Source organism: Akebia trifoliata, chromosome 11 (assembly GCF_017979445.1).
Source record: "Akebia trifoliata isolate Shusen 1 chromosome 11, ASM1797944v1, whole genome shotgun sequence".
NCBI classification, from domain to species: domain Eukaryota; kingdom Viridiplantae; phylum Streptophyta; class Magnoliopsida; order Ranunculales; family Lardizabalaceae; genus Akebia; species Akebia trifoliata.
The window spans coordinates 24,761,052-24,833,140 of NC_141385.1; the positions used below are offsets into that span (position 1 = coordinate 24,761,052).

At 36.1% G+C, this 72,089-nt stretch overlaps 1 protein-coding gene across 2 annotated transcripts; it reads left to right on the forward strand.

Moving 5' to 3' along the window:
• Positions 1-48,911: 48,911 nt before the first annotated feature.
• Positions 48,912-55,630, forward strand: LOC147391160 (acid beta-fructofuranosidase-like). 2 transcript variants are annotated; one of them, XM_086458148.1, is made up of 7 exons: positions 48,912-49,332; positions 49,480-49,488; positions 52,095-52,951; positions 53,846-54,007; positions 54,103-54,338; positions 54,479-54,566; positions 55,250-55,630. In XM_086458148.1, exons 1-7 carry the CDS (start codon positions 48,936-48,938, stop codon positions 55,451-55,453), a joined length of 1,953 nt encoding a protein of 650 aa, XP_086314274.1. In that variant the 5' UTR covers positions 48,912-48,935; the 3' UTR covers positions 55,454-55,630. The 2 variants fall into 2 exon arrangements, with proteins under 2 accessions (XP_086314274.1, XP_086314275.1); XM_086458149.1 differs by lacking the exon at positions 49,480-49,488.
• Positions 55,631-72,089: the final 16,459 nt, after the last annotated feature.

The window sequence follows — 72,089 nt, forward strand, 5'->3', positions numbered from 1 at the left end:
GGCATCGACACGGAGTCGGCATCAGCACAGAGCTGGCATCGACACGAAGTCGGGAAAACATTTTGAAATCAGAGTCATCTCAGCACGGAGCTGGCATCGACACGGAGTTGGCATCAGCACGGAGCTGGCATCGACATGGAGTCGGGAAAATATTTTGAAAAGAATTACATCAGCACGGAGCTGGCATCAACACGGAGTCGGCATCAACACGGAGTTAGCATCAGCATGGAGCTAGCATTGACACGGGGTCGGGAAAACATTTTGAAAAAGTAATTTCATCAGCACGGAGTTGGGAAAATATTTTGAAAAAGTTATTTCATCAGCACGGAGCTGGCATCGACACGGAGTCGGGAATGCCTTTTGAAAAAGTAATTTCATCAGCACGGAGTTGGAATCGACACGGAGTCGGGAAAACATTTTGAAAAAGTAGTTTTTGAAAGCAGATCTGGGTTGTAAACCCAGTTGAAATGAGTTGGATCTAGGTCGTGGACCCAGTGGGATCGGATCTGGGTCGTGGACCCAGTTGGATTGGATCTGGGTCGTGGGCCCAGTTGAACTGGATTTGGGTCGTGGCCCATTAGAAATGGACCTAGGTCGTGGACCCAGTTGAAAAATGGATCTGGGTCTTAACCCAGTTGGATTGGATTTGGGTCGTGGACCCAGTTGGATTGGATCTGGGTCGTAACCCAGTTGGATTGGATCTGGGTCATAACACAATTTGAAAACGGATCTGGGTCGCAACCCAGTTGAAAATGGATCTGGGTCACAACCTAATTGGATAGATCTGGGTTGTGGACCCAGTTGGAAATGGATCTGGGTCGCAACCTAGTTGGGAATGGATCTGGGTCGTAACCCAGTTGGATTGGATCTGGGTCATTGACCCAATTGAAAATGGATCTGGGTCTCAACTCAGTTGAAAATGGATCTGGGTCGCAACCAAGTTGGATAGATTTGGGTCGTGGACCCGGTTCAAATGGGTACAAGTGGGGGGCCCGGTTCACAAGATTGTTTTGAGTTGGGAAAATTCGCAAATTCTTCCCCCTCCCCCCTTTTTTTATTTTTTTATATTTTTTATTTTTTTGTTCTTTTATTTTTGTGTTTTATTTTTGAAAACATGGACTAGCAAAGATCCATTCTACTTAATTTGTTCAAAACTTGGGATTTTTTTTTTTTTAACGGTCATCAATATTTGATCAATAGTAAGTGAGCCTATTCAAAAATGGACCGTCGAGTTCATTCTGTGGCATCGAGTTCACTCTGGTCCGTGTTAATGGCACGGAAGTAACTTATATTCTGTCATCTGTGTTTTGGGCACGGATGAGACATTTACTGTTTCAACCGTGCTCAAAACACAGACCAGAATGAAATCCAGTTTCTGGATTTTTCACAGAACTACTTCTTTGCCCCTAGTTTCCATGTCTCCCCTGTTTTTCTAGGTCTTTTGCTCACTGTTTTTTTTTTTTTTTGAACATGATGCAACATGAATTCCTCCCCTTTTACCTAAAGGGATACAAAATGAGAGTAAAATAAACCTAGGATCTAATTGCCACTTTTGGGCTTCGAGGCCCGACCACAATAATTGCATACAGCATTGCGTTGGGGGTCGATGTAACCTTAAATTTGTGTCCTAACTCATCTAGTCGGGCACATGTATGAGTTTCATAGGTGGCTTCACGGCTATCCGATCTTCAAACCTCGATGTATATCGAAGTACACACGTCATTGGTTAGTGATCGGGTTTGATGTGTTCATTCCCGACACTTGAAATGATGATCTCAAGCCGTAGAACTACCAAGCATCGGGGCTAAGTATATTGAGGGTGGGGTGGCTTGGAGGTGAAGCTATGCTCGCAAGTGCACGTGTCATTTTTTTTTTCATTATTTTTCATCGACCCCCTTACAAATATGTAACAAAAAGGAACAAGAGTAAATAAATATTACAATTTTGATCAAGCAAACATAAGAAACAAACAAACAATGTTAGTAAATAATAATAAGAAAAAAAAATCTGTTTTTATTCTTTTTTTTTTCAAAACAACTGAGTTGTCAGTTGTCACGAGGGATGAACCATGGTCCCCAGTGGAGTCGCCAGCTGTAGATACGTGGTTTTTGTCATTATGATAGTCACATCTACGATGATTTGGAGTCGCCACTGAAAGCGCCCTCGATCCGCGGGGTGCGCGGATCCGCTTTTGACCCTTGAGGTTTGGGAGTCGCCACCTAGTTGTTAAGGTCTAGGAACCAAACTGACTCTAAAAAAGGCAAACTAATCTACGAAAGAGAAAAAGAGTCCGGGGATCACGTTACGGGGTTGGAAGGTGTTAGGCACCAACCCCGCCCGGCCAAAGCCGATCTCTACTAACTTTCCAAGTAAATCACATTGCTAAAAACCTAGATAGAAATAGAAATAATAAAAAAAAAACTGATACCTTTCCGATAGCAAGGATTTTGCTCCCTCAGATCTGACAAAAAGAACTCCTTGTACTGTACTCCCTTGCTTCGTTCTGTCTCCGGATTTGACTTCGGATCTCCTAGATCAAGGTATCTCCTTGTTTTTGAATCTGAACTCTTCAAGTTTGTTGCGGATTTTGAGGTGTTTTTGGAGGGATTTTAGGTGTTTTCTAGACTAAAATTGAAGGAGGGATGTTAGGTAAGGAGTTGGGGCTCCAAAACTAGGGTTTATGGGGGGCTAGGGCAGCTTCTAGACCTACTTCTCCTAGGGTTTATGATTTGATCCGAAAATAGGGTGTGAGCACCTCTATTTATAGATGTTTTTAGGGGTTGATTTGGATAGAGTTAGTATTTAATTAGAGTTCTTTTAATTAGAATTGTGTTTTAGTTAGACTTATTTTAGGTAGAATTGTGTTTTAATTAGAATTGTTTTAGGTAGAATTGTTTTTAAGTTAGAACTCTATTAGATTGAATTATTATTTAATTAGAACTCTATTATGACTTTTGGTCTTATTTGATTGATTTTTAATGTTTTGACTTTAGTCTTAATTGATTGACTTTTAATATCTTGACTTCAGTCTTGCTTAATTAACTTTAATTTTGACTTTAGTCTCACTTGATTGAATTTAATACCTTGACCTTAGTATTACTTGATTGAATTTTAATTTTTGGAGAACCCCCCTCTAAAATATCTTTAATTCTTTGGACCCCCAAATGGAGGGGTCCTTAAAGAAATATCTCACGAACCCTCAACAATTTTACTTGAAAACCCAATTGATCAATTTCTTCGGTTCAAAATTTTAAATTATTTTCATTAATGTTTCACTTTAATTATTTAATATTTTATTTATTAATTTCGAATTTTTTAATTATAAAAATTGTGAAATTACCGTTTTGCCCCCGGAGAGGACTTTTCACGTTTTAAGTCGGTTTTTAATGTTCTAGGATGTTTTATAATCGATTTTTCGTAAGGAATTCAATGGAAGTATTAGTTTGTGTCATTTATGAAATTTTTTGTGTGAAATGGTCATGAACTTTATGAGGGGCATTTTCGTAATTTTGTCGAATTCTGTTAAAATTAGTGAAATGATTTATTTAGTTCCGATTTGTTATTTTATGTGTTTGAGAGAGTTTTCCTATGCGTAACGTAGGCTCTAGGGTTGTTTTGAAGTTAGGGGTATTTTGGTAATTTGGTCAATTTTCAATTATTTTTATCGTGAAACTTCTTTTTGGTCTACAAGATGATGATTTCTATATTTCTGGGGTCGTATTTTCCTAACGTAACGTGGTTTCTAAGGTTTTGTCAATTCAAGATACCTCATCCAGATTTTTGAAACATATCGGGTAACAAAATAAAGCAATGGAATACACATCCATCATTGGGAATCATTGCAATCGTGTTGACGAGTTGATTAATCAGGCGGATGCAAAAATGGGGTGTCTACAGCTAAATGGGTGTGAATGGTCACCCGGTGCACATTTTTGGCGTTAATGACTCGCAACGGCTAGGGAACTAATCAAATTTTGAGATTTGGGTAAGCAGCTCGATTGGAGAAAAGCGAAGGTGTTAGGCACCCTTTTCTCCCCGTCAAGTGACGGTAATCTCTACGTAACTCGGTCCTTTTGATTTAAATAAATAAAAAGGTGCCACGTGGGTGCATTTGTACCCTAGATGGGATTTGTTTTTGGCTCGATCATAGGATCATCCCATTGATAGAGATGATCCTTGTAAATCTAAGCCTTAAGGCCACTCATTTAAAATAAAAATAAAAGAGAAGAAGGGGATATTTAGAAAAGGGAGAAGGAGAAGGTAGAGAGAGAAGGGGGGGTTGTACTTCAAACCCACCTTGTACTCTTGATCTTATTTTCTTCTTCTTTTTTTTTAACTTCTATGTCTTCTTGGATCCTTAGTGGAATGTGAGAGAGTTATTGTAAGAGTAGGAGAGTAGAAGAGAGATGAGTAGGGATTAGATTTTTTTCTAGTGAGACTTGATAACCACTTTTGGGATGAGAGGGGAGGTATTTATAGATGTTTGGAGGAGGTTTGGGGGTATAATGGGGTGAAGAGTTTAGAGAATAGAGAATGTCATGATTTTTAGAAGATAAGAGTGTGAAATTTGGAGTGCATTTAGGGGTAGTTTTGTAAAGAATGGAAATGGATTGTATTTCAACCCAAATGGTTTGGATCCTATCCAAATCCATTTGGGTAGAGTGTTGGGTGGGATGAGAGGATGATGGGTGATTGATGGGATGAGTGGGGTTGTAAGAGAGTTGTTTAGGGAATGAGTGTTAGGTTGTGAACCAGGGTAAGGTGGAGGGATGGGTAGTATAAGAGATTGGTTGGTTGGTTTTTGGGCGAATAAAGGATGCTGTCATGTGGCAATCATGATCCGCGGGTGAGGGAATGAGATTGGTTGATTGGTTGATGGGGTTGTTTGCTTAGAGAGAAGGGTGTGGGTTAGTTGATTGCCGTCTGGGTTGCGGTGCTTTGTTGGCGTGTTTTGGAAAGTGCTGGGTTGATTTGTAAGGCTCTGGGTGCTGCTGTGAGTGGTTGCTGTTGTTCGAGAATGGTGATGGGTTCGGGTCTGGGTTGAGGTGTGGGTGGTTGATGCTGTTCGCGCCTGGGGATCGGGTCGGTTCGGGTCGGGTCTGGGTTGCGGTGCTTTTGGCGCGAGGTGCTGTGAGTTCGCTGGCGTGTTTCGCCCCTGGTGCGGGGCGTGGGTGCTTCGCTGAGCGCCGTGCCGGGTGGTGCTGACCTGTGTCCTCTTTTGATATTCACGGGGTTGCTTGGTTGCTGTGGGTCCTGGGTTCCGGTTCTGGGTTAGGTCCTGAGTTGGCTCTGGGTAATAGTTCGTGGGTTTTTCGTGTATTGGGTTTTGGGTTGATGCGGGTTATGGGCTCTCTTGGGTTTGGATAACGTTTGTTTGTGAGTTGGATTTTTGATGGTGGGTTCACTTTAGGGTTTGATTTTGGGTTGCGGGTCCGGTTCGAAATTATTTTTAGGCCCGGAGTGAAGGTTTGTGGGCCTCACGGGCTTTGGGTGTTTGTGGATCTCGAGGTGGAGCGTAGATGATGGATGAGGGTAGGCATCCCAAGTCTCACATTTTTATTCTTTTGATTTTTTTGAAATTTTTGAAATCATTGATTTGATTAAAATGCCACGTGTAGGCGAATCGGGCATTTTGGGCCCGTTTGAAGAGTTTCATCGAACGTTTGGTTCCTCTTGGAGATAAAGGAGGTGGTGGGTTTGAACATGTGTAAGATGGGTTGCAACCCTTCTTATAGGTCCCCTAGACCATTGGGAGGTCTTAAGGCCTTGATTTACTCAAAATTGCCATATTTTATCGTTTTGGGCCTAAGAAACCCGTTGGCTTATTTTATTGGGAAACCGATATTTTGAATGGAACGGGGTAGATGGGAGATAGCCGAATCCTTTTGGTGGGCCTACTAACTCATTGAGAGGTGTTAGAGGCTTGGATTTTGGCAAAAATGTCAGATCTTAATGCTTCGGGTCTTCGAGGCCCGTTGGCCAAATTTATCGGGAGAACATTGTTTTTGGGCCCTTTCGAGTGAGGGCCCGTTCAAATTGAGGTGTCTACAAATACATTTTTCATTTTTTATTTTTATTTTTTTGAAAATATGCATGACAAAACAAAAAATCAAAAAAATCGTAAAGAAAAAGAAATACACTTAAGCCTATACAACTTGGCCTCGAAAAAAACTTGAACAAATACATTATTTCAGGGGTCGATACATACTTGAAAACTTGTGTCGTAAATCATCTAATCAGGCACATACATGCAGCTAGTAGGTGGGTTTATGGTTACCCGATCTTCAAACCTCAATGCATACCTAAATACACACGTCGTTGGCTGGTGATCGGAATTGATATTTTCATCCCTGACACTTGAAATTACGATCTCAAGACGCAGAACTACTAGGCATCAGGGCTAAATATATTGAGGGTGCAGTTGCTTGTGCAATGGGCTATATTCGCAAGTGCTTTGTGCATTCTTTTCATTCATTTTTTCATCGATCCCCTTACAAATATGTAATGAAAGCAAGAAAGTAAATAAATATTACAACTTGTCACGTGTATATAAAAGAAAAAAATACAAACAAAGAATCAATGTTAGCAAATAAAAATGAAACCATTTTTTTGTTTTTTTTTCTTTCAAGATGGCCGAGTTGACACGAGGGTAGAACCTTGGTCCCTAGTGGATTCTCCAAGCTGTAGATGTGTGATTCTCAATTACGAGTCCACTTCTACGAAGGTTTGAAGTCCCCACCATTCATACTTGCAAAAGGGTGTGAATGGTCACTCGATGTACATTTTTTAGAAAAAGTGTCATTTTTGATGTTTAGTGACTCTCGTTCGATAAGGTACCAATCTAACCTTGAGTCGAGGTAAGCGGCTCAATTGGAGAAAATGGAAGGTGTTAGGCACCCTTTTCTCCCTTCTAAATGGTGGTAACATCAACTCAACTTTGTCATTTTTTTTAAAGAAAATGCAAAATAAAATAAGTGCCACATGTCGATAATTTATATCCTAAATAGGGATTTATTTTTGGTTTGATTATAGGATCATCCCATTGAAGGGGATGATCCTTATAAATACTTAGCCTTGACAATTATATGTGCTTTTGAAAAGTGTTGGCGATAGTTATGGATCCATTCTCATAAGTTGAGAAGGATCCAAAAACTAGTTGTCTCAAAACGATTTAAAAGGTTCAAAAATTGATTTTTGTTATGAAAAGAGTTACAACCCTTATACTTTCAACCGAACCGAAGTTCGATCTACCAGAGATAGGGGAGGAGGAGCATCACATCCTATGCCTTTCTAAAAAGAGATTAAAGAGATGAAGAGAGAGTAGAAGAGGGATATAGAGAAGGTAAAGAGAAAGAATGGGGGGTGTATCCTTTGACCATACCTTGAAGCTTTAAGATTTTCTTTTCTTTTCTTTTCCTCATCTTTCTTCTTCCTCAAGTCCTTCTTGAGTTCTTAGTAAATTATGAGAACGTAATTTTTTAGAGTATACGAGAGTATGAAAGTAGTAGAAGAAGATAGTTGAGAGAAGATTTTTCTTAATTTTTCATTAGCCTATTGTGAATTGAGAATGAGGGGGGTTTTATAGGATTTGGAGACTATTTTTAGCTGTAAAATATGATGGATTGATGAGAATGAGAAAATGGTTAGAGGTTTGAGAGAGAGGTATATATAAATTGAAAGGGATGGAAGGGCATTTACGGAAGGGGGGTTAAATGGGTTATTTGTAACCCAAATGGGTTGGATCTTTCAACCCATTTGAGTTGAGTGTTAGGTGGAATGAAATTAATGATGTATAGTTGAGAGAATGGGAATGTAAGATGGTGGTTGAGTGTTTGGTGAGTTGAGAGGATGGGATTTTAATTAAAAGAATGAGTTGTGTAAGCGGATAATTAATTAGGGTTTTGGGAAGGTGAGGGAGATGGTGACATTGAAAGCGCCCTCGATTGGTAGGGTGCGCGGATCCACTTTTGACTTTTGAGGTTTGGGAGTCGCCACCTAGTTATTACGGTCTAGGAACCGAACATCGACTCTAAAAAAATAAAATAACTAATCTACCAAAAAAAAAACTAAGCCCGGGGATCAAGTTACGGGGTTGGAAGGTGTTAGGCACCAACCTCGCCCGGCAAACGTCGATCTCTACTATTTTTCAAGAAAACTACATTGCTAAAAAAACCTAAATAAAAAATAAAAATTATTTACCTTCATGATCGCAACAGTGGTTCCCTCAGAACTGGTGGAGAGATACCCTTAATTAATATTCCTTGCTTCGTTCTATCATCGGATTCGCTTCAGATCTCCAAGGCGAAGTACCCCCTTCTTAGATCTGAATCTTTCTGATTTGTTTATGGATTTCTAGGTGTTTTTGAAGGGTTTCTGGATGTTTTTTGAACCAAAGTTGGGATATGGATGTTAGGTAAGGAGTTAGGACTTCAAAATTAGGGTTTGAAGGAGGCTAGGGAAGCTTTTTGATCTACTTTTCTTATGGTTTATTTTGACCTACGAGATTAGGGTGTGGAGACCCCTATTTATAGATTTTTTTAAAAGCTTTTTAGATAGAGTTAGAGTTAGATTATGTTTCTTTTAGATAGTTTTAGAGTTTAATTAGAATTCTATTAGGGTTAGGATTTGACTTTGGTCTTATTAGATTGATTAGGGTTTTGATTTAAGTCTCACTTGATTAACTAGAATTTAGGGTTTTGACTTAAGTCTTACTTGATTGACTTGACTTAAAAAATTTAATTTTAATTAGGATTTTACTTTACATTAATTAATGTTTTAATTATTAATTTCAAAATTTTTAATTATTAAAATTGTAAAATTATCGTTTTACCCTCGGAGAGGACTTTTTACGTTTAAAGTCGTTTTTCAATGTTTCAGGATGTTTTGGAATCATTTTTTCATAAGAAATTCAATGGAAATATTAGTTTGTGTCATTTATGAAATTTTTTGTGCGAAATGGTCGTGAACTTTATGAGGGGCATTTTCGTAATTTTATCAAATTTTGTGAAAATTGTTGAAATGGTTTATTTGATTTCGATTTGTTACTTTATGTGTTTGAATGGATTTTCCTAAGCGTAATGTAAGCTCTAGGGATGTTTTGATGTTAGGGGTATTTTGGTAATTTGGTCATTTTTTTGTAATTTTTATCGTGAAGCTTCTTTTTGTCTTAAAAATGATGATTTCTATATTTTTGGGATACATTTTTCTAGCGTAACATGGTTTCTATAGTTTTGTTTGCTTGAGATATATCATCCGAATTTCTAAAACATATCTGGTAACAAAAAAGCATTGAAATAACCATCCATCATTGGGAACCGTCGCAATCGAGTTGACGAGTTGATTAATCAGGCAAGTATAAAAATAGGGTGTCTATAGATGCCCCTCTTTGGCAGTAGGTTGAAGCAAACTAGATAGTAAATCGATTTTGGTAGATAGTACGATATTTGAATGCCAAAGCTAGTGACAGTTCAATTTGCAGTCTCAATTCGTCGGGACGTTCGGATCCTTGAGGATAAAAGTCTCCCCGAACAAGTTTATCAAGTCCTCGAGTTTTAGAAAATTCTCCCAGCCTAATGCAAAAGTGCACGTATGTGCAATAGTGTGATGCTTACTAAGTAAAAATGTCTTAGGTCCTAGAGATCTTCTCTCACTAACAATAATGATTCAAAATTGAAATGTGCTTATGCAACGAAAACAATCATGGCAAAGTTGAACGATGAGGAAATTGGAGTCATAACATTGTAAAAGCTTCGTTAAATCCTACTTGAAATTCTTTTTTAGAGTTCGAAAAAATTTGAGTCTCGTTTATCGGATTCGAGCTTATTGTAACCATGCTTCTCGGGCTAAGGAACTTAAACAATCTTGTTAATTCATTCTATGATTCAAAAAAATTGGAGTCTCGTTTCTCGGACTCAAACTTATTAGAGTCACGCTTCTCGGACTTACATTTATAGGAACTTAAATAATCCTATTAATTCATTCTATGATTCAAAAAAAGTTGGAGTCTCGTTTCTCGGACTTGAACTTACTAAGCCACGTTTCTCAGACTTAGATTTATAAGAATTTAAACAATCCTATTAATTCATTATATGATTCAAAAAAAAGTTGGAGTCTTGTTTCTCGGACTCGAACTCACTAAACCACGCTTTTCGGGTTCAGATTTATAGAAACTTAAACAATCCTATTAATTCATTCTATGATTCAAAAAAAAAGTTGGAGTGTAGTTTCTCGGACTCGAACTTACTAAACCACGTTTCTCGGACTTAGATTTATAGGAATTTAAACAATCCTATTAATTCATTCTATGATTCAAAAAAAGTTAAGAGTCTCGTTTCTCGGACTCGAACTTACTAAGCCATGTTTCTCGGGCTTAGATTTATAGGAACTTAAACAATCCTATTAATTCATTCTATGATTCAAAAAAAGTTGGAGTCTCGTTTCTCAGACTCGACTTTACTAAGCCACGTTTCTCGGGCTTATATTTATAGGAATTTAAACAATCCCAACAATTCATTCTATGATTTAAAAAAAGTTGGAGTTTCGTTTCTCGTACTCGAACTCACTAAGCCAAGCTTTTCGGGCTCAGATTTATAAGAACTTAAACAATCCTATTAATTCATTCTATGATTCAAAAAAAAAGTTGGAGTGTAGTTTCTCGGACTCGAACTTACTAAGCCACGTTTCTCGGGCTTAGATTTATAGGAATTTAAACAATCCTATTAATTCATTCTATGATTTAAAAAAAATTAGAGTCTCGTTTCTCGGACTCGAACTTACTAAGCCACGTTTCTCGGGCTTAGATTTATAGGAACTTAAACAATCCTATTAATTCATTCTATGATTCAAAAAAAGTTGGAGTGTCGTTTCTCAGACTCGAACTTACTAAGCCATGTTTCTCGGGCTTATATTTATAGGAATTTAAACAATCCTATTAATCCATTCTATGATTCAAAAAAAGTTGGAGTCTCGTTTCTCGGACTTGAACTTACTAAACCACGCTTCTGGGGCTCAGATTTATAGGAATTTAAACAATCCTATTAATTCATTCTATGATTCAAAAAAATGTTGGATAATAGTTTCTCGGACTCGAACTTACTAAGTCGCGTTTCTCAGGTTTAGATTTATAGGAACTTAAACAATCCTATTAATTCATTCTATGATTCAAAATCGAGTTCAAAGTTTGAAAGATCGGTCATTTATTGGCTTATCATGCATCTAGATTCATAATTATCATTGGACTTCATCGAAATTTTAATTAAGATCATGTGATTAAGAACAAAACTTTGGAATTAAATGACTTTAAAAAATGCCCCTAGTTTCAAGGTTGGCTTTAACTGGAATTTGACTACGAGACTGATGGAATGTATTACGCTTGAAAAATATGGACTCTGATATATAACAAATAGAAGAACGGACATTCCCTTAAATTTAAGACTCTTAAGATTATCATATATGCAATAAGGGATTGATCATTGTTTTTCGAATTTCTTTTGAAAAACGCTTGAGCTGGACTTAAAAAATCTTGATAAATATTAGAATAGATGATCTTTCTCTTCTAAGTGGTTGATGATTCTACATCTTCCATTAACGAACACTTGAACAAGTAAACATACTCTTGAAGATCTTACAATGTTCAAGATGACTTCTGATTTTTTCGACTTCAACATTGTCTTCGTCGGATGTGAGCTCTTGACTGAAAAATTAATGTTGTGGCTTGAATGGTCCTGCATTTTCTAGTTTCTGCACAAGCTTCCTTCTAAATTTTTCTTCTTGATGGGACCCTTTCCTCCCATTTGATTATATCCTAATTTTTGCTTAGGTTGCCTTTCTAGGTTTTCAACCTAGTGGATTTTTCTTTTTTTTTTAAAGATGCATTGATTTTTGCCTAGATCGTCTTTTCAGGTTTTCAACCTAGTGGATTTTTCTTTTTTTTTTAAAGATGCATTGATTTTTGCCTAGATCGTCTTTTCAGGTTTTCAACCTAGTGTAGACACCCCATTTTTGCATCCGCCTGATTAATCAACTCGTCAACCCGATCGCAATGATTCCCAATGATGGATGTGTATTCCATTGCTTTATTTTGTTACCAGATGTGTTTCAAAAATCCGGATGAGGTATCTCAAACTGACAAAACCTTAGAAACCACGCTACGCTAGGAAAATACGATCCCAGAAACATAGAAATCATCATCTTACAAACAAAAAGAAGCTTTACGATAAAAATCACTAAAAATTGATCAAATTACCAAAATACCCATCACCTCAAAATAAAACTAGAGCTTACATTACGCTTAGGAAAACCCATTCAAGCACATAAAATAACAAATCGAAACCAAATAAATCATTTCGCCAATTTTAACAGAATTCGACAAAATTACGAAAATACCCCTCATAAAGTCCACGATCATTTCACACAAAAAATTTCATAAATGACACAAATTAATATTTCCATTGAATTCCTTACGAAAAATCGATTCTAAAACATCCTACAACATTAAAAACCGACTTCAAACGTGAAAAGTCCTCTCCGGGGGCAAAACGGTAATTTCATAATTTTTATAATTAAAAAATTCGAAATTAATAAATAAAATATTAAATAATTAAAGTGAAACATTAATGAAATTAATTTAAAATTTTGAATTAAAAAAATCGATCAATCGGGCTTTCAAGTAAAATTGTTGAGGGTTCGTGAGATATTTCTTTAAGGACCCCTCTATTTGGGGGTCCAAAGAATTAAAGATATTTTAGAGGGGGGTTCTCCAAAAATTAAAAGTAAATCAAGCAAGACTGAAGTCAAGGTATTAAAGTCAATCAAGTGAAACTGAAGTAAAAATTAAAGTCAATTAAGCAAGACTGAAGTCAAGATATTAAAAGTCAATCAATTAAGACTAAAGTCAAAACATTAAAAGTCAATCAAATAAGACCAAAAGTCAAAATCATAATAGAATTCTAATTAAATAATAACTCTATCAAATAGAGTTCTAACTAAAAAACAATTCTACCTAAAACAATTCTAATTAAAACACAATTCTACCTTAAATAAGTTTAACTAAAACACAACTATAATTAAAAGAACTCTAATTAAATACTAACTCTATCCAAATCAACCCCTAAAAAAATCTATAAATAGAGGTGCTCACACCCTATTTTCATATCAAATCATAAACCCTAAGAGAAGTAGGTCTAAAAGCCCCCTAGCCTCCCATAAACCCTAGTTTTGGAGTCCCAACTCCTTACCTAACATCCCTCCTTCAATTTTAGCATAAGAAACGCCTAAAAGTCTTCCAAAAACATCTCAAAATCCGTAACAAACTTGAAGAGTTCAGATCCAAAAATAAGGAGATACCTTGCCTCGGAGATCTGAAATCAAATCCAGAGACAGAACGAAGCAAGGGAGTACGGTACAAGGAGCTATTTTTGTCAGATCTGAGGGAATAAAATCCTTGCTATCGGAAAGGTATAAAATTTTTATTTTTATTTTTATCTAGGTTTTTAGCAATGTGATTTATTTGGGAAGTTAGTAGAGACCGGCTTTGGCCAGGCGGGGTTGGTGCCTAACACCTTCCAACCCCGTAATGTGATCCCCGGACTCTTTTTCTCTTTCGTAGATTAGTTTGCCTTTTTTAGAGTCATTTTGGTTCCTAGACCTTAACAACTAGGTGGCGACTCCCAAACCTCAAGGGTTAAAAGCGGATCCGCGTACCCCGCGGATCAAGAGCGCTTTCAGTGGCGACTCCACTGGGGACCATTGAGGATCAAACTTGAAAAACCCCAAGTATGGGAGCATTGTTAAGAGAGACCTAGAATGTTTTTAGTTTGGGTAGTTTTTTTTTTTTTTATTTCGTTCTATTTTTCAATTGTTGAGTATGTATTTGGGCTTTAATATTTTGACATATTATTTGGTATGGTTCGATCAAGCATTATTTATTATTTCTATGTCCAATTGAGGGTCGTATTAGGGTGATCCTAGATAATGCAAAATTCTGAAAAGTTATTAATGAACTAATGGTTATTGGAGCAGAGAGATTGCTGATTTTTTTTTATGGATTAGGCATACTTCGATCTATCCTTGGACGTTTATTTTGAAAGGGAGATACGCTTTTAATTTGTTTTTATTTGTAGGGGTGTGGTTGACCCTTTGGTTGATAATATTTTTATTTTTTTATTTTTTTTATTTTTTTTATTTTTTTTTTTTGATTGGTTTGTTAGTTTGTGTTAATAAGATAATGGTGTTGTCCGTTGGCAGCAATCAGGAAGCAAATAATAAAAAAAAAACAAAAAAAGCAATTTCTAGGTTCTACCAATGGGTGCTGGTGCGCCATAAAAAAAGTACTGTTTTTTCTCGTTTACACCACCAATACATGAGGAGGTGTGTGGTGTGCCGAAAATAAAAACTCATTCTTTAAACTGCGCACATCATCTTCTTCGTTATTTATTTCCATCGATCTCTCAATAGAGACCGATTATATCCCTTGTTCCTCTCGATGCAAAATCAACACAATAGGTGTAGATCCATCAAATTGATTCAGTTTTTTTGAAGAAACAATCGATGTTCTTGCAAGTTTACTCCATCGATTCTGTCTCCATGTCCTCACGGTCCTTAACCAACCCGATTGGCTGAGAGTTCTTGACAGATGCTCCCATCTCTGGGTGTAAAGATCAGAGACCGATAGTTGCCAGTTCCCGTTGAAATCACTTCAATCTGGAATGATGTTCATCGACGTTTCTCTCACCTCTTAAGGAAAGGATTCAAGATTGATATTTCGGTCGATGGTGAAAACTCAAATCGAAAAAAAAAAGGGGGCAAAATCTTAATCGAAGGTAAATTTATTTATTACAAAAAGAAAGTGAATAATTTACGTTTGTGTTTTATGAAAATCCGATTTTGTGATAAAAACTCAATTTTAAATTCATCGTTGTCGAAAGAACCAACTGGTTTGGTGTCCATTTTGGTGATCGGAAGGACCAATGGTAAATCTGTGATGGAGGAACTCAGACAAGAGGTTGTAGAGTTTGACGACTCTATAGAGCAGTATAATAAACTCCCACATGAAACGTTAGTTTTCCTCAAAGCTGCCTATGGACTGTTCGATTTGGAATTCCATGTTAAATAGACGATGACATTCATTTGAGGCCAGATTGCCCTTCATTATTCTTGGCAAAAGAATTATTCATTGATTCGGATTCATAATACAATGGAAGTTTGCTCCAGTTGGGGAGGACGTTATCCGAATGAGATTCGGAATCTGCTGTTGGGATGTTTGGGACCAAAACTATCGAATGAGATAAAACTAAATTAAGGTGATTTATTTGGATTATTTCGTTAGTAAGCAGATTGGGTTACTTTTTTTTTCTCCTCAAATCGCTATGGTCACACCAATTCATATTTGGGACATATCCCCGTTATGATACTGATCGATAATTTCTTTGGTCATGAACGTACAAGCTGATGTGGCGGTGGATTTTTTTCTTCTCTTTTCAAATTGGGCTCTTAAGCATTTTAGTGATAATTAGCAAAGTTTTTTTTTCTTTTTTAGAAAAATTTCTTTGAAAATTTAACTAATTTTTTTTTAGAAATAAAAATAAAAATAAAATGATGATCACAATTTCTCATCCTGATAATATTCATTTCATTCTCAATATCTTTTTGAAATTCCGGTTTGTCTAAGGTCACCCCAAAATAACCCTTGATTGGAATACATAAGTAAATACTGCTTGATTCTAACATTGATATGCTTAATGTGCTTACGTGATTGGAATGATATTGATCTTGATTGAATATTCACATGATTCGAATGATTTTTTTTAATATTCATGAAATCCAATGTGTGATCGGTTTAATTGGACCCATGGGCCCATTTGTTTGGAAAAGGCCCCGGGTACACCCCACCCTATTTTGCACACACCACATGCACGTTTACTGTTTTTTCCACTTACACGTCCCATATAGCCAACGTGGCACTAGTGCGTGGCCCGGTCTCTTCGGAGATGCGACGTCATTCATGAAAACCACAACTCCAGTCACGTACCTTAGGGTATATCAAACTGGGGGCATCAATACCATCTGATCAGGTGATTCTGAGAAGTATATTGATGCACCCAGGCTGGAGCGACCTGAGCCTTTGACCTATTGTAAGCCACACAGTCACATGTCCCAATTGCCAACGTAGTACTAGTACATGGTCGGTCCCCTCGTGGGATGCCAAACCATTTATGAAAGCTACAACGCTTGACTCGTACCCGTAGGTATAAAAGATAATCTAAGTATATCAATTGCACTTCTTGGTCAAAACCGGTGCCTAAGCAAGATCTTGCCCCGCTGTACCCTATTGTACGAGGGGGATAGACTACATCTATTCTAGATGAGAGGTATTTAAGTGGGCCCTTGCTCAGCATTGTGCGCCACCTCTCAACTGGAGATCAAACTGACTGTTTTTGGCTTCAAAGAAGTGAATTGAGGTTTTAGATTATCACCTATACGGTATATCAAACCAAGTCACCACGTATCGAAAGGTATATAGGTGTACTTGGGCAAGGTGGCCAAATAAAAAGGCATTGCACGTAGTAAGCTTAGAGTCTAGAAACCTTCCCAATAGGTCACGACTCAAACTTATCGTGGGTGTTCCCGGGTTGTTTATTGAATGAATGCATGTGATTGATGAATGTATGTGAGTGATGTGAATGATGAGATCAAAGTGTATGATTGTCCTCAAGGATCAAAAAATTTTATTTTTGAAAATTAAAATGGGTGCACCGACCCAATAAAGAATCCATTCTTTTACAATAATGACCCAGTCCATCCCGATCCAACAATCATGATGGACCGGGCCAGTTAAATCAAAATGGAAATCGAATTTTCAAAGAAGAAAAAGAAAATATTTTTCAGAAAAGATTATTTTCCAAAAGAAGTGTTCTTTAGAAGAAACGTTTTTCAGAAAATATTTTCCATAAGAATAAGATTTTCCAAAAGAAAATAAATTGATCTTTTACATGGACCATTGGAAGAGTATTAAAATACCCTTTTGTGTCAAACCAAGATGTTAGCCATCGGCGATAAACCAATCAATCAGTTAGTCAAAACAACCGTCATAGGAATGCACCCTGTAGAGAAGATCAATTTTGGGAGATTCATGTTGAGGAGTGCTCTTTACTTCCATGAGTTTGAGATAGACTGGAACCTCTTACATGCTATGGCTAAGCGATGGAACCCCTATCTTCACATATTCCATATGGGGTATATGCATTTATGCCCTACTCACGAGGATTATTGCGACATCATGAGGATATCCACTTCAGGACCTCTAGTCAGGCCCTCATTGAATACCGGATATTTTGGTGAACTCGCCACAGGACTAAACATTTCCAAAGAAGAAGCTAAGGTCTTAGTCCATGACGGGAGATTAAATTTAGTACCTTTACTGGGCCCGTATCGCTCCCGCAGTCACCCTATCAATGTAAAACCCGAAGCCTGGCGAGCCACTAGAGATTATCGATTATGCCTAGGAATCCTAGCCCAATACATACTAACCTCTAATAGTGATGGCCAAACTATCCCTGTGTCCTTCATAGATATAGCCTCTCAACTCTCAAGGAAAGTCAACCCAGTACCTTTCATCCTAGCCGAAACCTTCTCAGGTTTAGATGCCATAAAAAATGGTGAGCGAGAAAGCTTCAAGGGAAGCCCCTACTTACTCTATATGTGGCTTTGTGACCGTCTCAAAATCGTAGATGTCCCGTCAAACCTCGAATATGGGCCAGAACACTTTTCCAAGAGAAACCTGTTAGTGCATCACAACTCAGTCAAAGCTTGGAGCAAATGGTTAGACTCTCGCCTCGCCTGTCATATCTATTTTAGGTGCCCTTGGTGGATGACTGATCCTCCTGTTCTAGGAACCAAAGGATCCTACTATGTCCGTCTGATTAGTTTAGAAGAAATATCTTTTTACCATCCTAATCTAATCCCAGAACAGTACGATGTACCTACAAAGTTATCCTTACCTCAGCACAAAGCTTTCTTTTCCCCTGAGCCTTTGACTGAAAAGTTAGTACACCTCATTGAGAAAGCTTGGAACAAGCGCACCTTAGGGTATTCAGACGGACCAGCAAAATTCAGAGAGCCAGTTGTTAGAGCCAAGAGGGTCAAGCCTGACAGCAATCCTGATGACCATCAAGACAAAGCCAAGCATCCATGTAAAAATAGTTCAAATCAAATTTGTTGAAAGATGTTTTAATAAGAATATATTGTCAATCATTTTCAATAAAACTATCTTTCATTTTTGAATAAATATCTCATTTTCAAATACTCATTGTGTGAATGGATTAATTAATGGATTGGTGCACGAACCTCAATAAAATGATTCTTAAAAATGTTATCAAGGGGGTAATACTGAAATTGACTAAATCTACCTTTGATGGGGTCATATAGGATTATCATTGCACCCAAACTCAAGCGTCCACCTCCTAGTTGGAGTCGTAAGTCCAGTCGGTTAGAAAGAACCACAGTACCAAGTCAACAAACAGAGATGGCTTCAGAATCTGAGCTCACAGAGATCCGTAAGATCTTGGCAGCCTTTGCCAATGATATCAGCAATATAAAAGGCAAAGTGAAAATGTTAGAACAGACCTCGGAATCAACGGGAATTCCCTTAGATGACCCAAAGGGGAAAAAGGTTGAAGAGAAACGTCCACGTGAAGTCTTCAAACTCGACGGAGACGAAGAGTATGTTGAAAATCCGGCGTTATCTAATAGAATGTCTCAATTGGAGTTAGCGATGAAGAGTATAAAGGGTATTGATGAAATTGCAGCAGGCATTGAAGCTTTGAATCGCATACCTAGAATCCATTTGCCAGAAAAGTTTGTGATGCCTGAAATGGACAAGTTCAGTGGGACAGGGTGTGCGAAAACACATCTTAAGGTGTATGTTACCAACATGCGCACTATAGGGCTCAGCGACGAACAGATGACATTGTTGTTCCAAAGAACTTTATCAGGATCAGCACTACGTTGGTTAATGTCTCAAGATCCAGTTACTGTGGGTACATGGGAAAACATGTCAAAGGCCTTCTAGCATCAGTATAAGTACAGTACCGAGATTGAGACTTCAAGAAGGGATTTGGAAGCAACTAAACAGAAAAATGGGGAGACATTCACTGATTTCATTGGTCGCTGGAGGGCCAAGGCTTCTCAAATGTGGGATAGACCTTCGGAGAAGGAACAAGTAGCAATTATCCTAAAGAACCTCTCTCAAGGATATGCTCAATACCTGGTGGTCCAATACCTCCCTACTTTTGAATCCTTGTTGCAAGCCGAGAGCCAACTTGAGGATGCTTTTGCCTCTGGGATCCTTTCTAACCCCTCAGATAACAAGCCTAAGAAACCATATGTTCCCAAACCCAACATCAACCATACTTACATCGCCAATACCTCAGTTACCCCAGCTCAACCCCCAGCCCGGACTAATAATCAGGTTCACCCAAGTCAACCTCGGATTCCGCGTCAATTCACCAATCTAGGGATGAGTCTCACTGTAACGCTTCACAAATTGATGAAAAAAGGGCTTCTTACCCCTATCCAACCCCGACCTTTACCTAATCCCTTGCCAGCTGGACACAAGGCTAACGTGTTCTGCGAGTTCCATCAAAACCCTGGCCATCACACGGATCGATGTATCACCTTGCGCCATGCCATTCAAAACCTTATTGACAACAAAAAGGTCACCATCCCTAGCCCACCAAATGTCACCACTAATCCACTACCTGCTTATCAACCTCCACCAACCTTGAACATGGTTTCTCATACCCCATTACCATTCGACCTGTTTCTCTCATCCATCCAATCCAAGTTAAACCGCCCAGTTACCCCCTTGCCGGGATAGCCTTCACTGATGAGGTTTTCACCACAAACTGTGAACCATTTGATTTAACCTCGGATGATACCTATTGTTTATCCCCACCTCATTACGATAGTCCCGCGTTCACTAGTTACCTGTTGGCCCAAATGAATCTGAAAAACCCTGAACCTTTGATAGTCGAAGATCCATACTTGTTGACTGAAGAAGATAAGCCTTTCTCCCTTTCCTGTGATGAAGTTAGACATATGACTCGAGGGAGAAGAGTTTTTAAGCTACAAGAACTCTGTGTTGATAATCCTGCAGCCCTGACAAGAAAAGAAGGAGATGATCCCACCAAGGAAAGCATCGAAGAGGATAACTCCGTGATCAAACAGTTGAAAAAATCAGGGGCCAATATCACAGTATGGGGTTTACTCATGGCTTCCACTGCTCATAGGGAGGCTGTTCTCAAAGCACTAAACACAGTCCAAGTCTCCCTTGAAACTTCTCCAGATCAGCTGGCCAGTATAGTAGGGGCAACTTACGTGGAGAATATCCTATCCTTCTCAGACTCGGATCTCCCAAAAGAAGGGGCAAGCCACACTAAGTCGTTGCACATTACAGTTGATTGTAACAGGATGAGGGTACCTTTGGTTTTGATCGATAACGGGAGTGCACTGAACGTTTGCCCTCTGAAAACTACTACTTGTCTCGGGTTTAAGGCTGAAGATCTCAAACCTACTAATCAAGGTGTTAGAGCCTATGATAACACCAAGAGGGATGTACTGGGAATTTTGCACCTTCGACTGTCCACTGGCATAGCCGAATTTCCTGTGGAATTTCAGGTTATTGACATCCAGTTTTCTTTCAATTTACTGTTAGGGAGGCCATGGTTACACCAAATCAAAGCCATCCCTTCTACGCTACACCAGAAGGTCAAGTTTATCAAGGATGGGCTAGTGATTACTCTCCATGGAGATGCTAAAATTGTAGGGATTATGAACAGTACTGAAGCTAAGGATGAGCTGTTGCTTGAAATTCAATCAGAACAACAGAGAGTAGAGCTCAGTGGGTTCGAGTTTGAAAAGATATGCTCAGTCAAATCGGATCAAGCCATGAAAGAATATTTTCCAATGGAAAATACCTCTAATTGCTACATGGCCAATATATTCAAGAAAATGAGATTCTTCCCTGGTATGGGCTTAGGTCGCAAGCAGCAAGGTATTAAGGAGGCACCAGTGATTAAAAAGGTCATCGGCACATTCGGACTAGGATATAAACCTACTAAGGAAGATTGGGCCCAATACTGGAAGACAAAACGGGATAAGGCCATTGCTAAAAGGCAAAGGCGTACCACAGATCTCATTAAAATGAAGTCCTATCGAAAGACCCTCAATGGTTATTTTGTGAAAGAAGGAGAAGACTTCCGCTACTGTGGGTTCCCAGAGCCGTTCATTGATCACATCACAGGTACTCGTCTGCCGGGGTTTGAAATCTTTTTTGGCATGGAATGGCCTGAAAAGGAAGCAAGCATAGAAGTTAAGGAGAAGAAAGTTGAAGACTGGCAGCTCAATCTGGACTCCCTCAACATAGATCAGCTATTCATTGAAGATCATGGTATCTTAGTGTTGTCAGTTGAGAAAGGAATCCCAAATCCTCAGTCTGTAATCAAACCCGCTGTTGGATCTCTATCAAATTATCATGTACTCAGTCATGTGTTGCATGTCAAGGCTGGGTCTGTCGGTCCCATTAGTCCTGTTCAGTCTGACATGCCAGTTGAGTCATTTATTTCTGCTGAGTCTGTTGCTTCTAGGGAGTCTGTTTTTCCTACTGAGTCGAGTGAGTCTGTCAAGTCTGCAATGAGTCCTGTTACCCCATCTCCTTTTAATGAAATGAAAGAAATTTTTGATTACCCCGAGCGCAACAATAATTTAACTAATAATCTGGCTTCGGAGGGAGAGTCTTCTGACGAAAAACCTCTCCCTGAAATAATCAAATTACTTGAACAAGAAGAGGAACGTCGGGCTCAACCTCTAATAGAAGAAGAAAGTCCTCAAGAAATCCATATAGGGGTCACTTTATCTCCTGATGAACGCAAAGGGATAGTAGACTTGCTCAGAAAGTTCAAAGACGTGTTCACGTGGTCTTACGAGGATATGCCGGGGGTAAGCACAGATATTTTCCAACATCGGATTCCGTTATATCCCGATGCTCGACCAATCAAATAGAAACTTCGACGTATGAAGCCGGAATAAACTTTGAAAATCAAAGAGAAAGTTACGAAGTAAATTAATGCTGGATTTTTGGAAGTAGTAGAATACCCTGAGTGGATTGCTAATGTGGTCCCAGTGCCCAAAAAGGATAGAAAAGTTAGAATGTGTGTGGATTTTAGAGACTTAAACAAAGCAAGTCCAAAGGATAGTTTCCTATTACCACACATAGATGTTCTAGTGGACAGTACAGCAGGGCACGCTTTGTTGTCCTTCATGGATGGATTTTCAGAATCAGATAAAGATGGATCCTCGAGATATGCAAAAAATGTCATTCATCACGCAGTGGGGAACCTTCTGCTACAAGGTCATGCCTTTTGGTTTGAAGAACGCCGGAGCCACTTATCAAAGAGCAGCCATGACTTTACTACATGACATGATACACAAGGAGGTCGAAGTCTATATAGATGATATGATAGTCAAATCCAAAGAACGACTAGGGCATGTTACGGCGTTAGAAAAGTTTCTCACAAGGATTCAAAAGTACCAACTCCGCCTCAACCCACAAAAATGTGTATTCGGAGTAACTTCTGGAAAGCTGTTGGGATTTGTGGTCAGTCAGAGAGGGATCGAAGTAGACCCTGTAAAGATTAAAGCTATCCAAGAGATGCCACCGCCCGAGATTGAAAAGCAGATTCGAGGTTTTCTGGGCAGAATCCAGTATGTTAGCAGATTCATCGCTCAACTCACCAACGTCTACGAACCTATTTTCAAGCTTTAAAAAAAGAATGAACCAACAGTTTGGAATGAGCAATGTCAAAAGGCTTTCGACCAAGTCAAGGAGTATCTCTTAAACCCACCTATTTTGGTCCCACCTGCACCGGGTGAACCACTTCTTCTTTATCTATCAGTCACAGAAGAAGCTATGGGATGCATGCTGGCACAGTATGACAAGGATACTCGCAAAGAAAGGGCCATCTACTACATCAGCAAGAAGATGTTAGAATATGAACGAAAATATTCATCCTTGAAAAAAACTTGCTTAGCACTGGTATGGGCTACTCAGAGACTTCGGCACTATATGCTGTCTCATTCAATTATCCTGTTATGTCGGATGGATCCTCTCAAGTATCTTTTCGAGAAACCGGCGTTGATAGGGAGAACATCCCGATGGTTATTGTTGCTATCAGAGTTTGACATCACGCATGTTACACAGAAGTCTATCAAAGGAAGAGCTGTAGCGGAATACTTGGCAGATCACCCTGTAGTAGAAGGAATAAGGCCCGTCGATCAATTCCCTGATGAGAACATCTTGCACGTTAAAGAAGAACCGCAGAACCAAACATGGCAGTTGTACTTTGATGGAGCCGCCAATCAAAATGGGTATGGAATAGGGGCAGTCCTGCTTTTTCCGGAAGGATGCCACATTCCTATTGCTATTAAATTAGCCTTTTCGAACACTAATAACACGACTGAATATGAGGCATGCATCGCGGGGCTCGAAGCTGCTTTGAACTTAGGTATTACAGAAATTGAAGTTTTTGAGGATTTAGCCTTGGTCATACATCAGTCATTGGAAGAATGGAAGACTAGGGATGAAAAGTTGAAACCTTACCATGAGTATTTGTTAAACCTAGTCAGTAAGTTTAAAGCTATCCTGTTCTAACACTTGTTAAGGGAGGATAACAGATTTGCTGACTCCTTAGCAACTTTATCTTCAATGATCCATTTACCCCCTGGCATGGAATTGAGACCGATCACTGTTGAAGTCAAAGACAGACCCGCATACTGCCATCAGATCAACATTGCTACTCGACTACCCGATGAAAAGCCATGGTACACAGATATAAATAGAGTGTTGGAAAAACAAGAATTCCCGGAAGAAGCATCAAGGAAGGAACGACAGACCCTACTAAGATTAGCATCTCAATTTATCCTGTGCGCAGGAAGCTTATACAAAAGGTCTTATGACGGGATTTACTTGTCGTGTGTTGATGAAGACCAAGCTGAACAGATAATGATTGAACTACATTCAGGAGAATGTGGCCCTCACATGAGTGGGAAAATGTTAGCTAAGAAAATTATGAGACAAGGATACTACTGGCCCACGATGGAAACAGATTGTCATCATATGGTAAAAACCTGTCATAAGTGCCAAATACATGCGAACCTTATACATGTGCCACCATTTCAATTAGTGGGTCTGACTTCACCATGGCCATTCTCAGTCTGGGGAATTGACATTATTGGTAAAATATCGCCTAAGGCATCAAACGGGCACGAATGCATTTTAGTTGCTATCGATTATTTTACCAAATGGGTTGAAGCTGCCTCTTATGCTGTCCTCACTGCGTCTCGAGTTGCAAAGTTCATTCAAACAAACATCATCAGTCGATACGGGATACCTTCAGAGTTGATCTCTAATAACGGGTCGCACTTCAAAGCTGAGGTTATCAAATTGTGTTCAAAGTTTAAAATCTCACACCATAAATCATCTCCTTACCGACCTCAGACTAACGGAGCAGTCGAAGCAGCTAATAAGAATATTAAGACTATCCTCAGAAAAATGTGTCAATCACATCGAGATTGGTCAGAAAAACTGCCATTTGCATTATGGGCATATCGAACCTCAATTCGATCTTCCACCGGAGCTACTCCCTACTCCTTAGTGTATGGCATGGAAGCAGTCTTGCCAGTTGAAATGGAGATTCCATCTCTCAGGGTTTTGTTAGAAAGTCAGTTGTCAGAAGCAAATTAGGTTCGCCAACGGTATGAAGAATTGAATTTGATCGAAGAAAAATGACTAAGAGCATTGTACCACGTGCAAGCTTATCAAAGAAGAGTCGCTCGTGCGTTTGACAAGAAAATCAAGGCCCGTCACTTACAAGTCGGGGATTTAGTACTCAAAGAGAACAGGGCACCTATTTTTGATCCCAGGGGGAAGTTCAAACCAAATTGGGGAGGTCCGTTCATCGTCAAAGAAATATTACCAGGAAAAGGTGTCAGACTTCAAGATCATGATGGAATCGAATTACCAGAACCAACCAACCTTGACCAAATCAAACGGTACTACATTTAAGGAGGCCATCTTTGGCCGAATCAATTTCCCTGCTACCCAGTTCATTATCTCCTTTCTCAGCCCTTTGCAGCCTTTTCAAAAAAATATATATATATATTGTGCTTTTTATTTCTTAGCCTGATCACCTAACCTAGGGGAAGGAAGGTTCGAACTACGTTTTGGTCTGATCCCAAAATTCTGGGGTACGTAGGCAACCTGAGAAGTTACTTCAGGCCCGACCACATCAAAATAAAAAATATATATAGATTCCCCGACAAAGAAAAAATCTAAAAAGAAATAATTCAAAAGAAAAAAATTGTCAAAGTGGGAAAGAAAATTCAAGAAAAAAAAATAATTTAAAAGGAAATGTCATACAAGGGGCATTTGGGTTTTTGAGCCTCAAAATCCCTTTCTTTTTATACCCAGTCCTAAGCTTACCCATGAAAGTCCTCCTAAGTACCGTGCGAGAAGTCAAAGCATGATCAAACAGCAACTCCAGAAGTTCAGAGGAAAAGAAAAAGATAAAAAATGATGAAGCCTGCTAAGTTGAAAACCTGAAAAGGAGATCTAGGCAAAAGCTAGAGCAAGCTCGCTAGATTGAAAACCTGAGAAGGCGATCTAGGCAAAAATTAGAGCAACGAAGAAAAACAGAAGAAAATCCCAAGCTGAGAGCGGTCCGAGCTGAAACATCAGAAGTCCGAATAATCAAGTTCAATACTTAGTTTAAACCAGGCATAGACTCAGAAGTCACAAGTATCTTGTCTACGATCGATTTGAAAATGTTTACTTCCCCGAGTGAACCAATGGAGAAAAGGGTGAATTCTATGACGAGTCCCAAAAGGAAATATTTTGTTCTCTTGAGCCTGACTCAAAATCTTTAATAAAATTAATCAAAATTAAAAGTTGAATCTTTATTGCGCTTGTGGTAATCAAATATTTCAAACATTCATACAAGGGGCATTTTCTTGCTTGTAACTTTTCCCCCTTATACTAGGGGCATTTTTTTTATTTTTGCATGATGTGTTCAATTATCTTCAATGCCACGTACATTGTCAAACTAGGGGCATTTTGTCTTCGAGCAATTTTAATCCTAAAAAATAATAGGAACCCCAAACTTAAGGTTACCCTCTTGATAACAGTTTTTTCGAAAAACTTTTGAGGTTCAAAAGAAATAAAAACTCAGGTTTTAAATTCATAAAACTTTTTGATAAATCCTTGAGGTTCAAATAAAAGCATTTTGGATCTCACATAGGAAATATGGCATTCTTTCGTTCTCCAGAATATTTTCCAGATCTAATCATTCTTGGAATCGATCATTTCTCTTCCAGATTCATTATCTTCCAGATTTATTCGTTTTCTGATTCGTTCTAATCAGTTTTCTCCAAAGTCGTTCATTCTTTCCCAAAATTCATTCATTCCTCTGCCAGTTTTACTCAGTTACCGTCAAGGGTTATCTTGGATTTTGCTCAGTTACCGCCAAGGGTTATCTCAGATTTTGCTCAGATGCCGCCGAGGGTTTTCTCGGAACTATGCTCAGATGCCGCCGAGGGTTTTCTCGGAACTATGCTCAGTTGCCGCCGGAGATTTTCTCGGAACTATGCTCAGATGCCGCCGAGGGTTTTCTCAGAACTATGCTCAGTTACCGCCGAGAGTTTTCTCGAAACTATGCTCAGACGCCGCCAAGGGTTTTCTTAGAATTATGCTCATATGCCGCCGAGGGCTTTCTCGGAACTATGCTCAGATGCCGCCAAGGGTTTTCTTGGAATTATGCTCAGATGTCGTCGAGGGTTTTCTCAGAACTATACTCAGATACCGCCAAGGGTTTTCTTGGAACTATGCTCAGTTACCGTCGAGGGTATTCTCGGAATTATGCTCAGTTACCGCCGAGATCGGAATTATGCTCAGTTTATATTCAGTTTATACTCAGATTATGCTCAAATTATGCACAGATTTTAAATCACACATTTGCACAGTTGTCACGTTAGTCAAGGAGAATTTTCTAAAATTCAAGGATCTGACACCGTCAGTGAAAGTTTGCGCTCAAGGACCTGACAACCTTTTAATTCGGGGAGAGTTTACGCTCAAGGATCCGAACACCTCGACGAATTGCTAAATCAGGATGGAAAATGAACTTTCACTAGCTTTGGCATTCAGATATCGCACTATCTACCAAAATAGATTTGCTATCTAGTTTGCTTCAACCCTCTGCCAAAGAGGGGCATCTGTAGACAAACCATTTTTGCATCCGCCTGATTAATCAACTTGTCAACCCGATCGCAATGATTCCCAATGATGGATGTGTATTCCATTGCTTTATTTTGTTACCAGATGTGTTTCAGAAATCTAGATGAGGTATCTCAAACTAACAAAACCTTAGAAACTACGCTACGCTAGGAAAATACGATCCCAGAAACATAGAAATCATCATCTTGCAAACAAAAAGAAGTTTTACGATAAAAATCACTAAAAATTGATCAAATTACCAAAACACTCATAACCTCAAAACAAAACTAGAGCTTACATTACGCTTAGGAAAACCCATTCAAGCACATAAAATAACAAATCAAAACCAAATAAATCATTTCGTCAATTTTAACAGAATTCGACAAAATTACGAAAATGCCCCTCATAAAGTCCACGACCATTTCACACAAAAAATTTCATAAATGACACAAACTAATATTTGCATTGAATTCCTTACGAAAAATCGATTCTAAAACATCCTAGAACATTAAAAACCGACTTAAAACGTGAAAAGTCCTCTCCGGGGACAAAACGGTAATTTCACAATTTTCATAATTAAAAATTTTAAAATTAATAAATAAAATATTAAATAATTAAAGTGAAACATTAATGAAATTAATTTAAAATTTTGAATTAAAAAAATTGATCAATCGAGCTTTCAAGTAAAATTGTTGAGGGTTCGTGAGATATTTCTTTAAGGACCCCTCAATTTAGGGGTCCAAAGAATTAAAGATATTTTAGAGGGGGGTTCTCCAAAAATTAAAACTAAATCAAGTAAGACTGAAGTCAAGGTATTAAAGTCAATCAAGTGAAATTGAAGTAAAAATTAAAGTCAATTAAGCAAGACTGAAGTCAAGATATTAAAAGTCAATCAATTAAGACTAAAGTCAAAACATTAAAAGTCAATCAAATAAGACCAAAAGTCAAAATCATAATAGAATTCTAATTAAATAATAACTCTATCAAATAGAGTTCTAACTTAAAAACAATTCTACCTAAAACAATTCTAATTAAAACACAATTCTACATAAAACAAGTCTAACTAAAACACAACTTTAATTAAAAGAACTCTAATTAAATACTAACTCTATCCAAATCAACCCCTAAAAAAATCTATAAATAGAGGTGCTCACACCCTATTTCGTATCTAATCATAAACCCTAAGAGAAGTAGGTCTAAAAGCCCCCTAGCCTCCCATAAACCCTAGTTTTGGAGCCCCAACTCCTTACCTAACATCCCTCCTTCGATTTTAGCATAAGAAACGCCTAAAAGTCTTCCAAAAACATCCCAAAATCTGCAACAAACTTGAAGAGTTCATATCCAAAAATAAAGAGATACCTTGCCTCGGAGATCCGAAATCAAATCCGGAGACAGAATGAAGCAAGGGAGTACGGTACAAGGAGCTATTTTTGTCAGATCTGAGAGAACAAAATCCTTGCTATCGGAAAGGTATAAAATTTTTATTTTTATTTTTATCTAGGTTTTTAGCAATGTAATTTATTTGGGAAGTTAGTAGAGACCGGCTTTGGTTGGGCGGGGTTGGTGCCTAACACCTTCCAACCCCGTAATCTGATCCCCGGACTCTTTTTCTCTTTCGTAGATTAGTTTGCCTTTTTTAGAGTCAGTTTGGTTCCTAGACCTTAACAACTAGGTGGCGACTCCCAAACCTCAAGGGTCAAAAGCGGATCCGCGTACCCCGCGGATCGAGGGCGCTTTCACCTAACAAGCTTTCTTTTTTTTAATGGTTATGCCCTAACTTTTGCCTAAGTCACTAAAAGCGCCCTCAATCCGCGGGATGCGTGGATCCGCTTTTGACCCTCGAGGTTTGGGAGTCGCCACCTAGTTATTACGGTCTAGGAACCGAATACTGACTCTAAACGAATAAAGAAACTAATCTACTAAAGAAAAACTGAATCCGAGGATCACAGTACGGGGTTGGAAGGTGTTAGGCACCAACCCCACACGGCAAACACCGGTCTCTACTAATTCCCAAGTAGAACTACATTGCTAAAAAGACCTAATCAATAAAAAAAATAAAAATACTTACCTTTTCGGAACGCAACGATTTTCTTTTTCCTCAGATCTGATAGAACAACTTCTTGTACAGTATTCCTCGCTTCGTTCTGCCACCAGATCTGATTTCTGATCTCCAAGTTGAAGTATCTCTTTCTTAGATCTGAATTCTTTGGATTTATTTATGGGTTATGGGGTGTTTTTAAAGGGCTTCTAGGTGTTTTTCAAGCTAAAATCGAAGTATGGGTGTTAGGTAAAGGGTTAAGGCTTCAAAATTAGGGTTTTGGGAAGGTTGGGGAGGCTTCTTGAACTACTTTTTCTAGGATTTATGATTTGATACGAAAATAGGGTGTGAAGACCTCTATTTATAGAATTTTTTAAGGGTTGATTTGGATAGAGTTAATATTTAATTAGAGTTCTTTTAGTTAGAGTTGTGTTTTAGTTAGAATTGTTTTAGGTAGAATTGTGTTTTAATTAGAATTGTTTTAGGTGGAGTTGTGTTTTAGTTAGAACTCTATTAGATTGAGTTATTATTTAATTAGAACTCTATTATGACTTTTGGTCTTATTTGATTGACTTTTAATATTTTGACTTTAGTCTTAATTGATTGACTTTTAATATCTTCACTTCAGTCTTGCTTAATTGACTTTAATTTTGACTTCAGTCTCACTTGATTGACTTTAATACCTTGACTGTAGTCTTACTTGATTGACTTTAAATTTTTGGAGAACCCCCCTCTATTATATCTTTAATTCTTTGGACCCCCAAATGGAGGAGTCCTTAAAGAAATATCTCACGAACCCTCAACAATTTTTCATGAGAGACCGATTGATCGATTTTTTTAGTTCAAACTTTTAAATTAATTTCATTAATGTTTCACTTTAATTATTTAATATTTTATTTATTAATTTTAAAATTTTTGATTATGAAAATTATGAAATTACCGTTTTGCCCCCGGAGAGGACTTTTCACGTTTTAAGTCGGTTTTTAATGTTCTAGGATGTTTTAGAATCGATTTTTCGTAAGGAATTCAATGGAAATATTAGTTTGTGTCATTTATGAAATTTTTTGTGTGAAATGGTTGTGAACTTTATGAGGGGCATTTTCGTAATTTTGTCAAATTCTATGAAAATTGTTGAAATGATTTATTTGGTTTCGATTTGTTATTTTATGTGTTCGAAAGAGTTTTCTTAAGCGTAATGTAGGCTCTAAGATTGTTTTGATGTTAGGGGTATTTTGGTAATTTGGTCATTTTTAATGATTTTTATCGTGAAGCTTCTTTTTGGGTCTGCAAGATGATGATTTCTATGTTTCTGGAGTCGTATTTTCCTAGCGTAGCGTGGTTTCTAAGGTTTTGTCAGTTCGAGATACTTCATCCGGATTCTTGAAAACACATTTGGTAACAAAACAAAGCAATGGAAATAACATCCATCATTGGGAATCATTGCGATTGGGTTGACGAGTTGATTAATCAGGCGGATGCAAAAATGGGGTGTCTACAGATGCCCCTCTTTGACAGAGGGTTGAAGCAAACTAGATAGAAAATCTATTTTGGTAGATAGTGCGATATCCGAATGCCAAAGCTAGTGACAGTTCATTTTGCAGCCTGATTTAGCAATTCGTCGAGGTGTTCGGATCCTTGAGGGTAAAACTCTCCCCGAAAAAAAATGTTGTCAGGTCCTCGAGCGTGAGCTCTCACTAATAGTGGCAGATCCTTGAATTTTAGAAAATTCTCCCTGACTAATGCAAAAGTGCACGTGTGTGCAATGGTGTGATTATTACTGAATAAAATGTGTCAGGTCCTAGAGATCTTCTCTCACTGACAGTAATAATTCAAAATTGAAATGTGCTTATGCAGCGAAAGCAATCATGACAGGGTTGAACAATGAGGTAATTGGAGTCATAACATTGTAGGAACTTCGTTAAATCCTATTTGAAATTCTTTTTTAGAGTTCGAAAAAGTTTGAGTATCGTTTATCGGACTCGAGCCTATTATAGCCACGCTTTTCGGGCTAAGAAACTTAAACAATCCTATTAATTCATTTTATGATTCAAACAAAGCTGGAGTCTCGTTTCTCGGACTCTAGCTAAAGTTTACAGGAACTTAAAAAATCCTATTAAAATTGAAGTCTCGTTTCTCAAAGTCGAACTAAGGTTTATAGGCACTTCAAAAAACCTATTCATTTTATGATTCAAAAAGTTGGAGTCCCGTTTCTCGGACTCGAACTTAAGTTTGTAGGCACTTCAAAAAACCTACTCCTTCTATGATTCAAAAAATTGAAGCCTCGTTTCTCGGACTCGAACTTAGGTTTATAGACACTTCAAAAAGCCTATTCATTCTATGATTCAAAAAGTTGGAGTCTCGTTTCTCGGACTCGATTTTAAGTTTATAGGCACTTCAAAAACCCTATTCATTATATGATTCAAAAAGTTGGAGTCTGTTTCTCGGACTCGAACTTAAGTTTGTAGCCACTTCAAAAAACCTATTCATTCTATGATTCAAAAAGTTGGAATTTCGTTTCTCGGACTCGAACTTAGGTTTGAGGGCACTTCAAAAAGTCTATTCATTCTATGATTCAAAAAATTGGAGTCTCGTTTCCCGGACTCGAACTTAGGTTTGTAGGCACTTCCAAAAGCCTATTCATTCTATAATTCAAAAAGTTGGAGTCTCGTTTCTTGGACTCGAACTTAGGTTTGTAGGCACTTCAAAAAGTCTATTAATTTTATGATTCAAAAAGTTGGAGTCTCGTTTCTCAGACTCAAACTTAGGTTTGTAGGTACTTCAAAAAGCCTATTCATTCTATGTTTCAAAAAGTTGGAGTCTCGTTTCTCGGACTCGAACTTACTAAGCCACGTTTCTCAGGCTTAGATTTATAGGAACTTAAACAATCCTATTAATTCATTCTATGATTCAAAATCGAGCTCAAAGTTTGAAAGATCAGGCCTTTATTGGCTTATCATGCATTTGGATTCATAATTATCATTGGACTTCACCAGAATTTTAAGCTTTTGTAAGATTTTCTTTTTATCATGTGATTAAGAACAAAAACTTTGGAATTAAATGACCTTCAAAAATACCCCTAATTTCAAGGTTGGCTTTAACTGGGACTTGACTACGAGACTGATGGAATGGATTACGCTTGAAAAATATGGACTCTAATGTATGATAGATAGAAGAACTGACATTCTCTTAAATTTAAGACTCTTAAGATTATCATATGTGCAATAAGGAATTGATCATTATTTTTTAGAAATGCTTGAGCTGAACTTAAAAAATCTTGATAAATATTAGAATAGAAGATCTTTCTCTTCAAAGTGGTTGATGATTCTACATCTTCCATTAGCGAACACTTGAACAAGTAAACATACTTTTGAAGATCCTACAATGTTCAAGATGACTTCTGATTATTTCGACTTCAACATTGTCTTCGTCGGATGTGAGCTCTTGACTGAAAAATGAAAATTGTGGCTTGAATGGTTCTGCATTTTCTAGTTTCTGCACAAAAGCTTCCTTCTGAATTTTTCTTCTTGATGAGACATTTCCTCCCATTTGACAATGCCCTAATTTTTGCCTAGATCGTCTCTTCAGGTTTTCAATCTAGCGGACTTTGTTTTTCTTTTTCTGATGATGTCTTGATTTTTGCCTAGGTCGCATTTTCAGATTTTCAACCTAGCAGGCTTTCTTTTTATGGTTATACCCTAAATTTTGTCTAAGTCACCTTTTCGGGTTTTCGACTAAGCGGGCTTCTCTTTTTTCTTGATGATATTGAATAACCAACTTGACAACTTCTTGGTTCCCTGCACCTTGACCGAGTCAATTAGCATTTAGGAGGACTTAATAGGTGGGCTTAGGACATGGTTTAGAAAGAAAGGGTAAAAGGCTCGACTTCCCAAAATGCCCCTAGTCTAATATTCTCTTTTTTTGTCATTATTTTCTGTAAATTCTTTTGACTCTTTTTTTTAATGCCCCTAGTTTGGCATTCTTTTTCTTTTTTTTTTGCTAATGCCCCTAGTTTGACATTATCTTCTTTTGAACCTTTTAATAAGGGATTTTCCTTTTGGATGATACATTCCTTAAGAGAATATATTTTTTTTCATGACCAGGCCTGAAGTAACTTCTCAAGTTGCCTACGTACCCCAAATATATTTATTTTTTCTTTTGGGATCAGGTCAAAACGTAGTTCATACTAATATTCCCTCCCAAGGTTGGTCGGTATGGTTTAGAAAGAAGAGGCTATTACTTTTATTTTTCTTTTAAAAGGCTGCGAGGGGCTAAAGAAAGTTTTTTTTTCTTTTTTGGTAAGATAGGATAATTGTTCGACCAAAGAAGGCTTCCTTTGATGAATGCTGCTCGACTTGGTCAAAGTTTCAAGAATTTGATATCTAGATTGCTCTGTCGAGTAAGATCTTCTTTTGAGAATAAATATTCTTCAGTCTTCTTTTGAGTTTTCTGACTATTCAACTATTCTAAAACTTCGAGAAAATCTTTTATTCTCTTATGAATGAAACTCTCCTCTTTTGAGTGAGAAACATGGTAGATCCACTTATAAGTCCTAGCGTCTTTCTCGATGCTTTCAATATATCATTTTTTACCGATAATCTTTGACTTTGAAATCACTCTTGACTTGATCTATGTTTTTGTATAATTTATCCATATATCTTATGAGATCATGCAAGAAATATTATTGAATTTCTCAAGTAAATTTACTATTCTCTCATGTTCTCTTGAGGATAATATATCACTAATTTGTACTTCTTGAGTGTACTCTTTAATTCCAATATTTATTAAGTTCAGTTAGTGAGCTTTAAGTCATTTCTCATGTTAAATCTTATATTCAAATCATTATTGCACACATGATAATCAAAAGCTTCTTTATTTATTAGAATTGAAAAGAACATAGACTGACAAACCTTACTAAAACCCAAAAATAAAGATGACTAACTGAATTCAAAGACTGACGCAACTAAAGCTAAAAAAAATTAAAAAGACTTAAAAGATGACATCATTCTGAATTGAGGGACACAATTCTAGAGTCTATGCCACTTCGATTATCTTCGATGGATGACTTGAACTTGCCTACTTTTACTATCTCTTCATATTTCGATTCAAGCCTATCATATGCAAGACAACCCGTTGCTTTAATGATTTCTCTGTTATTCAGTTCTGTCACTGCCTTTAAGGTAGTTGAGCTCATTCTGGCATGGAGCGAATGCACTGTTAAGACTAATTGGGTGAATGAAAGAAATTGGGTCAATTGATTCGGATTCGGATTTGGATATGGATATTAGGTTCAGAGTAGGAGGGGGTTGATTTTGAAAGGTAGGCAAATGGTTAGTTTAGCATTGGGAGTAGTAGGAGTGGGTATGGTGACTTTTCCTTGTTCAATCAAATCTTGGATAGCATGACGGAGAGTAATACACCTGTCAAGAACATGACCAGGCATCTGATGGAATTCACAGAATTGCCCATTATCCATGTTTGGGGGAAGAGGATTAGGCAAAGGCTTAGGTTATAAAGGCGTTAGCAAGCCCCTTTTCATCAATTTTTGATAAGCAACACTAAGGGACATTCCAAGATTGACAAACTGTCTCCTAGGCTTAGTTTGTGAAGGCTGAGTAGCTTGAGGAGATAGTGCGAAGGAGGTGTTGGTCACTTGTAAGGAATTGACATTAAGTTTGAAATGTTTGGGTTTTAACTCAGACGAGTTACCAAAAAGTCCCGAAGAATAGGCATCCTCAACTTGATTTCCAGCTTCAATGAGGGATTGAAAAGTAGGAAGGTACTGAGGCATCAAGTACTTAGCATAATTTGGAGTGAGATTCCTGAGGATGATCTTGACTTGCTCCTTCTCTTGAGGTCGGTCCCACAATTGAGCGGCTTTAGCTCTCCATCGAGCAATGAACTCAGTGAAAGTTTTCCCGATTTCTGTTTAGTAGTTTCTAGATCTCTTCTTGTAAGTTCAATATCCGTATTGAATGAATACCGACCAATAAACTCTTTCATCAATTCATGCCCTGTTCTTACCCGAGATGAATCCAATGACATTAACCAGCGTAGGGCAGGACCTGTAAGGGTTCTTTGAAAAAGTTGTGCCATCTGTTCTTCGCTCAAACCCTGAGATTGCATGATGCCGACATATACTTTTAAGTGAGTCCTAGGGCATCCAATACCGTCAAACTTCTCCATATCTGGCATTGTGAACTTCTCTGGCAGACGAACCGTGGGAAACAAGGTCATTGCCTCTAATCCAAGAGTAAGATCGTCAAGATCTTTAATATTCTTCAAAGCAGTTTCAACCTGAGTTATTCGATGAGCTAGGACAGGGTCGACGTGTAACTGATCATCTTCTTGGTTTTCAACGAGGTCAAACACATCCTGAGGTTCTATAGCTTTATCTTTTTTCCTTTTCAATTTTCAGGAATTCAATTTGTATTTGGACAGAAGCAATAATCTGTGCTTGAAAAGATTCTAAAATCTGACGGAGTGCAGCTTCATCCATGGTACTCGTTTCTTCTCGTGGCAAAGACTGACTACTTGGCACTAGTACTCTGGAAAGACGACTATTTTCACGGACCCAAAGTGGTACAGATGGAGGTTTAGAACGTTTAGGACCAATTATCACCTGATTGGAAGTAAACCAAGGTTAACCATTGACTCTAAAGGTTTGACTCTTAACCACATGATTAAAATTTCGATATAGAATAGCCCAAGTCCAGTGGAAAATATAGAATCCAAATGCACTATAAGTCTATAATGACCAAGAAAGTGAGAAAGGTTAGATGCGGGTCCACCCCTGATTGGGATTTAACATTTGATCAGACAAATTAATTTGATCCTAAGATCGAATCTTTCTATACAAAGTGGTCTGGATCTTTAAAAGTGAAACCAATTAGTCCAACTGATTTGGTATTGATCAGTTTGATCCATTTGTCAATTGGGCCAATTGGTTTAAGTGGTTTAAATTAATCGGTACATTTCACCGATTGGGTCGGACCGATATTGCGGGTTCTGTTTGATTATTGTGGATCGGTCCGCTCACTTACCTGTTGGTTGGATTGAATAAAGCAACCCGGGAACACCCATAGTTTGTTCCGGTCGTGACCTATAGGAAGGCTTCTAAACTCTAGGTTTGTCACGTGCAATGCAATTTATCTGGCCACCCTTGCCTAAATACACCTATATACCTCTCGATACGTGATGACTTGGTTTGATATACCGTATAGGTGATAATCTAAAACCTCAACTCACTTCTCTGAAGCCAAAAACAGCCAGTTTGATCTCCAGTTGAGAGGTGGCGCACAATGCTGAGAAAGGGCCCACTTAAATACCTCTCGTCTAGAATAAACATAGTCTATCCCCCTCGTACAGTAGGGTACAACGGGGCAAGATCTCGCTTAGGCACCGATTTTGACCAAGAAGTGCAATTGATATACTTAGATTATCTTTTACATACCTATGGGTACGAGTCAAGAGTTGTAGCTTTCATAAATGGTTTGGCATCCCACGAGGGGACCGACCACGTACTAGTACTATGTTGGCAATCGGGATATGTGACTGTGTGGCTCACAATAGGTCAAAAGGCTCAGGTCACTCCAGCCTGGGTGCATCAATATACTTCTCAGAATCACCTGATCGGACGGTATTGATGCCCCAGTTTGATATACCCTAAGGTACTTGACTGGAGTTGTGGTTTTCATGAATGACGTCGCATCTCCGAAGAGACCGGGCCACGCACTAGTGCCACGTTGTCTATATAGGACGTGTAAGTGTGCAATGCAATAATTTAAATGTGTTATTGGTGTGTGCACAGTAGGGTGGGGTATGCCCGGGGTTTTTTCAAACAAATGAGCCCAAAGGCTTAATCAAACCATCACAACATGAATATCATATGAATATTACCCACATAATTCATCACATCAAGATTAAGATCAAAGCATGCACATCAAAATATATCTATCAAGATCATGGCAAATCAATCAATGAGCATGGCATATAATAATTGATCAAACCAACATTGCAATAGGCATAATTTTAAAAAATTTTAAGGTCCAATCAATGATCACTTTTGGGTGATCCAAAATAAATCGAGATTTCAATAGATGTTACATTGATGATAGAATGACAATTGTTGAGATGAGCTCACTCTTAAGAACATTAATTGTGCTAACATTAGATAAATTCGGATTTTCTGTGAATTAGGAAAATACAATCCGAACTTGCATTGATGATATCTAAGGCTCTCGATAACGAAATCGAGTGAATTCAAGTCCTAAATTAATCTAGTCGATGGGATCTACGTTTTATTAATAGGTGCCTAGACCTAATTCTAAGTAGAATGTTCTGTAAAAACGTTCTAACATTGATGCCCCAACCTTCATTCAGCAACAATTCCAGATTTATAGATTGAACTTGTATTGATGATATCTAAGGCTTTCGATAATGAAATTGAGTGAACTCAGGTTCTAAATTAATCTAATCGATGAGATCTACATTTTATTAATAGGTGCCCAGACTTAATTCTCACTAGAATGTTCTGTAAAAACGTTTTAACATTGCTGTCCCAACCTTCATTCAGCAACAATTCCAGATTTACAGATTGAACTTGCATCGATGATATCTAAGGCTTCCGATAACGAAATTGAGTGAACTCAGATTCTAAATTAATCTACTCGATCAGATCTATATTTTATTAAGAGGTTCCCATACTTAATTCTCACTAGAATATTCTATAAAAACGTTTTAACATTGCTGTCCCAACCTTCATTCAGCAACAATTCCAGATTTACAGATTGAATTTGCATCGATGATATCTAAGGTTTTCGATAACGAAATTCAGTTAACTCAGGTTCTAAATTAATCTACTCGAGGAGATCTAAGTTTTATTAATAGATTCCCAGACTTAATTCTTACTAGAATATTCTATAAAAATGTTTTAATATTTCTGTCCAACCTTCATCATTCCATCATTTTCATAGGTCAATTTGAATATTTCATTATTTAGGGGTCATCAACAAGTGATCCTTAATTGGAAAAAAAAATGCAATGCCCAAAATCATCTACAATCAAGTCACAAAAATAAATAAACATGAAAAATAAATAAAATAAATCGAACTAAATAATAAAAAAAAACTAGGTCATCTTGACAATGCTCCCATACTTGGGGTTTTTCAAGTTTGATCCTCAATAGTCCCTAGTGGAGTCGCCACTGAAAGCGCCATCGATCCGCGAGGTGCGCGGATCCGCTTTTGACCCTCGAGGTTTGGGAGTCGCCACCTAGTTATTACGGTCTAGGAACCGGATACTGACTTTAAATGGATAAAGAAACTAATCTACTAAAGAAAAATCGAATCCGGGGATCACATTACGGGGTTGGAACGTGTTAGGCACCAACCCCGCCCGGTAAACACCGGTCTCTACTAATTCCCTAGTAGAGCTACATTGCTAAAAAGACCTAATCAATAAAAAAATAAAAATACTTACCTTTTCCGAACGCAACGATTTTCTTTTCCCTCAGATCTGATAGAACAACTTCTTGTACGGTATTTCTTGCTTCGTTCTGCCACCGGATCTGATTTCTGATCTCAAGTTGAAGTATCTCTTTCTTAGATCTGAATTCTTTGGATTTATTTATGGATTTTGGGGTGTTTTTAAAGGGCTTCTAGGTGTTTTTCAAGCTAAAATCGAAATATGGGTGTTAGGTAAAGAGTTGAGGCTTCAAAATTAGGGTTTTGGGAAGGTTGGGGAGGCTTCTTGAACTACTTTTTATAGGATTTATGATTTGATACGAAAATAGGGTGTGAGGACCTCTATTTATAGAATTTTTTAAGGGTTGATTTGGATAGAGTTAATATTTAATTAGAGTTCTTTCAGTTAGAGTTGTGTTTTAGTTAGAATTGTTTTATGTAGAATTGTGTTTTAATTAGAATTGTTTTAGGTGGAGTTGTGTTTTAGTTAGAACTCTATTAGATTGAGTTATTATTTAATTAGAACTCTATTATGACTTTTGGTCTTATTTGATTGACTTTTAATATTTTGACTTTAGTCTTAATTGATTGACTTTTAATATCTTGACTTAAGTCTTGCTTAATTGATTTTAATTTTGACTTCAGTCTCACTTGATTGACTTTAATACCTTGACTTTAGTCTTGCTTGATTGACTTTAAATATTTAGAGAACCCCCCTCTATTATATCTTTAATTCTTTGGACCTCCAAATGGAGGGGTCCTTAAAAAAATATCTCACGAACCCTCAACAATTTTTCATGAGAGACCGATTGATCGATTTTTTTAGTTCAAACTTTTAAATTAATTTCATTAATGTTTCACTTTAATTATTTAATGTTTTATTTATTAATTTTGAAAATTTTAATTATGAAAATTATGAAATTACCGTTTTACCCCTGGAGAGGACTTTTCACGTTTTAAGTCGATTTTTAATGTTCTAGGATGTTTTAGAATCGATTTTTCATAAGGAATTCAATGAAAATATTAATTTGTGTCATTTATGAAATTTTTTGTGTGAAATGGTTGTGAACTTTATGAGGGGCATTTTCATAATTTTGTCAAATTATGTGAAAATTGGTGAAATGATTTATTTGATTTCGATTTGTTATTTTATGTGTTCGAAAGAATTTTCCTAAGCGTAATGTAGGCTCTAAGATTGTTTTGATGTTAGGGGTATTTTGGTAATTTGGTCATTTTTAGTGATTTTTATCGTGAAGCTTCTTTTTGGGTCTGCAAGATGATGATTTCTATGTTTCTGGAGTCGTATTTTCCTAATGTAGCGTGATTTCTAAGGTTTTGCCAGTTCGAGATACCTCATCCGAATTCCTGAAAACACATCTGGTAACAAAACAAAGCAATGGAAATAACATCCATCATTGGGAATCATTGCGATTGGGTTGACGAGTTGATTAATCAGGCGGATGCAAAAATGGGGTGTCTACAGTCGCCCTTTCAGATTTTCAACTTAGCGGTCTTTTTTTCTTCTTGATGATCTTGAATATTCAACTCAACAACTTCTTGGTTCCTTTGACCTTAATCAAGTCAATTAGTATTCAGGAGGACTTAATAGGTGGGCTTAGGATATGGTTTAGAAAGAAAAGGTATAAGGCTCAACTTTCTAAAATGCACCTAATTTGATATTCTCTCTTTTCTATCAATTATTTTGATTCTTCTCTTTTCTAAATGCCCTTAGTTTGGTATTTTTTTCTTTTTATCAATTTTTTTGATTTTTTTTTCTAATGCCTTTAGTTTGACATTATTTTCTTTTGAACCTTTCAATAGGGGATTTTCCTTCTACATGACATTTTTCTTAAGAGAGTACATTTTTTTGCCTGATCGGGCCTCAAGTAACTTCTCAGGTTGCCTACGTACCCCAAATATTTCTTTCCTCTTTTGGGATTAGGTCTAAACGTAGTTCATACTAGACTTCCCTCCCAAGGTTGGTTGGTGTAGTTTAGAAATAAGAGGCTATTGATTTTTTTAGAGGCTACGAGGGGCTAAAGAAGGTTATCTTTTTCTTGGTAAGACAAGAAAATGGTTTGACCAAAGAAGGCCTCCTTTGGTGTATTGCTACTTGACTTGGTTCAAGTTTTAGGAACTTGGTATCTGGATTGCTCTGTCAAGTAAAGTCTTCTTTTAAAAAGGAAAAATCTTTAGTCTTCTTCTACGAAATTGAGTGTGATTGAGTTCTTTGTATTTGACATTAACTCATTCAACCCTTTCCAAACTTCGAAGAAAATCTCATATTCTTTTACGAATGAGAACTTTTCTCTCTCGAGTGAAAAACATGATGGATCCCTTCTTGCGGATCTTAGCACCTTTGTCAATAGTTTCATCAACATCATTCTTGACCGATAAACTTCGACTTTGAAGTTCATCATCGACTTTATGTCTTGATTTATTTTGGTGCAATTTATTCTGATGAGATCATACAGAAACATTGTTGAATTTCTCAAGTAAATTTATTATTCTCTCATGTTCCCTTGAAGATAATGTATCACCAATTTGCACTTCTTGAGTGTACTCTTTAATTTCAATATTTATTAAGTTTGATTAGTGAGCTCTAAGTCAATCCTCATGTTAGATATTATGTTCAAATCATTATTACACGCATGATAATCAGAAGCTTCTTTATTCGATTAGAATTAAAAAAACATAGATTGACAAACTCAATTAAAACTCGAAAATTAAAGAGAGACTAAAGTAACTGAAAAGACTGACGAAAACTGAACGGAAACTAAAAGAAAATTCAGGGATGCTTATCTACAAAGCGAGCAGATCCTTATGGGCGAATGGACATAATACTATGGTGCAAGGGTAGACTTCTTGGACTTGACATTAGTACTTTTCCTAGATGATTCTTTTGACAGACCCAAAGTGGCATAGACAGGGATTTATAACGTCTAGGAGCAATTCTTACTTGAGTGGAAGTACACCAAGATTAACCATTAATTCTGAAGGTTTGACTTTTAACCACATGATTAAAATTTTGAGATTAGCTTAAGTCTGGTAGGAAACATTGAATCCAATTGCACTATAAGTCTATAGTGACCAAAAAGGTGAAAAAAGTTAGTCACGGGTCTACCCCTGATTGGGATAAAATCTTTGATCAGACGAAATAATTTTGACCTTAGGATCGCATCTATTTGGTATAAAATGGTCTGAATTTTTGAAAGTAAAACCAATTAGTCCAACCGGTTTGATGTTGATTAGTTTGATCCATTTGTTAATAGGGCCAATTGACTTACATTTCACACATTGGGTCGGATCGATATTCGGGTCTAGTTTGAACGGTCTGGATCGGTCCGCCCACTTACCTGTTGGTTGGATTAATTAGAGCTACCCGGGAACACCCATAGTCGATTTGAGTCGTGACCTATAGAAAGGTTCCTAAACTCTAGGTTTACTACGTTTAATGCAATTTATCTGACCACCCTTGCTCAAGTGCATCTATATATCTCTCAAGCATACTCAATCAGATGGTACGTGGTGACTTGGTTTGATATACCGTATAGGTGATAATCTAAAACTCCAACCCACTTCTCTAAAGTCAAAAGTAGCTAGTTTAATCCCTAGTTGAGAGGTGGTGCACAATGCTGAGCAAGGGCCCTCTTAAATACCTCTCGTCTAGAATAGACGTAGTCTATCCCCCTCGTACAGTAGGGTACAGCGGGGCAGGATCTTGCTTAGGCACTGATTTTAACCAAGAAGTGCAATTGGTGAACTTGGATTATCTTTGATATACTGTATAAGTACGAGTCTAGGGTTGTAGTTTTCATAAATGGTTTAGCATCCCACGAGGGGATCGACCACGTACTAGTACTACGTTAGCAATCGGGACATGTGACTATGCGACTTACAATAGGACAAAAGGTTCAGGTCGCCTTAGCATGGGTGCATCGATATACCTTTCAGAGTCACCTGAAACGGTATTAATGCCCCAGTTTTATATACCCTAAGGTACGTGACTGGAGTTGTGATTTTTATGAATGACGTCGCATCTCCGAGGAGACCGGACCACATACTAGTGCCACGTTGGCTATAAGGGACATGCAAGTATGCAATGCAACAAAATAAACGTGGGGTGTGCCTAAGGCGTTTTCAGATGAATGGGCCTATGGGCCAGATAAGATTATCACAATATGGATTTCAAATATTAAACAAAATACAAACAACATCCATAATATTCGATTCAAGATCAAAGCATACACATCATAAAGATATATCAAATCATGGCATATCAAATGGGCAATCACAGAATATTCAATCAGATTTAACATTGAAACCGGCATAGAATGAATCAAAATAATTTTTTTTTATCTTTATGGTCCAATCAAAAATCATTTTGGGCGACCTTAAACAAGTTGAGATTTCAAAGAATATATTAAGTTAAGAATGGAATGATAATTGTTGAGATAATAAATTATGATCATTCTTTAAAAAAAATTATTTTTTATTATTTATTTTAAGAAAATAAATTGATTTTTATTTTGTTGAGTAACACCAAAAAACTTCTTTCTTATTTGAAGAAATTGATTTTTTTTTTAAATAAAAAAAACTTAAAAGAACTTTTTTTTTTGTATATGTTGCTGTTAGCAACTCACAACAGCACAACAGTAACAACAACACACAACAGCAACAACAACACACAACAACAACACACAACAGCAGCAACAACACAACAGCAACACAAAACAACAACAACAACACACAAAACAACAACATTCAAAAAAATTGAATTCTATTTTATATAAAAAAAAAATTTAATAAAGAAAAACTGAATTCAGTTTTAAAAAAATTGTTCATTTTTTTAAGAGAAAAAATGGATATTATTTAAAATAAAAAATTTTGAAACAAAGAGAAATTTTTTTTTAACGTTTTTTTAAACGTTTTTTTTAATATTTTTTTTAATTTTTAAAGAAATTTACTATCAAAGATCAACGCATGTACCCTAAAAAAATTAAATTAAAAAATTAAAAAATTAAAATTAAAATAAAAAAAAATAAAAATTATTTTAAAAAAATCTTTATGATCCAACAACCTTTATTCCATTTTACCTCATTATTTTTTTTTAAACCATTAGATTATTTGGGAGTCTCCCAAATCAATCTTTAATTGGGATCACAAAAAAAAAATCCAAGAATATGCTTTCCAAACTTTTATAGCCAATTTCAGCATCATCTCATCCTCAATTCATATGTCAATTTGAATCTTTCATTATTTAGGGTCACCAAAAAGTGACCCCTCAATTGGATTAAAAAAATAAAAATATAATATCCAAAATTTAAATAAATGATCCATAATCAAGTCATAAAAAAAATAAACAAATAAACAAATAAAATAAATTGAACTAAATAATAAAAAAAAACTGTCATCTTGGCAATGCTCCCATACTTGGAGTTTTTCAAATCTAATCCTCAATAATCCCCAACGAAGTCGTCACTGAAAGTGTCCTCGATCCGTGAGGTGCGCGAATCTGCTTTTGACTTTTGAGGTTTGGGAGTTGTCACCTAGTTATTATAGTCTAGGAATCGAACATCGACTCTAAAAGTATAAAACAACTAATCTACAAAAAAAAAAAAACTAAGTCTGGGGATTAAGTTACGGGGTTGGAAGGTGTTAGGCACCAATCCCGTCCAGCAAGCGTCGATCTCTACTATTTTCCAAGAAGACTACATTGCTAAAAAGACCTAAATAAAAAATAAAAAATATTTACCTTAATGATCGCAACGGTGGTTCCCTGAGAGCTGACGGAGAGATCCCCTTGATTAATATTCCTTGCTTCGTTCTATCATCGGATTCACTAAAGATCTCCAAGATGAAATACCCCCTTCTTAGATCTGAATCTTTCTAATTTATTTATTTTTGAAGGGTTTCTAGATGTTTTTTAAGCTAAAGTTGGGGTATGGATATTAAGTAAGGAGTTAGGGCTTCAAAATTAGGATTTGGAGGAGACTAGGAAAGTTTTTTGACCAACTTTTCTTAGGATTTATTTTGACCTACGAGATTAGGGTCTGGATACTCCTATTTATAGATTTTTTTAAGAGCTTTTTAGATAGAGTTAGAGCTAGATTATGTTTCTTTTAGATAGTTTTAGAGTTTAATTATAATTTTATTAGGGTTAGGGTTTGACTTTGGTCTTATAAGATTGATTAGGGTTTTGACTTAAGTCTCACTTGATTGACTAGAATTTAGGGTTTTGACTTAAGTCTTACTTGATTGACTTGACTTAAAAAAATTTAATTTTAATTAGGATTTCACTTTACATTAATTAATATTTTAATTATTAATTTTAAAATTTTTAATTATTAAAATTCTAAAATTATCGTTTTGCCTCGGAAATGATTTTTTGCATTTTAAGTCGTTTTTCAATGTTCCATGATGTTTTGGAATTGATTTTTCGTAAGGAATTCAATGTGAATATTGTTTTGTGTCATTTATAAAAAAAAATTGTGCGAAATGATCATGAACTTTATGAGGGGCATTTTCATAATTTTATCAAATTTTGTGAAAATTGGTAAAATGATTTATTTGATTTCGATTTATTGTTTTATGTGTTTGAAAGGGTTTTCCTAAGCGTAATGTAGGCTCTAGGGATATTTTGATGTTAGGGGTATTTTGATAATTTGATCATTTTTTAGTAATTTTTATCGTGAAGCTTCTTTTTACTTGAAAAATAATGATTTCTATATTTTTGGGACACATTTTCCTAGTGTAGCATGGTTTCTACAGTTTTGTTTGCTTGAGATACCTCATCCAAATTTTTGAAACATATTTGGTAACAAACAGAGCATTGGAATAACCATTCATTATTAGCAACTGTCGTAATCGGATTAACGAGTTGATTAATTAGACGAGTGGAAAAATGAGGTGTCTATAGACATGTGTCAAGATGTGTGGAGATTAAAGGTTTAGATGAGTTAATGGGAGAAAATGAGTGTTTGATTTGAGAGGAGGGGTGTGGGTTTGATAAGGGTAGGTTAGGGGGAGGTATAGGTTGGAGGTGTTCGATTTAAGAGAATGAAGGTTATAAGGAATGATGTTGGTAGGTTATGGGGGAGGTGTAGGTTGTAAGTCTTTGATTTGAGAGAATGAAGGTTTACAAAGAATGATGAGGGTAAGTTAGGGGAAGGTGTAGGTTGTAAGTGTTTGATTTGAAAGAATGAAGGTTTATAGGGAATGATGAGGGTAGGTTAAGGGGAGGTATGGGTTGGAGGTGTAAGTAGATGATATTTAGGAAAAAGGTGATGGTATAGGTAGTCGGATGAGGGAGGTGAGTTGAGGTGGTGACTTGTGTCCCACCTTTATGATCATGTTGATGGGTTATGATATTGGGTTGGGTTGAGAGTTGGGCTTGGGTAATGAATTAGGTAGGTATAATATTGGGTTGGGGATGGCATTGAGTTGAGAAGTCAATGGGCTTGTGTTTGAATAAAATGATTGGACTTAGGTAGGATAGTGTTGGGTTGAGTTGATTTGGAGTAATGTAGGGATGGGTTGAGAATTGGGTTTATGTTGGCTTGGATTGAGTTGAGGAATAATTGGGCTTAGGTAATAGGTTGGGCTTGAGTATAGTATTGGATTGAGGAATAATTGGGCTTAGGTGATAGGTTGGGCTTGTGTATAGTAATGGATAGGGGTTTGGATAGTTTAAAGTGAAAGGTTGAGAGAAATGGATTAAGGTTGAGATGGGTTAAGAGGTATAAGGGAATGATAAGGTGGTTTTTTGGTCCGTGGGCCACGTGAGTAAGGCCTTGAGCTTTTTATTGAAAACAAGAGAAATTTGAAGGTTTAGGCTTTGGGGCCCATTCCGATTTTTATTGATTTTAGGGCATTTTGCATCGAGGGCCCGGTCAAATTTGGGTATCTACAATATGAATGTTGATTTGAGCTTTTAGAGAGACTTCGTGATGGAGTTCCCTTGAAGCCATAACCTTGATGTATATATGCATGGCTAGAAACTTAGAATTTTACCCCATTAAAAGGGTGACACATCTCTTCATCATTGTCATGCATAAGTGAGTGTGTGTGCATTGTGTACAATATGATGCGGGAGATTAAGGAAAAGATCACTTCAACCCCCACCCTTTCGATCGAATCTTGGGCCAACCTACCGGAGGTAGGAGAGGGTGTGCATTACATCCTAAGGGATTTCTATAAAAAAAAAGTACAAGTGGAGGGTTAGAAGTAAAGGATGTTAATTAAATAATCAACCTATATTACACCTACCTTGTCTCTTGATGCTTAAATGACCTTGATCTTTGATAAGTGAACTTGAGAATTGAACAATATGGTTGAGGGTTAAGTGAGCTGGAGGTTAGAAGATGAGAGAATGAGTGGGGATTTTGTTGATTCAAGGTTGAAGGGTTGGTAAAAGTACTTGAGTAGAAGCTTGGATTGAGGGAAGGTTAAGGTAAATAGAAATTTGGGAAGAGTTTAGGATAGAGAAATAGGGGCTTTAGAGTATGAATTGTTTATAGAAAATGAGGTTATTTATAGAGTTTTTGAAAAAAAATTTGGGATAAAGTGGTCCAACCCTAAAAATAAAGAGAATGAACATGAGGTTTATGTTATTTATTTTGTATTTTTCATTTGTATGAGGGTAAAAATGACATTTGTGAATAAACCCAAAAAACATTATTTGATCTTTGATTTTTTTGTAAATAGAAGTTAGAGAACAAAAAACACTTTTGGAAGGGTGAATAAAGGACTGACATGTGTAAATGTGAAGTGGTAGGTGAAAAGTAGACTTTGATTCATTTGTAAATAACTCATAAAGGAAGGGTGGATGTATATTTTTGAAATGGACTAATGAGAAAACAAAAGTACTTTTGAGAGGATGAGTAAGGGAGTAACATGTGTAAAAGTGAAATAGTAGGTGAAAAATATACCTTAGTTCATTTGTAAATAACTCATAAAACAAGGGTGGATGTATATTTTTGAAATGAACTAATGGGAGGTTCCATGTATGTACTTGAAGATTCCTACTTTTTGAGGGTATCATTGGAAGTTCTATCAACTTTATGAATTATTATCAAAAACCAAATAACCTTTTTGGTTTAACTACCTTTTTGAGAAGGGCATTCTTGAATTTTCACAAAGGAGAGTTGACTATCCAATTATATAATGCATTGGGTGTTGAGATGGAAGATCAACATATGTCACCTTTTGAGGGGATGTGAGAGAGTGGGCTTGGTGTTAGGCTTAGAATGGACTTGGGTTATGGACTTTGAGATTTGAGAGTGGACTTGATTATGGACTTAGATAATGAACTTGATTTTGGGTTAGAATGTGGACTTTGGCTTGGGCTTAAGTTGGGTTAAGAAGTGGACTTTGGTTGTGGTATGGGTGATAGATCGGTTAATGGGTAATGGACTCGGGTTGGTTCATGAGAGTGAGTAAGAAATTAGAGTGGATTATGGACAAGGTTGAGCATGACATGATGCATGTATGCATGAAGATGATGCCAAGTGGTAATGCGAGCTCGTTGAGAGGTTTGAGTTCTAAATTAAAATCAATTTGAGAAAATTTTGATTTTCTTTAAAAGATTCATGCATTTATTTCCCTTTATAGTTCTAAATTTTATTTTTTTCTAATAAAAATAACACAAAATAAGAGGGTAAATATAATAAAATAACATCTAAATTTCAACCCTTTCAGTGAAAGGGGAGGTAAGTGCAGTTATCAAAATATTAGGGATCAAAATGAAATTATGCCAAAATATAGGGGTCTGTAATTTATCCTTTTTTTTTTTAATGATTAATAACATAGATTAGAATCCGTGATGTACATCCCTTCCACGAAATTCTCTCTTTACAGCCGAGCACAAACCAAATAACATAGATTTTTATAAACTTTATCTCTCGCCACGTCGTTTTTTTTTTACGGCTTTATTCATAGTTTGATGCGAAAGGGTTCGCATTAAACTAAAACTCCCGTGTAAGAGAGGTAAAAGAGTGAAACCCAACGTGACCCACCACCTAATCATCTGACAACTCCAACGCATCCCATCATACCCTCGGCCCCCTATTTAAGCCCTCACCATCTCTCTCTCTCTCTCTCTCTCTCTCTCTCCATAATGGAGATCAACCCCTTACGAACCGTTTCAGACGTTGAGGGCACCATCCCATATTCTTACGCTGCTCTGCCAGACCAGACAGGCCAGCAAGGAAATTTTCCGTTAAATCGCTTGACAGCGTTAAAAAAGAGCATCTTCTACACCTTTTCTGGGATTTTGTTTCTATGTCTGATTACATTATTAATTGGAAACCATAGATCCGAAAATCCAGTTGTCTTAGATGCCGTTAAACCACCGTCGTCGACTGTATCGCCCTCACGAGGAGTATCTGATGGGGTTTCGGAGAAATCGTTTAGATTATTTAACGTTAACGGAGTTTCGTATCCATGGACTAATGTCATGTTATCTTGGCAAAGAACTGCTTTCCATTTTCAACCTGAAAAGAATTGGATGAATGGTACGTAACTATCTTAAATTTTTATTACTCTGTTGGTTTAATATTGCTTTTTTTAATTTTTAATTTTAATGTAAATGTTTCTAATCTCGAGATTCTGATCCAATTTCCCTGATCTTATGATTGCTGTGATGGGGGAATCTGCTTCAGATCCAAACGGTAAGATTCTGTCTCTCTCTCTCCTTATAATTTATGAAGGGTGAAGATATAAAAATTCGGAGATTTTATTGGCACATCAACTTTGTTTTTCAAAACAAGCCAATTCTTTTTGGAATTAAATTGGTTGTTCTCGTTTAAAATTCAGATCAGATTGATGTGTTATAAGTAAAATTTGGTGTGCTAAATAGAATTTCTATAAAAATTCATTTTTTTTTTCTCTTAATATCCATCCATTCACATAATAATGAAATGAGTCGTGCTCCATGACACAAACCGAGACAAAAATGATGTGGTGTTATTGTAGATGCTTTTCTGTGAGATGAGTAAAAAACATCTATATGCACCACCACATTAATTTTGTCACGTTTGTGTCATTCCATCTACCTAGGAATTGTATTCGTTTATGTAAAAGTTTTTTTTTTTTTTTTTTTTAATTTTTTTATTACGTAAATGAAAATTTTTTTTATAATCAAAATCATCAGAATTTTTTTTTATTTTTATTTTTTTGGCATGGAATGATGATCTGCTAGTCCTGGGTGAGGGTTAGCTATCCAACTTCCGGATTTCATTTTCCAGTACGTGGCACACTTTTTAGACAAATGTTATGTTGTGTGAATCTAGAGAATATTTATGTAGTTTTTCATTGGGGGTGATTTAGACACTCCAATCCACATTTTGATCAATATCAGATACATCCTCCATGCGTCTTGAAGTTGACATTTCTTTGACTGAGATATATGAAATGACCTATAATAATAGACCTCAGTCTTCAGAGGGTCTATTCAATAAAATGTGTCTATCTTGAAGTTGAAGAAGATAGTATAGGAAATAAGGTTATAAGAGTCATATTAGACTTATATGAGGTTGTTGTTGTTACACATCAACAACCACAACCTTGTCTTGATCCTCTGATTTACATTTCCAAAAATCCCTCTTGTTCTTTCACATGGAATCTTAATGATAAGAAAAAAATTGAAAATAATTGCTTATAAGTGAAAATGGGTTTTGAGTTAGAGGTTGAAGGTGAGGGCATTAATTGATCAAGGGGCATCCCATCAGTTTGAAAACTCAGGGGTATCTCTAATATTGAACAAAAGGCTGAGTGGTATGTCTAAAATCACCCTTTTTTATTTGATGACTGAGTTGTGGATTAATTTTTGGGGAAATGTTTCCCAACTCTATGACCTTTTTAGGCCGACAACATGAAAGTGTGGTCACCTAACATTAATCATCTTGATTGATAAATTTTGGTAATTAAATTACAACATTTTTTCACACGTGGTCCTTGTTTGCCCATAAAGTTCAATTACCATTTTTTATTTTTGATATTTTGGGGAGCACTTTTATAAGCTCAGTAATCAAATGGATCAGATTAAGGCAAATTTACCAAAACATGCACTCAAAATCGAATAATTCACAAAAAAGAACACTATTGAACTTAATTCCAAAAACAGTAATTTACTGTTTTTATTTTTTTTACTATAACGGTTAAAAAAATATATGAACATCAAATTGATAATTTTTTATATCAAAAATACCCTTTTTATTTTTTTTCAAAAAAATGTTCTTTTCACTGTGCAAAAAAATAAATTTGATCTCATGTCAAGAGGATTTTGTTGCTATGGAACATTTTTTTTGTTTGTTTTTTTTTTTTTTTAAATGTTGTGTCAATGTGGTCATTTTAACAATGTACAAAAATAAATTATGATCTCAAGTCAAGAGGATCTTGTTGACATTAAGTAATTTTTTTTATAAAAATAATGTTATGTGAATGGGATTCTTTTAATAATGTACAAAAATAAATTTTGATCTCATGTCAAAGGCAATTTTTTATATAAAAAATTGTCAATTTAATGTTCATAATTTTTTTTACCATGTTTAAAAATAAGTTTGTATATTGTTCTGTTTTGGGAATTAATCCAAGTTTGTGTTCCATTTTGGTAAATTTTCTAAATTGTTTTTATTGAGTTGTAGTTTTTTCAAATGATAACTCTTGAGATTCACAAATTTTCCTCGTAGATCCATTTACTCTCCAAAGTAATAGTTTAAAAATAAAAACTCCATTCAGATATCCAGCGAGTAAAATCAATAATTTACAAGAAAAATATAGTAAAATTTTAAATGGCCCACAAATTTACTCCATCAAGTTTATAACCTAACCTAGTTCATTTTTTGAATTGAGTCAGACAAGTTGACTTGACGAGTTGCTTCCATCGAATTTTTTGGGATTATATAATTTGAAATCCAATCAAGTTGAGTCACCTTGACCAGTTTCATGTCGACTCGATGAGTTTTTAAACTATAGGCAAAGATCCAACTCTTTTTTTTTTTTTATATATATATTTTCCTTGGTGAAGTCACGTTGTGGAATTCAGTTTCCCAAGACATTCATTTCCTGAGGATTTTCTATTCCCATGAAAGTGAATTCCAGACTACATACCTGAATTTCCGTACACACAAATTTCTAAAGCCATCCAATGGTTAATAGTACATAGTTTGCCAAGAAAACCCACTTTCCCCATTATTTGCTAAAAATTTAGAAGAGAAAAGAAAATTTCTTCTTCTCAAATGCTATGGCCTTGATGTGAACTTGAAAAATGTTGCAGGTCCATTGTTCTACAAGGGTTGGTACCACCTATTCTACCAGTACAACCCGGATGGGGCAGTATGGGGAAACATAGTATGGGGACACGCGGTATCCAAGAACCTGATTCACTGGCTTCACCTACCTTTGGCCATGGTATCCGATAATTGGTATGACATCAACGGTGTTTGGACTGGGTCGGCCACAACCCTACCCGATGGTTCTCTCGTAATGCTCTACACTGGATCAACCAATGAGTCTGTGCAAGTACAAAATGTCGCCTACCCTGCCGACCCATCTGACCCGCTTCTTGTAAAATGGGTCAAGTACTCGGGCAACCCGGTTCTAGTCCCACCACCTGGCATTGGAATTAAGGACTTCCGTGACCCAACCACAGCGTGGCTTTCACCAAATGGAAATTGGAGGATCACAATTGGATCAAAGGTTAACACTACTGGCATATCACTTGTATACGAAACATCGGACTTCATCAACTACAAACTCTTAGATGGGTTGCTACATGCAGTTCCTACTACGGGCATGTGGGAGTGTATCGACTTCTATCCTGTCTCGACAGCTGGGGAGGGTGGACTTGACACTTCGGCCAATGGTCCTAGCATAAAGCATGTGCTCAAGGCTAGTCTTGATGACGACAAACACGATTACTATGCACTTGGCACTTATGATCTTGAGAATGATGTGTGGACACCAGATAATCCTGAGTTAGATGTTGGAATTGGAATGCGGTATGATTATGGCAAGTACTATGCGTCAAAGACTTTTTATGATCAGAACAAGCAGAGGAGGATTTTATGGGGTTGGATTGGGGAGACTGACAGCGAGTATGCTGACATTGCCAAAGGATGGGCATCTGTTCAGGTAATATTGCCTTTCCTTTTAAATATGAAGATGACTCCAGATCGTATACACCAAAGGAGGTGGGTTGATACCCCACTCGACGATGTGCCACATAGGATTGGGGCTTCAACCCTCCTCCCTGGGTATATAACTTATATAACTAATAAAAAATACAGCAAGATTTACATGGTTGGGGCAGCTCCTCTCCTACGTCCATGGATGATGTCAGAGTTTCATATCCTTGAGAAATACATTACAGCTCGAGATTTCTCCCAATACCTTTCTCAAACCTTCAAAACCCTGAAATCTGAATTACCCTTTTGAGTATCACTCTCTTGAAACCAAAAATACTATATTTCTCACGCGACCCCCTATTTTGATGGGAGTGGATCCTCTGTATCATTTTGTTGGATGATTCAGAGAGCACCATGTTATGGAAAAGAAAAAAAGCAAATATATATATATATAGGGAAATGTTCAGCACCAAACATTTTGGCAAAACATTTTTCAAAACATGGGTTAGAAGTTTTGGAATGGGCTGATTTTTGGTGATGATGATCTCTATGGTGAGGAGATCATCATCACCAAAAATCAGCCCATTCCAAAACTTCTAACCCCATCAAAAATGGTTTACAAAAAAGGGACGGTCCATGATTTTTCAACTTGTAAACATGGGGCTAGAAGTTTTGGAATGGGCTGATTTTTGGTGAGGATGATCTCCTCACCGTAGAGATCATCCTCACCAAAAATCAGCCCATTCCGAAACCTCTAACTCATGTAGGACAAAAATGGTTGGCTAAAATGTTGGCCAAAATGTTTGGTGCTGAACGGGACCCATATATATATATATATGGTCCTGTTCAGGTGCCAACTAGAATCAAGACGTCTCATATCAGTGCTTATTGTGTTCTCCAGAGCATTCCAAGGGTGGTGTCATTCGACAAGAAGACCAAGAACAATTTGCTTCAGTGGCCTGTGGAGGAGGTGGAGAGCTTGAGACTGAGTAATAAAGATTTTGACAAGTTAGAGGTTGAAGCCGGATCAGTTTTGCCGCTCGACATTGGTACAGCCACAAAGGTATATGCAAGTCTCTTCTTAAAGCTCCCCGTACCATTGCCTAACCACCGTTGAGGCTTACGCTTACAAAGTGTTTTGTACCATTATTGTGACAGTTAGACATAACGGCTGAGTTTGAGGTGGACGAGAAGGCTTTGAGAACAACAATGGAAGCTGATGTGGGGTATAACTGCAGCACAAGCAATGGGGCTGCTGGAAGAGGTGCCTTGGGACCATTTGGTCTGCTGATACTTGCGGATGAGAGCCGTTCAGAGCAGACGGCTGTGTACTTTTACATTTCTAAGGGAACGGATGGCCATCTCAAGACTTTCTTCTGCACTGATGAATCTAGGCATGTTTCTTTTCTTCAATTTATGTTCTTCCTGCAATTTTCCAAAGACCACTCAGCGGTTTTTGTTATGTGTTTTATAGTTAATGTATCTTTAGGGATCCTAATCTTCATGTTATAATGGGAAATTGTGTTTACTGCAGGTCTTCTAAGGCCATTGACGTCGGAAAACAAATTTATGGGAGCACAGTTCCAGTTCCTGATGGCGAAAATTTTTCTGTGAGGATACTGGTAAGTAAAAACAACTTGATTTCAGTAGATCGAAGATCTTTATAGAGCATCCTTTATTATGATTTCTTTAGGTTGCTTCTGGGTTTGCTTATCAGGCACGGTTTTTAGCTCACCACACACATAAACTCTTCTCAGACTTGAATTATATTTTGAGGTATACATGCTCGGCTTCTTCATTTCTGCAGAAGTCAACATTCAAAGGCAGGCTAAAAGTTGGAGCTATCTAGACCATCTTTTGGATTATGGCTTTTGCAGTAAAAAAAATTTCTGAAAAAAATTGCATTATATTTAAGTTATTGGTCAAAATACAATTTTTGGAATTTTAAGCTAATGACCAAAATGCCAAAACAAAATCAAGTTAATGTACACAAAAACTAATTTTCACTGAAAGTTCCACCACAAACTTCTGGAAGCACTTCCCTGAAACAATAAATGTCACAATTGCAATTCTCTTTGATTTGAGTCCATAGAAATAGTTCAATTGGAACAAGAGTTGCACCAAAGGAGGACCTACTTATTAGGGGAAATGGTTGATTTTACAAACACCAATTATGAGTCTTGCCAAATGGTGTTGGTTTAAAATTCATTTTTCTAGGAATAGCCTATACATCCCCTCAACCCAAATTAAGTTTTGATTTATATTAGATTAAATTGATTCTAAGCGGCAATGGATGGTTATACAGGTTGATCACTCAATAGTTGAAGCCTTTGCTCAAGGCGGGCGGACTTGCATCACATCTCGAGTGTACCCAACAGAAGCAATAGACGGCGCAGCCAGGTTGTTTCTCTTCAACAATGCTACTGGAGCCAGCATTACTGCCACTTCAGTAAAGATATGGCAAATGAATTCAGCTTTCATTCAACCCTACACACTCCCTACAGTTTAAGCTGTAATAAGAGCAGCATGTACCCATTCATTATTCGGCTTTTGGAGACCCCATTGCATTAATTCAATGTTATCATTCCATTTTTATGTTGGCCTACCATTCCATTTGTAGGTATGCCCATTCGTGATATCTATTGTATCTTTCTTTTGAAGATTTGTGAAGAGGGTTAAATTATTAGCTATGCCTTTTTATCCGTTAGTGTCTGTTGCAGCAAATCCATAGAACACACAATGGACCACTTCACTTAACAGAAACGTGAAAAAAAAGAGAGGCTTTATATCAAAAACCCTAATGGTCCAACTATTTGTTTAACACCCATCTGAAGACAGGTCAGATACATGGTCAAATTCAAGACATTCACCACAATTTTTCTCCACCTTGGCTTGAATTCCATCAAGCCTATAGCAAAAACACCTTTCATCTTCTCCACAAAAGCCCCTAAGGGCATCTAGCACTGCAAAATCAAGTCCAAGCAATGCTCGAACTTGAGCGCAAGAATGGGCTTGGTCATCATGTCTGCTGGATATCTGTTGTAATCTGTTGTAGCGATCTTCTTTGCTATGATTTTTTCCTTGACCTAGTATCTCTTGAATGAAATGATATCTGACATCAATCTGCTTAGGTCTTTCATGACATATTTGATTTTTTGTCAAATGAGTGGTGCTATGGCTATCACATTGAACAACAGTAAAACTTGTTCTAAGCTCAGTTCACTAAGTAAGCCTCTCAACTAATTAGCCTCCTTCACTACCCCAATCACCGCCATATAATCTGCTTATGTAACATCACCTTCCAACCAACAACACAACATGAGAGAACGAAGACATAATCTGTCACAGACCTTCTCCTATAGGTGATTGTTTCAAACCATATAATGACTTTTTAACAAACATACAGTCTTTTTGACCTGAAACATTAAACTCCTCTTTCTGATGCATATAAATATGCTCCTCTAACATATTGTCACATCTAACTGCTATAGCTCCATATAAAGTAAAGCAACTATGGCTAGAAACACATGAATAGAGATATGTTTTACAACTAGAGAGAATACATCATTGAAGTCGACACCCTTTTTCTGACTATAGCCCTTTTCTACTAAGCGTTCCTTATATCTTGCATCTTCAACGCCTGGGATTCCTTACTACTCTTGAAGACCCACTTGCTACCAACAACTCTCTTACCCTTAGGTAGTTTCACTAGCTCCCAAGTCTTGTTCTTATGGAGAGATTACATCTCCTCATTCAAGTAACAACTCACTTGGCAGAATCACTACCTATAACAACTTAATGTTATGTGGAAGGCTCTAGGACTCGATAAATCCTGTCACAGACAATGCATAAGCAACTAAATTTGCATAAGCATATCTCTGAGCTGGTCTGGTCTCTCTCCTGTGTCTCCCAGTAGCAATGTTGTACTGCAACTGCTGCTGTGTGCCTTTTCCACCTGACAAAGATCTTGCACCTCTTCATCAATAGACTGAATTGTAGTGTCACGCTGCATTTTCCCTGAAACATCATAGTCTAGCTCCACCTGTTTACTAACATCTCAGTCTTTACCTGTATCCACACACTCCTTTCTCAGGTAAGATGTAACAGATTAGTCAAAAGTAATATCTCTGCTAAAATCTATATCCCTTAACCCCGGATGCATAACCGAAAAATATGCTTGTTTTAGCTTTAGGTTCCAATATCTTCATTTACATGAACATAAGCAGGGCACCAAAAAACTCTCAAATAAGTGTTATCAGCAGGAACGTCAGACCATGCCTCAGGAGTCTTACTTTCAATTGCAGGTGATGGAGACTGATTCACAAAGTAGTAAGCTATGGAGATTGCTTTAGGCCAAAAATCCTTAAATAGTCCAGCATTGGAAAGCACTCACCGAGCCCTTTCTAGAAGAGTCATGTTCATGCATTGTGCAACAACATTCTATTGTCGTGTTTTCGCAACCCTGTGAGGCCTCACAATTCCTGCATACTTGCAGAATGTATCAAAATCACTTGAACAAAACTCTAAATCAATTCTGAGACGTTTATCTTGTTATATGTCTACTTCTCAATCATGGTCTTCCACTGTTTAAAGTTAACAAAGATATCAAGCTTGTGTTTCAAAATGTACACCCACGCCTTTCTTGAAAAACCATCAATAAAAGTCAAGAAATACTAAGAACCACTCTTTGAATGAATATGAGAAGGACCCTATGTTAGTATTTTTGTGCCCATATAAGTCAACTGTATTTTGAGACTATTTTATTTTTAATCCATGAACTAAGTAAGGCTTGATCATATTTTGTATTGCCCAAAATTTATAATAAAAATAACATGATTATGCGATCATTATGTATTATGGGTAACTAGTTTTAAAATTCATTAGATATGCATGTTTTGCCTCGAGCCAACATTGTAGGTGATTTTGGATTATAGTAGATCTATGGAGGTAATCTAAAAAATTCCAGATCTTTGTAAACCTCGGATTTTGACCAGGGCTAGGAAATGAGTTTAGGGATGACACATTTTTTATGGCTCTCACATGCATGATGATCCTTTCAATGGATTCGAATTTATCCACCTAGGCTAGGTAGTCCCATTGGCATGTGAATATGTGGTGGCACATATTGGAAAATTGTATAGAAGATAATCTTCATTTTCTCCCACTAGATATGTGATTGGTCACATAATTTTGCCTCATTAAATGAAGTTCTTGATGATTTTTCTGTGTATTCACACTAAGCCTTTGACCTAAGAATTATATGAAATTCTATGAACTTTAATTATGATCCTTTGATTCGTCCAAAGTTGGAGGCCTTCAATGACCAATATACTAGACGTTTTGGGGATTTAGTTGATCTCATGAGAATATCATGATGATATCAATATAGGATTCCATAGAATGGCCATCTCCATGACTTCCCACATCTTGAATCATTTTAATATTTGGATGAATAAATAAAGATGTTGGTCGGCGAGATTTTGATCAAATGATTTTTGAAAATATTATATATATTTTGAAAATAATTTTAAAATATTTTTGTGTCGTCTATTATATATTAAATGGTTAAGATGGTGGGAAAACTCTTAATGATCTACACGATCTTGATGATCTAATAAGATACTTGAGTTATGTGGAAGGAAAACAATGTGATTACATGCGTGGTTTGAATTATTTTTCCAATTTACCGTGTATCGTTTATAGGACATAATACAATGGCGTGATAATGTTTGCGAGATACCACTGGGGACATAGAACATTGTTTTGTGGAAGGATAACAATGTGATTACATGTGTGAGTTGATTTATTTTTCCAATATACTGTGTATCGGTTATGGGACATAGTACAATGGCATGATATGTTTGAGAGATAGCGCTGGGGTATAGGTACATATCCTCAGGAGATTCCACCCTAGAGCCTATATTTATTTATGCATGTGGGAGTTTTCTCATAAAGAAGAATAAGAAATATAGTTATTTAATATTGCCTTGATAGTTAGTTAAGGTTAAAAATTACAAAATATATATATTATAATAATAGAATATATGAAAGGCCTTTTGCATGTCTCTCATTAAAAGTAATACATGGGTAACAATTCAGATTATTCCATAAAATAAAATAAAAATAAAAAAACTAAATCCAGGCATTTGTACGAGATAATTTTCTAAAAATAAATGTAAAACCTCATTATTAATGAATACAAATTTATAAGAGAAATTTATTCACGTTATTAAAATAACTTGTGCATGTATTCACTCATTAAGTTTCTTATTAAATATAATTGGTTGTAATCTTTTATTATAAATACAAAAACCTCATTCATGCATCCATGCAAATTCTTCATTAAATAAATTGCATTCGAATTATAGCAAGAATCTGTCTCTTCCTTTTATGAAATCACATTTTTCATGTGCATACATGTAAGGGATTTTGTTTATTAAATAATATCAGTTTCTAAAGTATTTATAAAAGAGAACTTAATTCTCAATATCGAACTCGTATAACTAGGGCATTTACCTATTCGAAAAATAACAACTTAAGCAATAATAATTCATTCTCTATAATCTCTTAGATTTCTTTAACTGTTTTAATTGTTAAGTCACCCATAAGTACTCGGTGTATTAAAATTTCGGATATCTAAGGTGAAGATTCAGGAGTCCAGAATTGTGATTTTTATACGATTCAGATTTAATTATCGATAGAGATAATTGCAAGGTATGTGTAAAACCCCGAGTTTTCGATTCGTATCTAAAGGAAAAATAAATAGTGAAATTTTGAGAAAATTCTAAAAGTGGGACTTAGGGTAAAACTTTATGATTTTTCTGATTATTTTTCATGAAATCTGACCTCACCATTGGATTCAAAATGGTGAAAAAAAATATACTTTAGCCCGTAAGTACATTCAAATGCGGATCTGAACAGAAAAGTTGCAAAATGCTCGATTTTTGAGTCAGACCAGGCTAAAATAATGATTTTTTTATAGAGTAAGAATTTTAAAAATTTGATCACACCATTGGATTCGTAACGAAAAATTATAGAAAATGGACTATTTACTTGTCATTTTTGGAGCTCAAAAAGTCGAATTATCGTCAAAAATAAAAACGACTTCAATTTTAGGGTCTCATCAGATCGAAAAATTAAAATTTTGTTAGATACATAATTTGTAGAATTTGACTACACCATTAGATCCGGAATAAAAAATTATACAAAATAGAGTATTTATTCGTCATTTTTGGAGTTCAGACGATCAAGTTATCGTCAAACGAAATAATAGGTAAAATACTAATTTTGTCCCAAAACTTATATAAATAATTTTTTAAACGAATGTACTATTCATCATCATTTTAAATCGTCCAAAACCAACCAAGAGATTTTAATGAAAAAAAATTGATTTTTTTCAAAGTTCAATCTTAGATTCGTTGCGAACAGATCGTCGTCAACTTCCGAAGTAGAAGGGAAAAACGTCCGCAGCCTCGACCTCTGCAAAACTCACCCAATTTATTTTTGTTTTCTCTTCTATTTCGCCTCATTTCATTGAAAATCAACCGTATGTGATACAAGGGTTTCGATTTTTAAACCTTGGATTTCATCCATTTTGGGGCCAAATTGTCTTTCATCGCAGAAGGAAGAAAGGACAACAACATTAAGATCTTCGAAACCACCAGGCCAGATTAAAAAATCAGCAGCCTCGACATCTAATCCATCTTGATTTCCGTGCAAACGCTTTAATTATATTGCATAGAGATTTATAAGGACTCTCAATTTCTATTGATAACCGTAGATTGTGAAAATTGCATTTAGGATTTTAACAAAAACTTATAATTTGTTTTCAAAAATATAGAATTCTTTTTGTTATTTCAAATTCACGGTCAGGCCTTTATATTTGATGTGTTTAATTGTATTTTATAACAAATTATATGTGAGTAAGACATTTTACTAAATTAGTACGCTAGTTGGGTCTTGTGTACTGTTCGGATCCCGTTTTGAATCCAGTTTTGTAAATTTTCAATTTAAATGATAAAAATGAAAAGTGAAAATATTGAAAAGATAGGATGTCACACCCCGTGCAAGTGCCAAACTGGGCTCATGATCAGCTGGGATAGAGGTGTGGCAGCAGTGCTACACATGGCAGGCTCCACGAGCTGACATGTGGCTACGGGGTAGGAAATACGACCAAGGAGTGATGTTTGCATTTTACATTGTTGTGTTGTGTGTAGATTGGTGAACGGATATGCAAGGATAATGATATTGATTGCATGTTTATTTACTTTCTGTAGTACGATGCGCATTTTATGTTGTTCTGTTATTTATTTTAGGCTACGTGGCCACAGTTGCATGGTAGGAAACTAAATATCTATTTTCAACTCTATAATGTTAATTTCTCATTTATTTTCAAAGAAAATTTCTTATTTATTTTCAAATAAAGGAAATGATATATATAGCTATTTTGTGAATTGTTAAATAGCTTGCGAATACCTGAAGGGATAGTCTATCATATCATTCAGAGTGATATACTATCTTGTGATGTACGGTAGGGACAACCAAACTCATACGTGGTATGGGACGCGTATGAGAGTGGAGTCACAATTAGAATCCGAGTTTATTCATCTCTATATTTACCAATGAACTTGTAATCTAAAGGTGGTCATATACGAATGGGGTTGTATATTTGGGAATCATATGCACGCTTGATAGGCATAGACGAAGATGATTAGTCAGTGATAACTAATAACCTATAGTAGTCGAATGTTCTGATATATCAAAAAGAGACTCATTGCTTTCGGTCACGTCAAACGGCTAGCCTGAACCGGATAAATGATTCCATAAGTGTGATAAACAATGACCAGTCACAAAATCATGAACTAATATTTTATTATAAACATCATATCCCGACTAGGTGCGATCTAGTCATGAATCCCAACTCTCTAATTCCACTGTTCCATCATTGTATATTATGTATCTATTGCCTTATTTTGATATATAAAATGAAATGCATGTTTAATGTTTTCATTTGCTAAATTAGATTTGTATAAATAGAAAATGTTATAGTGAGTATTGTTGATTGATGCAATGTGAGTTTTAAAATATTTACTTGCTCATCCCTGGTTATATGTACCAGTTAATCGTAGTTTCTTTTGTAAAATTTTGCATATGTTAAAATGATTCAGTATGTTTATTCGTTCATGTAAGGAGAGGTAATTGACAGAAATTGATTGTTTCCATATTGGATAACCATTGTTACTCACCATTTCCTTATCTATTTTTTAGTTTCAGATCTGAAGCTTGGCGAGACAGGTGTAGAACACAAGTAAGGACTATTTGATAGGTCAGATAGAAGATCAGAGTCTATTACCTGGTGAGTTTTGGGATTATACCCCCTAATGGTGTCGGTTTGTCCAGAAATGTTATAGATTTTGTATTTAGTGTTAGGATTTTTATTAGAGTGAGGAATATTTGTATAATCTTGTATTTTTTTTATCCTTCCGTACTTTGATCTATCATACGTTATTAAATGTATATAGGTTTCTATTATTTTTATATTTTGTATGTATATACAGGATATTATGATTTTTGTTTATCAAGTGGAATAGGTTGAACTCCTTGGAATGCTAACATAAACAGAGGAGACCACATCGAAATTTTGAGGCGTCACCTAGTGCCTTGAGATCTGACATGTGACTTTGTGTTAGTGTTTCGGGGGCATCACAATATGATTAATTAATCAATTTATTTTTATTTTATACTAACCTATATTATGTCTCGATCCATGATTTATATAGTTTCACATAGAATAGTGGTATCAGAGTTAGGTCGATGTAATTCTGAATCTCATTAAACTAAAATAATATATAATAATAAATAAAAATTAAGAGCTTGTAGGGGCGAAGCAAATTTTTTTGCAATTTCCTATTATTAATTATCATAAAATATGCATGCTATAAATGAAATAGGCGGTGAAAGTCCCGTTTGAAGCCAACCTCATGTTGAATAATGATAATTCCAAGTTTGGACATTGTCATTTCAAAACATTGTTATAAGCGTCGCTTAGAGGAGGCAATCATAGTGATGTAATGAATTGAAATAATGGGTTGGCTCTTGCCATATTGTCATGGTAGCCCAAAGGCATTAGGCATGACACTATAGAACTATAGAGGTTATATTACTTGAGAAAATGGGGTATAGATAATTACTATCTACCTAAATTAGCATTTAGAAAATTGACTCTTAGTAGACTTTATTATGGATGACTAAAAAGGTATTGATGCCTTGTAGGATTTAAATTTAATATTTTATAAATTTGAATCTTATAAGGCAAACACACTATGCAATTTATAAAATTCCTTGTTTAGTGAATAATAGCATATTTAAATACAATCATGTTAACGTAGTATTGTCTTGGCATCTTTTAGTCCCCTAGTAGAGATTCTTGGTGAAGACAAACTACATGGAACAAACTTAGAAAGTTGGAAAAGAAAACTTAGCATTGTTTTTGCTGTTAATAAGATCGATCATGTGCTTAATGAGATGCTTCCTATTTTAACTTCAAGCCCTACCATAGCTCAAACGAAAGCATTTAATGATTGGAATAGGGCCGATACTCTCTCTAAAGCTTACATGTTACGATATATGAAAGATGATATCTAAAAGCAACATCTTTCTTTTAAGCATGCCAAAGAAATTATGCAAAACCTAAAAGGCATGTTTAAAGATTCTTCTGCTACATCTAGACAACTTATTCAGAGGCAGTTTTCGAATATGAAAATGGTAAAAGGTACGTCTGTTAAAGATCATATGATAAATATGATGAGCATAGCAACTAAACTAACTAACTTGGGAGCAAATATTGATGAAAAGGGGAAAGTTGTTACAGTTATTCCAGAATTATTTTCTAGTTTTGTGATCACGTATAATCTAATAATGACTAGATCCACGCTGGTTGAATTATCTGCTCAATTACAGGCTGTGAAGACCTCAATGAAAATGATGAAAACATCTCAAATCCATCTATCAGAAAAATCCAAGCTTAAGTTTAATCCCCAAAACAAGAAGAAGAAATTTTTCAAAAAGTCAAAAATTTCCAAAAAGTAAAATATTCATTCCAAGTCTTATGATAGAAGTGGTCGTGAACCTATCAAATACTTTTTTTTACAGGAAGCCAAGACACAAAGAAAAATTATTTTAACTATAAAAAATATTTGAAGGAGAATTCCTTAGGTGTTTCTGAATCTTTTTTTCATTGAGTCAAACCTTGTTTCTTGAACTACTAACTCATGGTGTGTCGACACGGGCGCCTCTATGCACAAGTTTAATTCCCTTTAGGGGTTCCAAAAGGTGTGCCATCTAAATGAAGGGAACTTATTCTTTTACATGGCTATGGAAACTATGACTAGCGTGATGGTGATGGGATCTTACTGCTTAGAACTAGAGAGTGGGGCATCTATTCTTCTTGAAGAATGTCATTATGTTCTTCCTATTAGGAAAACCTAATTTCCGTTTCAAAACTTTCTAAATTAGGATATAGTTTTCTTTTCAACTCTAGATTGGTTGTTAAACTTGGAAAGCATTTGATTACCTATGGTTCTATGATAGATAATCTTTCTTTCTTACAAACTTCCTTTAATTCTTTATCATGTGATGTTTCATTCGTTAGTCATTCTATTCCAAATTCCTTGAATAGAAAATGTTCCGATAGCAATCTTACTCATCTTTGGCACTTATGGCTTGAGCATGTTGGATTAGATCGGATAAAGAGACTGATTAAATTTGAAATATTGAAAAATATTTCATATGAGGTATTTCCCACCTATGAGCCTTATTTAATCGAAAAGATGACTAGAAAATCATTTAATAAGAATGCATAATTACAATCAACCCAGTTATTACAACTTATAAATACGATGTTTGCTGCCCATTTAATCATATAGCTCGTGGGGGGTATGAATACTTTATTACCTTCATTGACAACTTTTTAAGATATGGGCATATCTATCTTATCAAGAAGAAATCAAAAGCCTTTGATAAGTTTATTGAATATCGTACTAAAGTCAAGAAGAAAACTAAAAAGTAAATAAAAATATTATGCTCTAGTCATAGAGGAGAATACTTGTCAGATTCTTTCATTGGATATTTGAAAGAATATGAAATTATTTCTCAATGGACTGCACCCAAAATGCCTCAACGAAATGGTGTTGCTGAAAAATGTAACAGAACATTGATGGATATGATAAGGTCAATAATGAGCATGGTTAACCTACCTATTTTATTTTAGGGTTTTTCTTTAGAAACAACTTTATATATTCTCCATAGAGTTCCATCTAAATTTGTTGAAAATACTCCTTATCAGTTATGGACTGGTAGTGAACCTAGTCTTAATCATTTGAGAATATGGGATTCTCCTACTCATGTAGGAAGAATCAATCCCTCCAAATTAGAGCCTAGAACAGATCTATGTTACTTATAGGATATCAAAAGGAGACGAAAAGCTACTACTTCTATAATCCTACACCAAATCAAGAAAAGGTTTTTGTGAGTCGAGATGTTACATTCTTGGAGGATGATATTGGTTATGACATAGTGAATTGTTCTATTAAGTAGGAGGACATATCGAATGACCAATCCCTCGTCCACGCTTTTTCTACATATGATAAACTTATTCATCAACCCGTTACAAGGAGTATTAGAGAGTGTAAGGCACCTACTCTGACAAACTACGTTGTTTATAAGAGTGAAGTTTTCACTATGATTTCCAATATTATTGAGTTAAGCCCAATTACATACGCCGCTGCAATTGTAGTTTTCGATGTCATACATTGGGTCCAAGTATTGTAATAAAAAATTGATTTAATGATGAAAAATAATATATGTAAACTTGTTAATCGATCAGAAAATTTCAAGTTAGTAGGTTGCAAATGGATTTTCAAAAGGAAAAAAGTTGTAGATGAAAAGGTTGAAAATTTCAAATCTAGGTTCGTAACAAAATGATACACTTAAAAGGAAGGGGCTGATTATGAATAAACATTTTCTCCAATTGCTATGATCAAATCTATCGAAATACTTTTTTCTATTGACGCTCATTATGATTATGAGATTTGGCAAATGGATGTCAAGACAACATTTTTGAATGGAGATCTCTTAGAGACGATTTTCATCGATCAACCAATTGGTTTCATGGAAAAAAGAGAAGAGAAGAAAGTTTGCTTGTTACAAAGATCGATTTATGGTTTAAAACAAGGTTCTCAAAGTTGGAACTTGCGTTTTAATGAGGTAGTCACTTCTTTTGGATTTATAAAAAATCTTGAAAATTGTTGTGTATATCTCAAATCTAAGGATCAATGTATTATGTTTCTAATTTTATATGTAGATGATATTCTACTTATGGCTTACAGCAACCAAGATGTTCTTATTTCAGAAATTTGAGATTAAGGATCTAGGCGAGGCTACATATATTTTTGACATTAGAATCATTAGAGACAGAAAAACTAAGAGCATTAAGTTATCTCAAGCTAGTTACATAGATACCATATTGCAAAGGTTTTCTATGATTGAGTCAAAGAAAGGTTATCTTCCATTTAGTCATGGTTTTGTTCTTTTTAACGATTAATATCCAAAAATTGATGTTGACAGGCGATAGATGGCTTTGGTTCCTTACAATTCCACAGTTGGAAGTCTAATGTACGCTATGTTATGCATGAGACCTGATATATGTTTTTCAGTAGGCGTTGTTAGTCTATAAAACCCCAAATTTTTTATTCGTATCTTGATGAAAAAATAAATAGTAAAATTTTGAGAAAAATTCTGAAAGTGGAACTTAAGGTAAAACTTTAGGATGTTTCTGATCATTTTTAATAGAATATGACCTCACCATTGGATTCAAAATGATAGAAAAATATATTTTAGCTTGTAAGCACGCTCAAATGCGAATTCGAACATAAAATTTGTAAAATGAGCAATTACCGAGTTGAATCAGGTTAAAATAATAATTTTTTTACTAGAGAAAGAATTGTTAATATTCGATCATACCATTGGATTTGTAATGAAAAATTATTAAACATGGACTATTTATTTGTCAATTTTGAAGTCCAAAAAGTCCAATTATCATCAAAAACGAAAATGACATCAATTTTTAGGGTCCCATCGAGCCAAAAATGTAAATTTTTTGTTAGAGATAGAATTTATAAAAATTGACCATACCATTAGGTCCGGAATGAAAAATTATACAAAATAGAGTATTTACTTGTTACTTTTAAAGCCCAGATGATCAAGTTATCGTCAAACGAAACAATAGGCAAAATACCAAAATTGCCTAAAATTTTATATAAATCAAATTTTAAAATTTTTTTACTATTCATTTTCATTTTAAACAACCCAAAACCAGCCAATGGAATTTTTATTTTTTCAAAATTTCAAGCTCAGATCTATCGCTAATGGGCCATCGTTGACTTTTGCCGTAGAAGGGAAAAAGGTCCACAGCCTCGACATTTATAAAACCCACCCAACTTCTTTTCGTTTCATCGTCTCTTTCACCTCGTATCAACAAAAATCAACCGTATATATAGACGAGAATTTCATAACTTCGACCTCGACTTTTACCTATTTCGGGGTCAAATCGTCCTCCGTTGCAGAAGGGAGAAAGGACGACGGAGTAGAGATCTTCGAAATCACCGGGTCAAATTCAAAAATCAGTTTCCTCAAAGTTCACTCTACCTAGATTTCTATGTCAACTGCCTCGATTTCTACTAACGCACTTGAAAGCGCCCTCGATCCGTGGGGTGCTTTTGACCCTTGAGGTTTGGGAGTCGCCACCTAGTTATTACGGTCTAGGAACCGATCAATGACTCTAAATAGATAAAAAACTAATGTAGAACAGAAAAAACTGAATTCGGGGATCATGTTACGGGGTTGAAAGGTCTTAGGAACCAACCCCGCCCGACCAAAGCCGGTCTCTACTAATTTCCCAAATAAGTTACATTGCTAAAAAAAAACCTAGATAATAAAATAAAGAAGAAATTGTACCTTTCCGATAGCAAAGACCTTATTCCCTCAGATCCAATAAAAATTGCTCCTTGTATAATATTCCTTGCTTCGTTCTGTCTGCGGATTTGAATTTCTGATCTCCGAGGCAAGGTATCTCCTTTTTTGATCTGGATTCTTCAAGTTTGTTATGGGTTTTGGGGTGTTTTTGAAGGGCTTTTAGGTATTTTTAGGCTAAAATCGAAGGAGGGATGTTAAGTAAGGAGTTTGGACTCCAAAACTAAGGTTTATGGGAGGCTAGGGGGACTTTTAGACCTACTTCTCTTAGGATTTATGATTTGATACGAAAATAGGGTGTGAGGACCTCTATTTATAGATTTTTTTTAGGGGTTGATTTAGATAGAGTTAATATTTAATTAGAGTTCTTTTAATTAGAGTTGTGTTTTAGTTAGAATTGTTTTAGGTAGAGTTGTGTTTTAATTAGAATTGTTTTAGGTAGAGTTGTATTTTAGTTAGAACTCTATTAAGTAGAATTATTATTTAATTAGAACTCTATTAGGATTTTGACTTTTGGTCTTATTTGATTGACTTTTAATATTTTGACTTTAGTCTTAATTGATTGACTTTTAATATCTTGACTTCAGTCTTGCTTAATTGACTTTAATTTTGACTTCAGTCTCACTTGATTGACTTTAATACCTTGACTTTAGTCTTGCTTGATTGACTTTAAATTTTTGGAGAACCCCCCTCTATTATATCTTTAATTCTTTGGACCCCCAAATAGAGGGGTCCTTAAAGAAATATCTCACGAACCCTCAACAATTTTTCATGAGAGCCCGAGTGATCAATTTTTTTAGTTCAAAATTTTAAATTAATTTCATTAATGTTTCACTTTAATTATTTAATGTTTTATTTATTAATTTCAAAAATTTTAATTATTAAAATTGTGAAATTATCGTTTTGCCCCCAGAGAGGACTTTTCACATTTTAAGTCGGTTTTTAATGTTCTAGGATGTTTTAGAATCGATTTTTCATAATGAATTCAATGGACATATTAGTTTGTGTCATTTATAAAATTTGTTGTGTGAAATGGTTGTGAACTTTATGAGGGGCATTTTCGTAATTTTGTCAAATTTTGTGAAAATTGGTAAAATAATTTATTTGGTTCCAATTTGTTATTTTATGTGTTCGAAAGAGTTTTCCTAAGCGTAACGTAGGCTCTAGGGTTGTTTTGATGTTATGGGTATTTTGGTAATTTGGTCAATTTTTAGTGATTTTTATCGTGAAGCTTCTTTTTGGGTCTGCAAGATGATGATTTCTATGTTTCTAGGATCATATTTTCCTAGCGTAGTGTGGTTTCTAAGGTTTTATCAGTTCGAGATACCTCATCCGGATTTCTGAAACATATCTGGTAACAAAATAAAGCAATGGAATAAACATCCATCATTGGGAATCGTTGCGATCGGATTGACGAGTTGATTAATCAGGCGAATGCAAAAATGAGATGTCTACAGATGCCCCTCTTTGGCAGAGGGTTGAAGCAAATTAGATAGCAAATCTATTTTGGTAGATAGTGCGATATCCGAATGCCAAAGCTAGTGACAGTTCATTTTGCAGCTTGATTTAGCAATTCGTCAGGACGTTCGGATCCTTGAGCGTAAAACTCTCCCTGAACAAAAATGTTGTCAGGTCCTCAAGCGTGAGCTCTCACTGACAGTGTCAGATCCTTGAATTTTAAAGAATTCTCCTTGACTAAAAAATGCAAGTGTGAGTGCGTGTACTGTGTGAAACTGAGTAAAAATGTGTCAGGTCCTAGAGATCTTCTTTCACTGAAAATAATGATTCAAAATTGAAATGTGCTTATGCAACGAAAGCTATCATGGCAGGGTTAAACAATGAGGTAATTGGAGTCATAACATTGTAGGAACTTCGTTAAATCCTATTTGAAATTCTTTTTTAGAGTTCGAAAAAGTATGAGTCTCGTTTATCGGACTCGAACCTATTGTAGCCACGTTTCTCGGGCTAAAGAACTTAAACAATCCTGTTAATTCAATATGATTCAAACAAAGCTGGAGTCTCGTTTCTCTGACTCTGGCTAAGGTTTACAGGAACTTAAACAATCCTATTAAACATGGAGTCTCATTTCTCAGACTCGAGCTAAGGTTTGTAGGCACTTCAAAAAGCCTATGATTCAAAACGTTGGAGTCTCGTTTCTCGGACTCGAACTTAGGTTTATAGGCACTTCAAAAAGTCTATTCATTATATTATTCAAAAAGTTGGAGTCTCGTTTCTCAGACTCGAACTTAAGTTTGTAGGCACTTCAAAAAGCCTATTCATTCTATGATTCAAAAAGTTGGAGTCTCCTTTCTCGGACTCGAACTTAGGTTTATAGGCACTTCAAAAAGCCTATTCATTCTATGATTCAAAAAGTGGGAGTCTCGTTTCTCGGACTCGAACTTAAGTTTGTAGGCACTTCAAAAAGCCTATTCATTCTATGATTCAAAAAGTTGAAGTCTTGTTTCCCGGACTCGAACTTAGGTTTGTAGGTACTTCAAAAAGCCTATTCATTATATGATTCTAAAAGTTAGAATTTCGTTTCTCGGACTCGAACTAAGGTTTGTAGGCACTTCAAAAAGCCTATTCATTCTATGATTCAAAAAGTTGGAGTCTTGTTTCTCGGACTCGAACTTAGATTTATAGGGACTTCAAAAAGTCTATTCATTCTATGATTCAAAAAGTTGGAGTTTCTCGGACTCGAACTTAGGTTTGTAGGCACTTCAAAAAGCCTATTCATTCTATGATTCAAAAGGTTGGAGTCTCGTTTCTCGGACTCGAATTAAGGTTTGTAGGCAGTTCAAAAAGCCTATTCATTCTATGATTCAAAAAGTTGGAGTCTCGGTTCTCGGACTCGAACTTAGGTTTATAGGAACTTAAACAATCCTATTAATTCATCTTATGATTCAAAATCGAACTCAAAGTTTAAAAGATTGGGCCTTTATTGGCTTATCATGCATCTGGATTCATAATTATCATTAGACTTCATCGGACTTCTAAGTAAGATTTTCATTTTTATCATGTGATTAAGAACAAAACTTTGGATTTAAACGACTTTCAAAAATGCCCCTAGTTTCAAGGTTGACTTTAATTGGAACTTGACTATGAGACTGATGGAGTGGATTACACTTGAAAAATATGAACTTTGATGTATGACAGATAGAAGAACTGACATTCCCTTAAATTTAAGACTCTTAAGATTATCATATGTGCAATAAGGGATTGATCATTTTCTTTCGAATTTCTTTTGAAAAATACTTGAGCTGGACTTAAAAAATCTTGATAAAATTAGAATAGAAGATCTATCTCTTCAAAGTGGTTAATGATTCTACATCTTCCATTAGCGAACACTTGAATAAGTAAATATACTTTTGAAGATCCTACAATGTTCAAGATGACTTCTGAATTTTTGGACTTCAACATTGTCTTCGTCGGATGTGAATTCTTGGCTGAAAAACGAATATTGCGGCTTGAATGGTCTTGTATTTTCTACTTTCTGCACAAGCTTCCTTCTGAATTTTTATTCTTGATGAGATCTTTCCTCCCATTTGATGATGCCCTAATTGTTGCCTAGATCGCCTCTTCAGGTTTTCAATCTAGCGGGCTTTATTTTTCTTTTTCTGATGATGCCTTGATTTTTGCCTAGGTCGCCTTTTCAGGTTTTCAACCTAGCAGGCTTTCTTTTTTATGGTTATGCCCTAAATTTTGTCTAAGTCGTCGTTTCGAGTTTTCGACTTAGCGGGCTTCTCTTTTTTCTTGATGATCTTGACTGACCAACTCGACAACTTCTTGGTTCCCTGCACCTTAACCGAGTCAATTAACATTTATGAGAACTTAATAGGTAGGCTTAGGTTATGGTTTACAAAGAAATGGTAAAAGGCTCGACTTCCCAAAATGCCCCTAGTCTAATATTATTTTCTGTAAATTCTTTTGATTCTTTTTTCTAATGTCCCTAGTTTGGCATTATTTTCCTTTTTTTTTAATACCCCTAGTTTGGCATTATCTTCTTTTGAACATTTTAATAGGGGATTTTCCTTTTGGATGACACTTTCCTTAAGAGAATATATTTTTTTTCATGACCGGGCCTGAAGTAACTTCTCAGGTTGCCTACGTACCCCAAA

Coding starts and splice junctions, on each gene's coding strand:
- LOC147391160 (XM_086458148.1), top strand. CDS start 48,936: ATGGAGATCAACCCCTTACGAACCGTTTCAGACGTTGAGGGCACCATC. Junction 54,008..54,102: donor ACATTGGTACAGCCACAAAG/GTATATGCAAGT, acceptor TTATTGTGACAG/TTAGACATAACGGCTGAGTT. Junction 54,339..54,478: donor TTCTGCACTGATGAATCTAG/GCATGTTTCTTT, acceptor TGTTTACTGCAG/GTCTTCTAAGGCCATTGACG.